We start from the raw sequence: 60,948 nt of genomic DNA on the forward strand, positions 1-60,948 counted from the left end.
ACAAATTAGGACATCTTTGAAGACCAAGACTTAGAGGAGTACACATCAGCTGTACTCTGCTACATGTGGAACTGCGTGGACAATGTCACAGTCCAAAAATACATCTGGGTGTACCCAAACCAGAAGCCCTGGAGAGGAGGTCAAAATACTTCTCAAAGACCGCAACACTGCCTTCAGGTCTGGGGACAAAGCCTTATACTGCACTGCCAGGACCAACCTGAAGAAAGACATTAGGGAGGCCAAAGCAGACTACAAGAGGAAAAGTGAGGATCACTTCACCAACAATGACCCAAGGCGGGTGTGGCAGGGTATACAGCACATCACAAATCATAAGACCAGCAACCACACAGCCACCAAAGGAGATGCCTCACTGGCAGAGGAGCTTAATTGTTTCTTTAGTCGCTTCGAGCTGACACGTGTGGAGTCCTGCCACCAGCTCCCAACAATCACACCCTGACAGTACAGGAGAATGAGGTGAGACGCATGTTCAAAACTGTTAACCCGAAGAAAGCTGCTGGCCCTGATGGTGTAAAAAGAAGGGTATTGAAGGAATGTGCAAACCAGCTCTCTATGGTCTTCACAAGAGTCTTCAATCTATCCTTGTCTAAATCTATCATTCCACCTTGTCTGAAATCTGCCAGTTATCAGTTACCTCCATGACTACCATCCGATCGCACTGTCATAATGAAGTGCTTTGAGAGGCTGGTCCTGCAGCACATTAAAGCCAGCCTCCCACCAAGCTTAACCCACACCAGTTCACCTACAGAGTAAACAGGTCCACGGAAGGCACTATCGCCACCGCTCTACACACAGCACTGACCCACCTTGAACACCAGGGGACCTATGTAAGGATGCTTTTCATAGACTTTAACTCTGCCTTTAACACACTCATCCCAGGCAGATTTCAGAAAGAACTTCACAAAACCAGACCCATTACACAATGGGGACTGTGTGGAAAGGGTACCTGGGCACACACATTGCTGAAGATCTCTTCTGGACCACCGACACCACAGCATTAGTTAAAAAGGCACAGCAGCGACTCTACTTTCTAAGAATCCTCAGGAAAAACAACCTGCAAGAAAAACTTCTGTTGTCTTACTGCCGCTGCTCCAAAAAGCACACTTACATATGGCATCTCCACATGGTACACCGGCAGCGGACAGCAGAGCCCTTCAGAGAGTCATCAGCACAGCCCAGAAGATCATCGGCTGCTCGGTGGCCTCCTTGGAGGAGGTCTTCAGGTCCTGCTGCCTCAGCAGGGCAGCTAACATCCTTGAAAACCCATCTTATCCTGGTCATCAACTGTTTGACCTGTTACTATCAGGCAGACGCTACAGGTCCATCACATCACGGACAAGCAGACTTAAGAACAGCTTCTACCCCAGTGCAATAAGAGAACTGAACACTGCGCAATGTTGAGATTGCACACTGCCATCCAGGCGTCAACAACACAAGAATGTCTACCAGCACCTTTTCAAATCATACTCAAGGGATATTAAAAGATTTTTATATTCATCTGCACTTTATATTTATTATTAAATTAGCTGCTACATTCTTTTATATCCACTCTCTTTATTTTACTTATTTTACTTCTACGATTTTATTTTAAATTATTTAAATTTTTTATTTTTTTACGTAATTTCAAATTATATAGTCTTTCGTTTAATGTCTTGCATTTTATATTTTACTTTAGCCCATATTTATTTGCTTTATTCCTAGTTTAATCTTTTTTTGTTTATGCACCGGATTGCTACCCAATTTCATTGTACCATATGCAATGACACTAAAGCATCTTGAATACATTATCAGACCAATCAGGTACCTCCCTACCACCTCTCTGTATGGTAGACTTAATAATAATATTAATATTATGAGATATAATATTATAATATATTATAACATTATATTTGTTTTAATGAATGAAAAGCACCGTGATGGTATTCTGTGCATGCTTCTAGTGGCATGATGCTCACAACAGGCAGAAAATAGACACATGCAGTCAGTATAAAAGGCTACATTCATTAATGAGTTTGATGTGTGTCACTGAAGAGGTTCATAAAATGTATAACATAAACCCACAGCATAATCAGGGGGTCTCTATGGCACTTTTCATATTTTGTGGCTGGAACTGGGAGATGGAGAGGGGACAAGGAGAGGGCAGAATGGGCCAGCGTACCTGCACGTGTGAACAATATGGAACCATGATCAGTGAAAATGAGATACATGAATGTAGATCTTTTAGGAAATCCCATAAAATAAGTGAATAAACTCTAAACCTGAGTTAGTAAATTAAAATGAACAGTAGGACTAGAATGAGCTCCAGCTCCACTAAACTACTCCTCTCATAGAAGTGGAGCTGAAATGCTGTGTGCATTATTGCTTTGTGCTTATTTATAGATGTGTGTGTTGAGTTGTGTGTTAGTGTGGTGTGTTTCCTCTCCTCCACAGAGTGTGTGATTGTGCTGTATCACATCCTCCCCCTCAGCACCTGCAGTAGGTCTCAGCTGCAGCAGTGCAGCCTCTGTGTCTCTGACTCTCACAGCTTTTTGTACGGCTCTGTATCACTGTGTGAACGACCAGATACTACTGATAAAATGTAAACTGTAAAATGTAATAATCTCCATCATCTTCAGTCTGGACTCCACTGATGGTCAGAGTGAAGTCAGGTCCAGATCCACTGCCACTGAAACGAGCTGGAGATCCTGACTGTAAGCTGCTAGTCGTGTAGATCAGGAGTTTAAGAGCTTCTCCAGGTTTCTGCAGATACCAGGAGAAATACTTACTGTACACTGCAGGGCTGGTTCTACAGCTGATGGTGACTGTTTCTCCTGGAAGAGCAGATTTCACTGCAGGAGTCTGAGTCACAGTCGTCTGACCTCTTGATTCTAAGTAAAATAAAATAGTTAATATTAAATGATTCATTATTCATTAAAAAAAAAAATGTTTCCCATAGGTAGTCAAAAATTACCAGTTTACCAGAGTCCAGAAGATCAGAGTCCAGATGAAGATGGTGGTCAAAGTCATGTCTGCTGTGGGTGAAGTTTGTGGGGCAGCAGCTCTCAGTCATGAAGTGTTAAACTCACAGGACTATAAACTCTCCCAGAGCACTGAAGCATGTGCTGATAATGCAAAGTCAGCTCTCTCTATGGAAATGACTCTAGTAAGCATCTCCACTGTAAACTGTCAAGACAATACAGACCATATCATATTTTTCATTCTCTAGAACGTTGATTTAAACTTTTATTAAGTATGCAGTTAACTATTAAATACCACAACTTGTTTTGTTCTGAAAAAATACAAAAAGTGATTGATATATATTTATTAATTGTTAATTTATTAATGAAGAAAAGTTTTATTTTTCTCTATTTTGTTTTGTTGATGAGAAATCCAAGGAAAGGAAAACAGTATGAAATCTGTATAATGACTCTCAATCTGTGTCTTTATTCTGCAATCAGCTGCTTTTTATGATTAAAAACGGATTATATTAAAAAGTAAAGTACTTAGTACTTTACTAAGTACTTTACTTTTTAATATAATCCGTAAACTCTGGCTTACAACAGCTGGGTTTAATTATCCTCTATGAAGTCAACAAAATGATTATCTATTAATTTTCACTTCTATTAATTTAAGGTACAAAACTGTTGTGACTTACAACTTATATAAATACTGTTTTAGGTAACAAAGTCTGTTCATTTGAACTATATGAGAACAGAACATGGGCTGAACTGATTTTACTAAATAAATAAAAATTACACTCAGAGAGCTTCATAAAGAATAACTAGTAAATATGTTTAATTGTTTGTGTTTAATCATGTGTGCTGTTGTTTCTCGTCTCCAGCTGGTTCCACAGTGAAGCCCTCAGTGTCTCTGCTCCTCCCTCCTCTCTGCAGCTGTCTGAAGGGTCAGCCTCACTGCTCTGCCTGCTGTCTGGATACTCTCCACAGGGGGCGCTGGTCAGCTGGACAGTGGACAGCTCAGAGGTGAGAGAGGGAAGATGAACATCTGCTGAAAGTGCTGCTCTATTCTGGGAGAAAGTGGACGACTCAGGCCTGTTAATGCAAATCTGAGTTTCACCCCACTGTCTCTCTCTCTCTCTCTCTCTCTCTCTCTCTCTCTCTGACTGTTTTACTGGTTAAACTGCTTGTTTGTGTTCAGCTGGGGGGGGGGTCTGGTTTCACTTTAGTGCTGCTGCCCTCCAGGATGTGAGTTTAATATCCTGAGCTGACTGTCAGTGTGTCAGAGTCCCAGTGCTGAGTGTAAAAGTGCTGCAACTTTTACAGGTCAGATAATAGATGTTCTCCTCTTCACATTAAGCAACTTACAAATTCCTTCAATCCCACCTTTCAGACTAAACAACTTACACGTCTCTCTTGTGTTCCTACACAGCAGCACTTTAACAGATCTTTCATCAGCGTTTTCAGAATGTAAGTGGATCTGATTAATGCAGTGATCAATAGATCTTATTTGAAGATTGATTTTAGAAGTTGTAACAGGTCAACAGGCCTGAGGTGAAATCAAACCCTCATCTTCTACTGTGCAGGACGACTGTGGCAGGTGGACAGACTCAATTCAGGATTGAGTGCAGTCGCTCACCAAGCTGACTGAGAGTTGCCCTTAAGTAAGGCCAGGTTCAGGTGATGCTGCTCGTCATTTATTACTAAGGAGACACTCTGTGCCTCCCTCTACTGGCCAAAATCAGTATAACAGACAACCCAACCCCAGACCAAGCCTTTACAAGAAGCAGTAAGGAGCTGAACTCAAATAAACAGAAAAAAGATTAATTTTATTCCACAGATGTGAAACAGATTTATGGATGTTTCTGTAATTCACTGCATTTTTGTTTTATCTGAAGGTTTTGTGTATTTTATACTGAGGGTGAAAGACGTCCTTTCAGCTGATTTATGATCTGATCCACCTTCTTATATTTCAAATCTAAATCTGATCTGCACATAATCACCACATCAGCTTATTATCAACAACAGATTTATATTTTAAAATAATTTTAATTTCTTAAAAACAACACAGAGGGTCACACAGAGGGTCTCAGTGCACAGTTACTTCAGGGAAAGATAGGTGTAGTAATGAAACTGAACACACAGTGGGGAAAAAGTGTAAAAAAAAACTTTTTCTGACAAGATTAATCATTAAGACGACACTAAAAAACATTGTTCTATCATTATTTATGGTAAAAAATAAGACTTTAATATAATTACTTATTATTTCCTTATAAACCCTGATTAAATAAATATTTTACAGGCTGTAATAAAACTATATTTCTTTTTGGATCTCATTACCTCTAACACACTTACTGTGAGTAAAGGTTTCATCAAGATCATAAAACACAGAAATACACTACATGGTCAGAATCAGTCTGTGTTTAATGAAACATGAACTGTGGAAGAATTAAAGTTGAACAGTCCAACAATAAGTGCATCAAATTTTACTGTGATTAAATATTTCTAATGGCACAAATGATACTGGAATTAAACTCTACATGACATGAATATCATTCATAATAAAGATAAGCACAGGAATCTGGCATAGTAGAAGTGATGTGATAAAATAAGATGTTATGGAAAAATAGAATATGGTTTATTTGCCTGATCCAGTCCAGTTTAAGTCTAGAGGCACCATTTTCAGATCCTTAGTCAAAGCTAAGACGTCCACAGGGCAAACAGGGCAGCCCTACATTTCAGTGACCTTCAGTAGTGAGGAAGTATCATCTGAAACTGAACATCATGACTGAAAGTCTTCAGTTTCTGACAGACAAAAACTACATTCTATGTACGTCAATGATGTTATATTTAAAAAGCTCTTCATTTCTCTGATATTGATCTGTTACTGTTTAGTTCACCTATTCAAGCTGCTTAACAGCCCAATCTGTCTTAAACTCTTATGTACATTTTTAAAGAAGGTGTTTAGAAGCTTCTGTACAGCCACAGAAGGAACTGACAGACATCATGTCCCAGCATGGTGAGCACTGACTGTTTAAATGTAGTAAAAACATCATGAAAGCAAAATCCTGATCTCAGAAACTTCACACTAATACAACACAGGAAGCAGCAGAGTTTCAGCTCATTCAGCTGCTCTTCAGGAGCCTCTCTGTGCTCTCATATCTGTGTGTGTGTGTGTGTGAGATGGTGTCTTCATGATCTTGAAGATCTCCTCCACTCTCGTGACTCCAGTGTTAATTTCTAGAGGGAGTTTATTAAAGTCTATCAACATTTCCACTGGTTTGAGTGTCGACCTCATGTTGTTATCAGAACACCAGGCTCTTCTCCTCCTCCTGTACACGCTCTCATCACCAATGTGGGCTCGACCTCAAACGGGAGGAGTTTGATGGACAGGACGCTGGAGGTGCAGTCACTGGTAAACAGGAAGTGATGTCAAGAGGAGAGCACACAGCTCTGTGCTGCAGCCATGTTCACAGATTTGACCAATAAAGACCCGAAAACACCCACATTACCATGTAGAATCACACACTGTGTGTGTGTGTGTGTTCAGGTACATTGTGGGGACAACATTCTGTTTACACAGTCACGTCATGGGGACCAATTGCGGTGTGGGGACAAAAAAAATCAGGTCCCCATAAGGGAAACCATTTTAAATGAATAGAGGAGCTATTTAGAGGGTGCCTGTGAAGTTTTTAGCTTTGGCCCATGATGCATGTTTGGGCCAAAGTGTGAGTGTGTGATGGCGCCCACTTAAAGTCCCCAGCTGGTACTGCACCCACTGTTCTGCACACACACTTTTTTTCAAATATGGTTGGGTACTGCCCACTTCCTGGTCATCATTAGGAATGATTTCTAATGTTTGTAGAAGCAGTCTGCAGGCCTAGGTGCTTGGTTTTATACACCTGTGGCCATGGAAGTGATTGGAACACCTGAATTCAATGATTTGGATGGGTGAGTGAATACTTTTGGCAATATAGTGCATAAATATATTACATTTAAGTGAATTCACAGAATACATACACTATATTTCCAAAAGTATTCACAGGTGTATAAAAACAAGCACCTAGGCCTGCAGACTGCTTCTACAATCATTAGTGAAAGAATGGGTCGCTCTCAGGAGCTCAGTGAACTCCAGCGTGGTACCGTGATCGGATGCCACCTGTGCAACAAGTCCAGTCGTGACATTTCCTCACTACTAAATATTCCACAGTCAACTGTCAGTGGTATTATAACAAAGTGGAAGTGATTGGGAACGACAGCAACTCAGCCACAAAGTGGTCGATCACGTAAAATGACAGAGCGGGGTCAGTGGACGCTGAGGCGCATAGTGCGCAGAGGTCACCAACTTTCTGCAGAGTCAATCACTACAGACCTCCAAACTTCATGTGGCCTTCAGATTAGCTCAAGAACAGCATAGAGAGCTTCATGGAATGGATTTCCATGGCCGAGCAGCTGCATGGATGAGCGAGTTTGGTGTGGAAGAACTTGCCTGGCTTGACCTTGACCCAATAGAACACCTTTGGGATCAATTAGAGCGGAGACTGCGAGCCAGGAAATGCTATTTCTCTGTGTCGCCGAGGATTATGTTGGGAGACTTTTAATTTGAAACCGCGCAGGAGTTGAGTACCTTCACCATTAACGCAGCTGACATTAAACTCTAAGCCTCCGTCAGAGCACAGCTTATAGAAACGATTAAAACCCAGAGGTCAGCAGGCAGAGGGGTGCTGAGAGGTGTTCAGTAAGTGTCCAGTGTTTCTGTGAATTTATACCAAACGAATCCCAGCAGAGTTTTATGCGTTATGGAGAAACACGTTCATGAAACCACGTTTGGTTTTGTTATAAACTGCTCTCATGGTGACAGTCATCCTTTGGTTAAGTTACGAGGTCAAAGATGGCTTCCTTTACGCCAACTTCTTGTTCGAATTTTCCCGTTCCACCTAAAGTGGTGCCGCAATTACATTCTGGCGCCTCAGCTGTTAAAACAGTAACTGCCGCTTCATTTAAGGTGGAGCGGGACATTTCGAACATGATGCTATCGAATGAGAAGCCAACTCCAACCTTGTGGTTAAGCTTTAATAGCGTTAAATCCCTTCCATTCCAGGCAGCCACGGCTAAAGTGGTTTGTGTGCTACAGTGCTCTAACAACCAGAACCAGTAACAAAACCAAAGGGAAAAAGTGGTTTCATGCAAAAGCACTGATTTAAACCAAAGTGAGAGCATTGTGCCAGATATTTAACTGAGCTTGAATTCTTAGGCTTTAGTCCTTTTTACTGCAAAGACCAGGTTGATTCTGCAACCCAATTTCATGGTGTCATTTATTTCACTACGTTGTTAAAAAAACAAAAAAGCAACTTGATTATAGTTTATTTCACAGTTATATGTTGGATAGATAGTGGCCCCGAGTCATTTAACAGTGGTTATGGTAAACCAAAAGCTGGATTATGCAAAAATGTTTTAACACAGAACACTATCAGATTCCCCATTTGTTTTACATTTGAGTCTCATCTGTTTTTTAAAGGCTTTTCAGAGGTGGTGGCCTGAAAGAATGAGAAATCTTGAAAGTATGGAGTTACTTTGCTTTTGAAGTGTCTGGGTATAAGAGATAGTAAAAAAAAATCTTCTACAGGTAATCATTTTAAAGATCTCAATCCATAATTAAATCCACTGAAAACTATTTTTTTTAATACTTCCCTGCAGTTTGAAATGCCACCCCGTATCAGTCCCCTTAAGGATGCCATTCAGCATGTTGTTTCAAAGACAGACAAAACATGCAGACTAGAGGTGAAGTACATCAATGCTGTGAAAGGTAAGGTGGTGTCTAATAGATTTATTAGGTAATAATTTCTACAATGCACAATCATCGTTATCTTATACTGGTTGGGTGATATACCAGTTCATTCAGTTTACCAGTTGAAAATCTTTTTAAGGTGTTAGTTTTGTCATTACTGTTATACCAGTATGCACTTAAATGCAGAAAACGCAACTTACAAACAGTGCAGACCTCACTGACTCCCTCATCTCTTGTGTAGTAAGTTGCAGTAAAAGTCAATCTCTTGGGTTAGCCGTTAGCCATTTACCCAGCATGTGTCTTTATCCTTGCTCAATCAGCTGCTTCAGGCAACACTGTGGTCTCAACCTACAAGCTGAGAGGCTCTGTAGCTTCTCAGCTAAAACTAATAGAGTGAACGTCTGTAACATAAACTAAATTCCAGCATAGATGAAAGAGTGTGAGAGATGCACATATATCTCAAATCAGCTACCATTTGGTCAGATTTTGTGGTGTTGTCATCCTTTATCTGCAAAATAAGTGTTTTTTGTGGTACATGTACATAACAGATTATGGTAGAATGGATGGGTTTTCTTGTTTTTTTGTTTTACAGGACGTGGTGTATTTGCAAAGGGTTCAATTCGCAAAGGAGATTTTGTTTTTGAATATAGAGGAGATATGATAAATGATGCAGAATCCCAGAGAAGAAGAAAACTTTACCACCCGCCATGTGCTGCATTTATGTTTGCGTTTAAGTGGAAAGGGAAAACATGGTGGTAAGATTTCAAGTTGCACCTAAACTGCACTACTTATACTGAACTATACTGTGCTAAACTAAGTGATACTCTAATTTTGTGGTAATATATTGTGTATCCCCTTTTTTATGTTTCCATCTTCATAAGTATTGATGCCTCTAGAGAAGATGGATCATTTGGACGGCTAGTGAATGACGAACACCAACATCCAAACTGTAGGATGAAAACAACTGACATGAATGGAAACCCCCACCTTTGTTTGTTTGCCTTGAATGATATCAAAGAAGGAGAAGAAATAACTTATAACTATGGAGGTGAAGACTGCCCATGGAGAACAAAAGTATGTTGCACAGTACACAGTGAACAGAATGGCTCTTAGTGTTGCAGAATGTATTAAATAACTTAGTGGCTGAATGAATTATAATTTGAATCAATTAGAAATATATGAGTTTATCTCTATTACTTTATGAGAAAAAAAATTAACATGCTAAAAGTAAGAAAATACCAATCAAGTATTATCAGAATTTTCTTAGCATCAATTAAAACTGCAAACCATGATCAACCAAGTTGGCAATCTTCTAATACAAGAACAGGCAGTAGACAAACATGAAATGAAAGTTATTTATGTTTATGAGCCATTGAAAGTTATTTTAGATCAGTTGGTGTGTTTACATGCACTTGATAATCTGATAACTGCAGAAAATCAGATTGTGTCAGTAATTAATTCAGTGTGTTTACAAGGTCTTGGGTAATCAGATAATGGTGAAACTCCGGGTCTGCATGAGTCAGGCAGTGATCGGATTTCTGCTTAATAACCAGCCAATAAACTCACAGAATAAGACATAATGTAAACACAGTGTTAAAAATATCACTGAAAATGTGAGTATACGTCATCTATAAGATATAGAATAATAGAATATAAGAATATTTAAATCCTTTATTTTGTCAAACGTGTAGTCAGTTTAGGTGGCGCTCTGTTTTTGTACATGCACAGACTGAGAAATTCAAAAGAAATCTGATGAAGAGTTTACACAGGAAATCCAATTATTGAGCTAAAATCTAACTGTCTTTATTTATGTTCTGTTTACATGATTATTTGAATTATCAGTTACCTACAGAAATTCGCTTATGATTGAGTTGGTAAAAGCGTGTAAAAACACTTACAAATGTTTGAAAACACAGCCACAAAAATGGCCTGTGGTTAATTCATTTATTTAAGAAAATTTACTTAAATTGTGGATATTACAGAATAGATGTGGTAAAGTCATATGTCAAATGATTTCAGTGTAAGTTATGTGTGGTATACAACTGTCATATTGCAGGTAATTAAGTAAATGCAATCACAAAAAAGTCTAATTCTTATGAAAAATGTTACAGGTAGGTGAAGAAACAGCTGATATAAATGATATGATATAAATGTAGAGGACTCCAGTCATCCCTTCCATTTAAAGATGGTGGATGAACACAGTGTGAGAACTCACCAGCAGGTATTATAAAATGTTTTAATAAAATGTTTAATTTCATACAGTTTATGTGAAACACAGAGACAGAGGCGTGTCATTAAAAACTGCCTTTACAGACAAGCAGCATTACAGCTAATGCAATGGTAGCAGGTAACTCCTGTCCTTCCCTTCTGTCAAAGACTCAACAACACTACTCAGCAGGTAGATTCATGTCTATCACTTCATATTGAGTTCTACAGTCTTTCTTTGTCACGTTTTTTGTAGTTTTGCTATTTTAAGCAGCTAAAAGAAGTAAGAAAGTTTATTGTGACTGTGATCTAGTGTGAGTCAGTACACCCGAACACAGTTTAATGTTATGCATCCAGTAGGTTAGTGGTAGTGGGACATTTCAACCAGACTTTAACTTTCACAGGGATTTTTATCTTTGTTAATTATGTCTCTATTCTGGACACTCACGATGTCCCCACAACACACCTTTCATCAGTGTATGAGCAGAAACACTTTGTTTTCGCTTTTCACATTATAATAATCACCTTACAAAACTTGCTAAATGTAAAAAGAGACAATTTATTGCTCATCAGAATAGTTGCTGATTTATTTATGTCAATTTACTGACAAACTGTTTAACTAATTGTTACCGATAAATATTTCTAATGATTTTATTTTATTTTTTTTTAGATAAAAGACACAGATCTTGAAAATTCTGGTGAACTGTTTGATTTTACATCAGAGGGTGAAGATGATTCTACACTAGACAGTTCAGATGATTACATTCCAGATACCACTTCTGAAAGTGACAGTGATGGTAGCCTTAAACCAAAATATAAGTCTCACGATGATTTACTGGATGTCTCTGGCTCAGTGAGTTCCCCTGTCTGTGACTCCACAACTTCAGACAAAATGACCTCTGATAGGCGTAACCTTACATCTGAAGCGACTAGATCAGACAAAGAACTATGTTCAAGTCAGAATGTAAATGACAGCATAGTTGTTAGTGCATGCACAAAAAGAGTTGGGAAGAGAGTGTACAACAAGAGACATTATTGCTTGTATTGCTGTATCCCTTATGCTAAGATGGCAAGGCATCTTGAACATGCACACACAGATAAATCTGATGTGGCTAAAGCTTTAAGCTTTCCAAAGGGTTCCAAGGAGAGAAAAACCCAGCTAGATTACATTCACAACCGAGGAAACTATACTCACAATGCTGCTGTCATGGAGCCAGGAAAGGGAAAACTAGTGCCATTTAAATGTCCACCTAAAGAAGCGCAAGGAAATGGCTTCATGCACTGTGCATACTGTCAAGGACTTTTTACAAGAAAGGTCCTGTGGCGACATATGCGTAGTTGTATACTTAGTCCTGGATCAGTCGCCTCCAAACCAGGAAAGAACCGTGTTCAGTCCATGCGTATGTACACAGGGCCTGTGCCTTCAACTATCAGTAAACAACTGTGGGGAGTAATCAGTGCCATGAATCCTGACCCAATCACAGATATAGTAAAAAATGACCAAGTCATTATTGATGTTGGGCAGCACTTGTTAAACAAAGGTGGGACAACAGGCAAAAATCAACAGTGTGTGCGAGAGAAGACGCGAGAAATGGGAAGGCTGATTCGCAATGCTAGGAAAGTCACCACCTTAAAAAAAATGGAAGACCTCATAAATCCAAAGAAGTACAGGGAGACTTTCAAAGCTGTCAAGTGGACATGTGGGTATGACTGTGAAATAAATAAGTTCTCAATTCCATCACTAGCAAACAAACTTGGGAATACCTTGGTTAAAGTAAGCAAACTCTTAAAAGCTCAGGGTTTAATCTCGAACAATGCCGAACTTGTGAAGAATGCCAGTGAGTTTCAAGATGTCCATCAGGAAAAGTGGAATGAGCTGATCTCGGCTACAGCATTGAGGAACATCAGGGAAGCAAAGTGGAATGTGCCTACTCTCATGCCCTTCACCGAAGATGTCCAAAAAGCGCATGCATATCTCACTCAATTGCAAGATGAGTGGTACAATTCACTCTCTGAAAGTCCCTCTACAAAGGCCTGGATGGAGCTGGCAAAGGTGTATCTGGCCCAGATCATACGCTATAGCAGGGAAGGAGAGGTGGCAAGCATGCCCTTATCTGCACTTTCATCAAGAGACACTTCTCAAGGATTGTTATTAGAGGAAAACGTGGTCGCCCAGTTCCAATTCTTCTGACTCCAAAAATGCTGGGTGCGTTAGAACTCCTTGTTAGGCAGAGAGAGGCTTGTGGGGTTCTAAAGGACAATGGTTATATGTTTGCAAGACCAGAAGCTATGACACATTTCCGAGGTTCAGACTGCATTCTTGACTTTGCAAAGGCGTGTGGTGCAAAGTGCCCCCAGTTGCTAACATCTACCATACTGCGAAAGCATGCCGCAACCCTTTCAACAGTGCTGAACATGACAGACACAGAGATGGATCAGCTGGCCAGTTTTCTTGGACATGACATAAGAATCCATCGTGAGTTCTGTCGACTCCCTGAGAAGACTCTGCAGCTCGCCAAGATCAGCAAAGTTCTAATGGCACTGGAGCAAGGAAGATTAGCTGAGTTTCATGGCAAGAACTTGGATGAAATTGGGATAGATCCAGACGGTGAGTTATTTGACTTTTTCATTTGTTTATTCTCTATTCCTTTTTGTTGAATCACATTGTTAAGCTGTACTTATATATTTCTCACAGAAATAAATCTGGACAGTGATGAGGAAGACAGGAGTGTACAGGAGGAAAACTGTTCATCTACTGTTGATGGCCTATATCCTAATAAACTTCATATCTTGCTTTTGTTGAAATCCCAATACATAAGAGTTTCGGCACTCTTTGGTTAGTTATTTAGCTAACTAATGGATGTTGACAATGATTTGTTGTCATTATAGTGTGTTTTCATTGAATGTGCATATTATTATGGAGGCACATGGAATGAAAAAAAAAAACAAACATAATTCATGGTGTACTTAAATCAAAGTCTGTTTCTTGTCTAAACACTTTTAACTCTCCAAAGTTTAACCTCTCCAAAAGTACTGCAAAAGTTAAGAAACAAAAATTTAAATGATAGTTCAGCTTTAGACATGCAACGAGCAAACAGCACAGACAGGGTCATCACCTCAACAAAACGGTTAATTTCTTAAGCAATATGCAAATGCTCCTTACAAATAATTGCATCATCATACAAGCTCTGTGTGCACTTTAGAGGAAAATGGAGATGATGGGCTGGAGTTCAAAACGCATAAGTCATGCCCTCATACCACACAAAACCAACATTTCATACAAGCATTCACCTCACGACAGTATGCACACAACCGAGCAGGGACACAAAGGGGCTTCTTTAATTTGACGCTTCACGTTCCAATACAAACTGAATAGGCTTGTTGAATTTTTTTTGCTCAGATTTGTATTTGTTTAGATAATGGTTGCCAAAAGATGATCAGATAAAATTAGAACTGCTCATTTTGAAAGTATTATTTTTTTAGAATATCTTAGGCCCTCTCTGAGGGTATAGAGGGTCATGACGGTTCCCTTTGGTGTTAAGAAATGTGAGGTAAGCGAGTAGTAGTTAGCTGATGCTGGGTGGTTGAGTGATTGAAGATACATTTAAAAAATTAGTTATGACTGTGTGAGAATTAAAGAGAGTATCTTTAACAGTGAAAAGCAGAAGTCTTTGAAGGTTTGAGTTGTTGTATGATATAGATTGAAAAATAATTAATTCACTGCACTTTCAGTCCTTTGTATGTGAATAGAAATAGCCTTTCACTTTAATCTCACTGATATTCCTATCAAAACTAGGAATGTCAGTCATTCAAAGTGTGTTCTAGGCATGTGTAATGCTTTGCATCAATAGCACCATTTGCAGGCCTCAAGCTACATATCTATATTATCTATGAACAACTAAGCTAAGCTAAATTTTAAAATTTGAACTGTTATTGGTGTACTACTACTACTGTCTTTTAATTCTTAGCTGTAGATTAAACCTTTTTTTTGATCTAAATGCATGTAATTTGTCATTAGTAATACATTTATGGTTTTTTCAAGGTCCCCACAAATCAAATGAGAATTTGTGTGAATTATGCAAATAATATGTAAATGGGGTCCCCATCAGCCATACTCACTAGTTTTCTCATAAGTCCCCATATAGCATGGTGAAAACATTACTTCATCAAATCTGATGTTTCAAGTCGTGTATAGGCTTAGAAAGGCGCGGTTGGTGTTCCTGATTTTTTTCATATGTCTAGGACCTTTAGAAAGGGTGGTCCCTGCAAATGATGATCAGAAACTTGGTCCCCATCCAACATGGAAACCAGTATGTGTGTTCTGTAAGACTCTCCTCATAACCCCCAGTGTGTGTGAGACTCAGACCAGGTCAGATGTTTGTTGTGTCGATGCTGTAAAACAGGAAACAGGACAGAATGATCAGACATGAACACACACTGATCACAGTCAGCACTCAGACTCCACACACAGACACAATCAGGATAAACACCATCACTAGATAAACAGTACAGCCTCATCAACACTAATAAACCAATAAACAGCTCTGATTCTCTCATAGACTCACTCATGAAGACAGCTGTAGGAGCCTCAGCTAGAATGTTGATTTAGTGTTGTGTGTATTAATTTCTCTCTGTGTGAGTCGCCCCCTACAGGTCAAGCTGATTTTAATAAGAGGGAGCCTGACTGTGGGTCGTGGCTGAAATGGTAACACAGTCATTTGACCACACACACACACACACACACACACACACACACACACACAAACACACACACACACACACACACTTGCTAGCACCCAGGCAATGTGATTCAGAAACTAACAAATTCAGAAACTAAAAAATTCTAAAAACTAAAAAAGACTTTTGTTTTTTTAATATTTTTTAAATATTTTTAATACATTCTTTAAGCAGCTTTATCTAAACTTTACTCTTTTTACTGTTTTTTATTTTGTGGGAGTCAAAGGCAAACATTTTCAGTCAACAAAGTGGATTAAACTAGGAAGCATTTAACCACCACAACAGTAACACACTGACACACTGAAGAAAGGCAGTGTGTCAAAGCGCCTCTGTGCTGTTGTGACGAGATTAAAAAAACATTTAACAGATTATGCTGGTGTGGTCCAAATATTTTGAAATTTTTAACCTACAGTATTTCCAGTTTAGCACACAATCTCAATTCTCTAAGACACAAAACACCAGTGTCTGTGTGTGTTTATGGAGGAGGTTGAGCTCTAAAATGTTGTAGATCATCCACTGAGTGAATATGTGTACAGAGACAGTAATTCAGCAACTCACTGTAGTGTCTCCAGTTTACAGTGTGGATCCTCCAGTAGATCAGAGAGCAGCTTCACTCCTGAATCTCCTGGTTTATTGGAGAGCAGATTCAGCTCTCTCAGGTGTGAGGGGTTTGATTTCAGAGCTGAAACCAGAGCAGCACAGCCTTCCTTGGTTATACTGCAGTCAGACAGCCTGTAGACAGAAAAAGAAAAACCAAAAAATCTTTATTAACTTTCGTAAATGTCATCTCAAACACAAACACAGAACAACAGAATATCAGAGAAACACACAACACAGTTTTATTACAAACTAACAAATGATGAAAAATTGTGTGTGTGTGTGAGTAAAAGTGATCTCACCCCAGTGTCTCCAGTTTACAGTGTGTATTTTGCAGTCCAGCAGAGAGCAGCTTCACTCCTGAATCCTGCAGATTATTCCCACTCAGGTTAAGCTCTCTTAGACTTGAGGAATTTGAGCTGAGTGCTGAGGACAGAACTGTGCAGCTTTTCTCTGTGAGATCACAATCACGCAGCCTGAGAGAGAAACAGATGATGAAAAATTGTGTGTGTGTGTGTGTGTGTGTGTGATAGAGTAAAAGTGATGATCTCACCCCAGTGTCTCCAGTTTACAGTGTGGATTTTTCAGTTTGGCAGAGAGCAGCTTCACTCCTGAATCCTGCAGATTATTCCCACTCAGGTTCAGTTCTCTTAGACTTGAGGAATTTGAGCTGAGAGCTGAGGACAGAACTGTGCAGCTTTTCTCTGTGAGATCACAACCACGCAGTCTGAGAGAGAAATAATGATCTATCAGAAAAACTGACACCTCAAAAAAACTTCAATTCAGCAGATAAAATGAAGAGAAAAGAGAAACAAACTATGAAAACATGACAATTATAGTTTACAAACATACACACTAATGTATACTCTATCACACTCTCTCTCTCTTAAACACTAATACACATACTCTCTCTCACACACACACACACTAATGTATACTCTATCACACACTGCAAAAAAAACTCAAACAAAATAATTTTTATATAATGATATATATAATAAATGTATTATTTACTTAACATATGGTATATAAACATAAATGTTACAAAGAGAGAAAGTGATAAACTCGCTCCAGTTTCTTTTCTCCTACAGATCTCATGATCTGTCACACACAACAATCTGTGTGTCTGTGTGTGTTTATGGAGGAGGTTGAGCTCTAAAATGTTGTAGATCATCCACTGAGTGAATATGTGTACAGAGATTGTAATTCAGTAACTCACTGTAGTTTCTCCAGTTTACAGTGTGGATCCTTCAGTAGATCAGAGAGCAGCTTCACTCCTGACTCTCCTAGTTTATTCCAGCTCAGATCCAGCTGTCTCAGGTATGAGGGGTTTGATTTCAGAGCTGAAGCCAGTGAAGCACATCCTTCCTCTGTAATACTGCAGCCAGACAGACTGTAGAGAGAAGAAAAACATATATCTTTATTAATATTCATAAACATTATCTCGCACACAAACAGCGGAACAACAGACTGTCACACACACACACACACACACACACAACAGTCTAAGCAGAAACTAACTGGATGAAAAACAATGTGTGTGTGTGTGTGTGTGTGTGTGTGTGTGAGACAGTCTGTTGTTCCGCTGTTTGTGATGATCTCACCTCAGTGTCTCCAGTTTACAGTGTGGATTCTTCAGTCTGGCAGAGAGCAGCTTCACTCCTGAATCCTGAAGTTCATTGAAACCCAAGTTCAGTTCTCTCAGACTTGAGGAGTTTGAGTTGAGAGCTGAGGACAGAACTGCACAGCTTTTCTCTGTGAGATCACACCAACTCAGCCTGAGAGAGAAATGATGATCAGAAACACTGACACCTCAAACATGAACATCAATTCAGCAGATAAAATGAAGAGAGAGAAAATCACAAACACACTACAAAAACAAAAAAACTTTAAAATCTACACAGACACACACATACATGTACATACTCTCTCACACACACAAACACAGCATTTGGATGAAAGTAGTAAAAAACAAGATGTGTGATATTTTATCTTTTCAACTTCATTGTTTTCTGTAACCATACAATCATTCTGATGTTTAAGCTTGCAAAATGTTCCAAAAAGTTTGGATAGGGGCAATTTAAGACTAGGAAGATATTTAAAAAAATGTTCAACAGGTGATGCAATTATGCTTGGCTAAAACACAAGCCTCCAGGAAAGGCTGAGTCTTTTATGAGTAAGGATGGGTCGAGGCTCACTACTTTGATTAAAAAAATCAGAGAGCCTACCTGTTCCTCAAGTAATGACAGTAAGAATTTTAGGTATTTCACTCCCCTGCTTACTGTGCACAATACTATCAAAGGATTTAGTAATCTGGAAGAATCTCATAAGAAGTGAGGTCAAAAAGGTGCACAAAAAGTAAGGCCAATAAAAAAGTGCATGAAAAAAATGCCACCAATCGCTAATTAATTCTCGCTTGGGTTACATCAATTTCACTTTTGGCTTAATAAGTAACAATTAATTTTACTTTGCAAAAAGATTTACAACATCCTAAAATATTGCTTCTAATTTAGATGATGTTGTTTGCATTGCTTTAAAAGAATTACTGTATAGTCACTGATAGGACAATGTTTAAACACAAATGCATTGTGTTAATGATGTGGAAAATGGGTGGTTCACAATTTAAGTCAGACTGACAGTATTTCATAGTGTTGAATGTTTACTCACAGTAACCATAACACAATATACATTGCATGTTCTTAGGATTTTTTTATAAACTAATATTAAGTACACATTCTTCATTTTTTTATACATTGGGCAGCAAGGCAAGTCATTTGGGACAGTGTAATGTAGGAAATCTTTTAATCACAGTGTTTACTGCATTTCAAACTATACTTGATAAATTCACACAATATTATAATATTATTTTAAATCTTTTAATATTATATGTTATTCATAACCATGTTAGGATTTAAGCAATAACTGAGATTTGTTCTAATCTTCCTCAGGTAAACAAACTGTCCCAGGCTCTTGTTGATGGATCCTCCCTGCCTTCACTTTTTCTCTGTACTTCTCTGTTGCTCCTGTCACTCTATTTCTTATGCATCTTATGTTTATATATTTTTATCTTTTGCTGAACTCTCCCCCTTATTTATTGGTTCTATGTCAGTCTTCTCTGTAATACATACTCTTAGGTTGGCCTTATGAGCTGTTGATATTGTTTAGCACTGTAATGCACTGTAATAATTTCCCTATTATGGGACTAATAAGGGTAACTTAATCTTAATCACCTTCTGTTGGTGTGTTTGTGTGTTTATATAGAGACAGTAATTCAGTAACTCACTGTAGTTTCTCCAGTTTACAGTGTGGATCCTCCAGTAGATCAGAGAGCAGTTTCACTCCTGACTCTCCTGGGTTATTCCAGTTCAGATTCAGCTCTCTCAGGTGTGAGGGGTTTAATTTAAGAGCTGAAACCAGAGCAGCACAGCCTTCCTCTGTAATACTGCAGTCACACACACTGTAGAGAAAAGAAGAAAAACTTGTTTACTGACATAAATGTACATGCAGCCTGCAGCGGAGGTGAAGATGGGTGTTCTCACTGATGATTGGTTGGGTTTTTGGAGAGGGAGGGAAAACATGGTAAGGTATTATCGGTTGGTATATGTTGTTGGCTCACTGTGATGCAACCAAACATGAGAGGCTGTTTAGAGGCAGGAAAACCACTACACTTCAATCACAGATTGCAGGGAAACAAGTATTTGTCATTTGAATAATATGAGACAATGGAGTGAGATTAATGTGACAAAGGAAATGAACTAACAAAGAAAAAGACACATTTTGACTTTAGGTAGAGCAATGATAACCAATGATGGCTGTTAAAAGCCTATCAGAGTAACACTGAGAAATACATCAATGAAAAACAGGTCACTGTTACCAGTGAAAACCAGCAACTACAATTAAGAGTGAGGAAAATGAGAGGAAAATGTGATCAATGAGTTCTGTTAGAAGCTGGAAATGATGATAGTATGAATATGAGACAAGCTCAGAGTCCTGTGAGGCAAGGCAAACAATGTCTATAATTAAATAGTTTGTGAGGCAGGGGAAACGTCTATGATTAAACAGTTTGTGAAGCCCAGGATACAACATCTATGATTAAATAGTTTGAAAGGCAGGAAAAAAATGCCTAAGATCAAATAGTTTGTTCACCATTGGCACCTTGGTGCAGACTGTAGACCAGGGTCCTTTCTGTGTGGAGTTTGCATGGTCTCCCTATGTCAGCATGGGTTTCCTCCCAGCACTGCTAACTTGCCTCTAGATATGTGTGTGTGTGTGTGTGTGTGTGTGTGTGTGTGTGTGTGTGTGTGTGTGCGCGTGCATGTATATGTCAGTCTGTTTGCCCTGCAATGGACTGGTGACCTGTTTCCTGCCTGTGACTGCTGGGATAGGCTTCAGCTCACCCCCACAACCCAGAGGGATAAGCAACTTAAAAAGTGTGTGATAAAGGACACTGCTCTAAATTTGATGTGTTTTTGTGTCTTTTTGTGTAAAAAAAAAGCTGTAATTTGCTCACTGTAGTTTCTCCAGTTTACAGTGTGGATCTTCCAGTAGATCAGACAGTAGCTTCACTCCTGACTCTCCTGGGTTACTGTAGTTCAGATTCAGCTCTCTCACATGTGAAGGATTTGACTTCAGAGCTGAAGCCAGAGCAACACAGCCTTCTTCTGTAATAGAGCAGAATTCCAGCCTGTAGAAAGAAGAAAGTCCTCATATTTACAACTAAACACAAATACACAAATACACAACAATGTGGAAGACAAAAAGTAAAACAAATTCAACTGCAAAGCAGAACTTTACACAACATGCATATATGTATGTTTCTTTGTGTAACTCACTTCAGCACAAAAACACACACACTTACTGTATATTCTCCAGTTTACAGTGTGGATCCTCCAGTAGATCAGAGAGCAGCTTCACTCCTGACTCTCCTGGTTTATTGCAGCTCAGATTCAGCTCTCTCAGATGTGAGAGGTTTGATTTCAGAGCTGAAACCAGAGCAGCACAGCCTTTTTCTATGATACTGCAGTGAGACAGCCTGCAGAGGGAAGAAAAATTAGCAAACCACTGAATAAAGGTTCACTCAGCAACTAGTACTGTATGTAAAAAAGAACAATCTTTTCCTTCAACACACAAACTCATAGAAAAAAAAATACACATCAGAATCAGGGTCACAGGAATTCTCCAAAGACCCACCTCACCCTCACACATTTATCATGAAAGAGAAATGCAGATTTCCACATCACATATAAGATCATTCAACACTGGCATATAAAAGTAAATCAATGTAATTGATAGTCACAACATTTTTCAAAAATTCTGAAGTTAAATTAAGTCAAATGAGCATAGGCTAAAGCTGAATCAAGGTTGCTAGCGATTAGTGAGATTACATACAAGTTGTTAATTAGACATTGGATGCAGTCAGGGGTTAAACTAGGATGACACCACTATGGTAACTAACAGAAAGAGAGATATTAAGAAATAAACAGAGCAAGAAAAAGTGGACAGGTGGCTTTTTGTTTATATACATGGAAGATTTGGGATTATTGCCACTTGAATATTCATCAAGCACCATCAACTAGCAAAAATTGAATAACTCAGAATAATGTTTTTACTGTAAAATTTTACAGGCTGGTAATGGTTTAGGATCATCAGTTTTTCCCCTGTGGAGCATCATGCATGCCAGTGAGAAATAGAGCCTTGAAGTGGGAAATGTTACCCCTGGTACAAATGATACTGCTTCACATTTGAGTGTGTAAAACAACAGTAAGTCAGTAACTCACTGTACTGTCTCCAGTTTACATTGTGGATCCTTCAGTAGATCAGAGAGCAGCTTTACTCCTGACTCTCCTGGCTTATTGTTGTTCAGATTCAGCTCTCTCAGGTGTAAGGGGTTTGATTTCAGAGCTGAAACCAGAGCAGCACAGCCTTTCTCTGTAATATTGCAGTCATGTAGCCTATAGAGAGAAGAAAAACCTACAAATGAAAGCCACTATCATAACAGGAACAGTTTTTCCTAATCCAGAACAATCTACACAAATCATCTCTCACATAAAAAATACAAGACTATCAATAAACATTCTTTATATATGTTTCTCTTTCACACATTTAACTAGATTTGATCAAATAAAGACAGTGAATATGTCCATCTGTCTCATGCTTTTTCATTAAAAAAATAGACAAGTATGATTTATTGCACAGCTTGGGATTTTACCTTTTCAGTAAAAATAAACCTATACCAGTACATACTTATAGCACTGAATATAATGTAATGAAAAAGGAAACATTAATAAATCCATATAAAACAATACAAGAAAAAGTACTCACACAACTTTTCTGGACAATTTTGCCACTGGCAGCAGTCTCAGAAGACATTTCTCTGATCTGTCAAATTTACTCAGGTCAAATTCATCCAGCTCCTCTTCTGAATTCAGCATCACAAATGCCACAGCTGACCACTGAGTAGGAGAGAGATTAGCTCCACGGAGGCCCCTGGAACTTTCTCTGTTCAGGTATGCTTGAACTTCCTGCACTAGAGAATGATCATTCAGTTCATTCAGACAGTGGAACAGACTGATTGTTTTCTCTGGAGAGAGATTCTCCCTGATCTTCTCCTTGATGTACTGGACTATTTCCTGTTTGCTATAAGAGCTATTTCCAGTCTGTGTCAGTAGGCCTCGTAAGAGAGTCTGATTGGATTCCAGTGAGAGACCCAGAAGGAAGCGAAGGAAAAGGTCCAGGTGTCCTTTGTCACTCTGCAAGGCCCTGTCCACTGCAGCCTTGAGGAAGTCAGACACTGTTGACTTTTTGAACAAATTGAGAAATCCAGGTAGTACATTTTTATAGTGTGAGAAGGAAAGAAATGCATATAAAGCAGCCAGAAACTCCTGAACGCTCAGATGCACAAAGCTGAAAACCTTCCTCAGGTTCAGCACAAACTCTTCTCTGAAGATCTGAGTACACACTCCGGAGTACACTGACACTTCTCTGACATCAATGCCACACTCTCTCAGGTCTTCCTCATAGAAGATCAGGTTTCTTTTTTCCAGCTGTTGGAAAGCCAGTTTTCCCAGCGCCAGAATGATCTTTCTAGTCTGCTCATGATCAATGTCACTTTTTGGGTACTTTTGGCTGCTGTGTTTGATCTGAAAGATCAGGAAGTGTGTGAACATTTGAGTCAGAGTCTTGGTGATCTCTCCACTCTCTGCTTCACCCAACATCCTCTCTAGAACAGTGGCTGCAATCCAGCAGAAGACTGGGATGTGGCACATGATGTAGAGGCTTCTTGAGGACTTCATGTGTGTAACGATTCTTTCAGCAAGGCTCTGATCACTGATTCTTTTCCTGAAGTATTCCTCTTTCTGAGGGTCACTGAACCCTCGTACCTCTGTTACCTGGTTAATACAGTCAGGAGGAATCTGATTGGCTGCTGCTGGTCGAGTAGTTATCCATAGGAGAGCAGAGGGAAGCAGATTCCCCTTGATGAGGTTTGTCAGCAGCACATCCACTGAGGCTGACTGTGTTACATCAAATAAGCTCTCATTGTTCTGGAAATCTAGAGGAAGTCGACATTCATCCAGACCATCAAAGATAAACATTACTTTATAATCATCATAGTCTCTTGGTTTTAATTCTTTTATGTCTGTAAAAAACTGATGAAGAAGATCCACCAGACTGAGCTTCTTCTTCTTCATCAAGTTGAGCTCTCTAAAAGGAAGTGGAAATATGAAGAGAACATCCTGATTGGCTTTTCCTTCAGCCCAGTCCAGAATGAACTTCTGCACAGAGACTGTTTTTCCAATTCCAGCGACTCCTTTAGTCAGCACAGTTCTGATGGGTTTGTCTTTAAAGATGTCGTTGCATTTGATTGGGGTCTCCTGTGTTGCTGGTCTCCAGGATGCTGTTTCAATCTGTCTGACCTCATGTTCATTATTGACCTCTCCACTCCCGCCCTCTGTGATGTACAGCTCTGTGTAGATCTTCTTCAGAGGTATTGAGGTTCCAGAATTTGTGATTCCTTCATTAATTTTCTGAAACCTTTCCTTCAGTGTGGATTTGAGCTTTTGATGAGAAGGAGCCAGTTCTAATGCATAATTAATAATAAAATCAATAGGTTAAATACTGACAATTAATGGTCTGTATCATTATTATGCCAAAGAAAATATGACATATTATGGAGTCATGACAAAAAGATGTTTAAAAAATTAAACTTAATGTATCTTCAGTGGTAATGATTATCATTGACACTATATCATTATCATAATTTAGACTCTTGAAATTTATGTACATAATGAATAATCACATGATCTCTTACTGGTCTGTAGTGTGTTAGCAAGGTCTGTCTGGTTCATGTTCCTCAGGAGTGTGCAGTGTGATCTTTAATGCTCCCTCTCTGACAATCTGATCCTCCTCATTCTCCACCTCTCTCTCAGAGCATGCTGGGTAATTCAGATTTAGAAGCTTCACAAACCTCTTCAGCTGATTCTTTACCACAGAGATGACTTTGTGCTCCAGCTCCTGATTAAAAAAAAAGGATACCAGAAACAGGGTCCTGTTAACAAGTTCAAGGGCGGAAGTAATGTTTTCATTAAAAAATCGTTACAAAAATGATTTCCTCTTAATATATTTTTTTTGTTGAATTTCATACAGTTAAATGGTTCGGCAATATGCACGACATGTGGATGTGGCTTTAGTTCAGATAATTCCAATCCTAATAACCGACTGGCTGAGCCGCATTTAAAGCTGTTGTAAAATACACAATATGCACACTCCTATGACCACCTCAGAGCAACTGAACTCTATTACTGCATCACATCACGAAAAATCCTTGTGCTATCCACCCTTAGAACCCTATGATTTTTCTGGGACCTTTTTGGGTCAATTACAATTATATTTGCAATTATAAAGTATTTACATGAGACAGTCACACATGACATGTTATTTTCAGGAGATACTGGACTACACAGATGTGCTATTATTTGACATGTAAATGCTAAAAGAATTTTAATCATTTTATGAAGCAGAGTCTGCTGAGTGATTTTATGAATGAATCATGTCGCTGTTTTAACCCTTTAATGAAATATGAAGGCTATACGCAGAGCAATAATATAAGGATTTTGGTGATTTTCCAAGCCAAATTACTCACTGATGCTGTTGAGTTTGGGTTGGGTCTTTTGAATGATTTGATGCGTGGATCACGTCTGTAGCTTTCAACTACTGCATTTTGTCCACTTAACTTAATGAAAAAATCTTTTATTTTCATAGGTCACAGAAATGGGCAAACAGACAACAGAGAAATGCTTGGTATGCTCATAGTAGAGATGATACTTCATAAAGAGTCTTTGCTTTGGGGAAACAGGTGTGAGAAATCAGAAGTCTGGTGAAGATGAACGTTGCTAGGTTGATCGATTGGAGTCCTAAGTCATGTGAAGCAGCCAAGTGTTCTGGGAATTGTAGTTTGAGGTGTGACATTACCCCCCTCAAGGAGTCTGGGATAGCCAACACCTACCCAGCCGGAGGTGTCGTAGGGTGTGACCCTGGAGCTATCCCAGTGCTGGATGGGAACCGGACTACTGGAACGAACTGGACAGGAACTGGAGATGTTCATCCTGGGGGTCCTCTAGGACGAGGAGCTGACTTCTCAGGATGTCTCGCCAGTACCCAGCTCCTCTCCTCTGATCCATCCCAGTTGATGAAGTATTGCAGATTCCCTCCATGTTGCTGGGAGTCCAGCACCAGGTGAAACCTCGTCCAAAGGCCCAGGGACCTCAGGCTTAAAGAGCGAAACCTGATAGGAGGGTGAGATACCGAATTGTGCTGGATATACTTGGGTTGTAAATTTCAGCTACCCTCCACAAACCTGAAGTCCTGTGTAGATAACCAGACCTAGTCCCCTGGCTGAAGGGAGGGTTTCTCCCCATGATAGGTTTCTCCCCATGACACCTGAGAGCCACCAAGATGTTGCAGTGGGTTTGCTCCCACTGTGATAGTGGAGGTTGGTAGCCTAGTACACATTGAAAGGAGTGAGTAGCAGATCAAACTAGAGAGTTATGAACAATCTCCGCTCAGGTGAAAAACTGTGACCAGCCACTGGGGTTACTACTACAAAATGCTCTCAAAAAAAATGTCCAAACTCTTGATCACACATTGCATTGTCCATTTGACTGGGAATGATAACTGGAGGTGAAATGTTGATACCGAGGTGTTCACAGAAACCAGACCATATATCGAAGTGAATTGTGGACCTTTATCTGACACAATGTCTTCAGGAGCCCAACAGCCCAAGTACAATGTGACCAACTGCACCACAATACATGTGCAGACCTCCACAAAGACAGCAAAGCCTCTCCTCTCTGGACAGCCTGGATGAATCACATTGCATGGGTTCAGGAGCTGAGCTGGAACTGGATCCAGAATGGGAGCCAAAGCTAGAATGGTAGCTGGAGCTGGAACTGGAACAGGAACTGGAACTTAATTTTATATGAGAACCTTTGTGCAACATTTTTGTAAGAGTTGGTCAAGTCTAATAGATAAATAAATGAGTTGGTCCAAGTCGAAGTGTATATATAGGGCTTTTTACAATAAGTGTTGTCATAAAGCAGCTTTAAAGAAAAATCTGGGTCCAAGCCAAAATGAGCATCAGCAATTGTGACAGTGGCAAGGAAAAACTCCCTAAGAGCAAAAGGGAGGAACCAAGCCTCAAAGGGGGAACCCATCCTCCTCTGGTCAACACTGGATAGCAAACAGTATTAGTATAAAATTGTAAAATAGAAAAACAAGGAAAAACAGGTGAAGCAATGGTTATAATTAAAAAGACTGAGTCTTTTTAATTATAACCACACAGAGTGTTAGTTCTGTAAAGAATGACTGATTACAGCTAAATTGTCATCTTAGCAAAACAACTCAGTTAGTACTTCTGGATTGAGTCCATTTTGGAAAGCTACTAAACAGGTGTGAGAAATCAGAATTCTGGTAAAGCTGAGTGTTGATACAATGATCGTTTGGAGTTCTGAGTCATGTAAAGCAACAAGGCATTCTGGCAATTGTAGTTTGAGGCAGCTACTGTATGTTGCCGTAGTTCCAGCCGTGCTGGAGGGAGGTGTGAAAAACAGCTTAAATAACTCTCTTGAATTTAACAAAATGTGGAATTGAGGATTTTTACCTCTTCCGACTTGAGGAGAGGCTGCAGGAGAGAACAACTAAAAACTGCTTCCATACTTAAGAAACTACTACCCAGATAGCAAGCAACTCCAGATCCACTTTTCGCCTGGAAGATCTGCATAACAGTCATGTCCTTCTGGCAGAATTGGCCCGGCTTTGGAACAGGTTCGTTTCACGACTCGGTTCTTTGTCACGTATAGATTGATTCACTGCCAATGCTGGTCCGAAGAGAGGCATTCTCAGGTGCATTTACATTTTTTTTCAGTTTAACGATTTCAACAGCCAGTCATTTGAGGTGAGTTATCTTAATCTGTAGCTATGTTAATTCATATTTGCAATTCATTAAGCTGTATTGTTTATATGTTTCGTGTTTCTATAAAAGGCAGTATGACTAACATTAGCTTTGTTTTTTAGGACAATTTTCTCCAAAAAAATCTCCGCCTGTTCCTTTCCAAGGTAAGTTGATACTAGCTGTTAATCTTGCTATCGTGGGTTAGCTAGGTTTCTGAGTTTAGCACTATTTGGAATTTTTATGTCAGCTCTAGTTTAAATTTAGATGTCATTGTTTAGCTCATCGTTGACAGATATGTAAGTAACATTCATATATGTCCATTTTTTAAAGTTAACGCTTTCTTTAAGGGCTTAAACTTGAAGTCTGTCTTTTATTAATGTAGCATTAACCTCTTAGCCAGCTGGCTAGCTTTCTGGTACCTGCCTAGCCTGCTAGCTAGCTAGCTAGTGAACAGTAATAGCTAGTGAGAGTGGAATATATTCAGTTATAACAAGAAAATAACGTGTAAAACATTTAATGCAAGTCTTTCACAAGCAAACAGTGATGTTCAACTGGTGGTTTATCATCTGGTTTTATTTAATGGACACAGATTTTAACGCTTTTAACAATTTTAACAACTGGGCTTTTTCACTGAGTCTGTATAGTCACAGCATTGTGTCCACTGCAGCTCAGAGCTGTTTAAGCTTGTAGCGCTGCTGTTCTTGTCATTATTTCATTGTCACTCAGCTGTACTGAAAGCCGCAAACTCCACATTGTCCAAGAGACATTTAATTAGACAAAATAACTTAAATAAGCACACTTTCTTCAACTTTGCTAAAATGTGTAACGAACAACACTTCTGTTCCCTACCAAATATTTAAATCATAATCGCGAAAAAATGGTGATCAAATGAAGAATAGGATATGGAGGAAAAGGAAGGATAGCCTAGGTGAGTAGGGGAGGATGGGCTGTGAAGGGGGTCAAAAATGGATAACGGATGATAAATTGCCAGTTGAACATCACTGCTCCTAGCTAACAGACTCGCAATTAGGGCTGTGAATGGGCTCGAATGTTATCACACACACACAGATCATCTAAACCGCTTATCCTTCTGGGTCGCGGTGTCGAATGTTATCGCTTTTGTTAAATATTATTTTAATTTATTTTACTTTATGTGCTTTTATTAACTTTGTTCTGTTTCCCTTGCCTTTTGTGTTAATCTTGTTTGCATTTTGTATGTCTCTCTTGGGTGATGTGTGGGGGCTGTGCAGAGCAGTCCCTTTATCATGTAATGGTTATCTGGTTATCTATAGCTCCCCCATCTAGCAATGCCTTTTCTTGAAAGGATTTCTCAGAGACATCTTGGCTCCTAGATGGGGGAGTCTGTAAATTCCTGGGTGGGCCTCAACACCTCTATTTTAATTACAAAGGTAGAGGCAGTTGCCCATCCAGTAGCAAGTCTGACCCATTGAGACAAAGAAACAACTAGAGGGCATGGTTTACATGGTTGACTATAAGTCCATAAGCTTTTGGAAGCCTAGGCAGACTTGCTTGGTTGGGAAGACACGTGTTAATTAAACGTCTTTTCCTCAACAAAGTCTCCACTCCTGTTTCTTCAAGAAACCAACACTTGCCAGCAGAAGTCAACAGATTCTTTTGGCGTAGTCGGCAGGATCTGAGCTCTGCAAGGTTTTCCAGCTTTTTTAGACATCCGATGCTGTAAACATCTGCTGCAGTGGGACGGAAAACAAGAATCCGGTGACGGTCTGCTGGTGGCTGATCCTGTGCTGTAAAGATGCTGAGCCTTCACCTCTTACACTAACGGTGAGTGAAAGAAAACTCAAAACACACCACACACAGCCAGAGTAGGAGTGTTGTCTGTCTTATATGTAGTTCCCTCCATATGATATGTATGGAGAGGTTGCAGGACTTATTCCTGTTTGTCGACCATAAAATCTGTTAGAAAGATGTTTCTCACTGAGGGACAGTTTTAGAGATTCTGTTCCTGTTGTAGATTTTCTCTTCCTTTATCTAGGAAAGGCGCAGAAATGTATAGAAATATTTTCTGGTCTTTACACAAGCAATGGCGTTTGCTTTGAATTAGGTGTGTCCTAGTTCCTTAGTTCCTGATCAGAGTGCAAGGTGGTGTCCTGAGTCGGAGAACAGTTCAGATCTACTTTATCGTTTTGTATTGTTTTTGTTTGTAATTGTGTAAGTTTAAAGTATTAGCACTTACAATGCAGAAAGGAAGCCGAGCTTGGTTTTCCAGAGGTGTGGCTGGTTCCACTCCAAATACTGCAAAATCCACACCTCCCCAATATGCAGACAGAAGTGCATTTGAGGTAGATTTAACAATGATGCTAGACAAATTTTGTCTAAAAAGAAAGGCTAAGCTCTGTAAAAAGTTTGACATTCCAGAAAGCTCAGCGTGGAGTCAGGAGCAGTGTTTCACAATGTGTAAAAAAGAAAGATTTTGAGGGATGTGTTCAGGTTTTCAGACAGTGGCATGCTTTGCTTATGGGAGAACAATGTTCCAAAATTGGCCAATTAAAAGAAGAATGTGCTAATCACAAACATGCTGCTGTTAGTGCACAGAAAACCTGTGAAAATACACAGCGCTCACTTGTTCTCCTTAAAGCAAAAGTTGAGGTTCTAGAAAAGGAGAGAGATAACAGAGCAAAACAGTTATATCCATCCTTAGATGAATTTAACACCAAGACAGGGCAATCCATGTCTTTCAGTGATAATGAGGATGACACTTTTGACCTCTCTGTACTGGAAGCTGCTCCTGTAGTGATAAAACATGTAAAGTTAAGAGACAGACAGGACAAAGTAACTGTGAAACACAAGCCCCTTCCCCCTGAACAAATTGATTGCATTGCAAAAGAATTCAGCCATCCTAAAGTGATGGGTCTGGGTCCTTTTTTGATGCTAATGACATGCAAGACAAAGCTCTACTCTTTACATCCATTAGATGTCTTGGCGGTGTGCTCTCAAACAGCTGATGGTGAGACTTCACAAGCTGAGGTGGCCCAGCTGCACACAGCTATTGTGTTAAAGAATGTGTCCCAAGGTTCAGGGAGTAAACAAAGCAGGGGAATGCATGATAATGCATGCCACTACTGTGGTAAAATGGGCCCTTGCACATGCAAGAAGAAGTTAAAGGCAAACAATAAAGTGAGTTTAGGGAAAACTCAATCCATTCCCACAGAGGATGAACAATTAAAATAACGATAGCTTCTGTGGGAGCGTATTTATAGCCAATTATACATGAGCAGGACAATAGATGGTAGGTAAAAACTACTGTGAATCATAAACCAGCCAGTTAATAACTTTAGCCATGGTAAAAAAGTTAAGTCCTTCACTGTTTTAAGGCTGCTGCATTGGGTTCTGTGTAACCTGCGGGTGCCTTCAATGGTTTTATGCCATCATTAACAATGAGGATGCAATTTCTTTTGAAGGCAAATTATAATATATTAGCTAGACTGGTTCAGGTCTGCAGAACAGATAAAGATTTGTAAAGAGCACTGTTGGTCTCAGATCAGAACAAAAGGGAAAAAGTAACATCTAACAACAGCAGGGGGCAATTTGTCTTTGTAATAAAGTATAGAATGATGTGTGGATTACCAGGAGCACACACTATTCCCAAACTGGTTGAGTTCTGAAGTTATGTAATAAAACACATACATATGAGCTAAGATGAATAATGGAGACTAATTGGGGTAGTTGGTACTTTAAGTTTTAGTACAATTGAATTGTAATTCAATAGGTTTGGGAATCTCCAAGAAGGGAGAATTTTGATTGATTGTGGTAAAACAGAAATTGAAATATAATTATGCATCAGGCCAGTCAAGAAGAACACATAAAATTAATTTTTATGTAGATCTTGACTCAGTCCTGCAAGGATCTCAGCATACAGTCTCAAAGACTGTAAAACACAGTATGAGTGTTTTTTCACCACATGAAGTGACAAAGTTTCAGTGTAGCTGCTAAGATAAGGATTTAGTCCATGATTTCGCTGAATTTAGCATGGTCTGGTGGTTCTTTACAGCTGTTGAGGGCGATGCATTTTTTATATCATGTTAGAGTGTGAACTTCCATTATGTTTGGAGCTTGTTAGAAAAAAGCATGCAATTTTATTACAAGGCTTCAAGGAAGTTCCACTTGAGGTTTGGCAGAACCCCTGAAGAAGGTGAGGTGTGACTGAACCTTTAAGGAGGGGTGGATGCATTTTGGTCAGGACTGTCATGATAAGAATCACACAGCTGTTCTCATCAGAGGCTAAAAGGAAAAGGCTGTTCTAAGTTCTCTTGGTTAAGGTTGCAGCAGTTTTATGTCAAGGTTGTAAAGTGTGGACACATGCTTCACATTGTAAAATTGCCCCACCTCCTTAATTAGGGATACATGGGTGGTCTAACTGGAAGGGCCTTGTGGCAAAACTGTTGGCTTGTAGGCTGGAGGGGTGATCCCCAAAGTGAAGATTTCCCATACCCCTAAATGACGACTAGCGTCCCCACACTTCCAGTTTGAACCTTAGGACCCAAAAGGTGAGGTAAGGTCAGACTGGTGGCACAGAATACAATGTCAGAGCAAACATCCACATGTATGTCCCATGTTGTGTGTATTACGATGACAAGATACTGCTGATGGTATTTTTTGTGTTTTACAGCTACCAGAAGCAGAAAAACCTCACAACCACACAACCTGAACCAGCCAAGAATACTTCCGGTTCTACTAACAGATGACCATCTGAGTGTTCGACAGAGACAATATCATCAGAGATCAAGACATCAAAGCCAGAAATCTCACCAACTTGAAGATGACTACGATGATCAAAATAAATCCGAACTTTGTTTTCAGAACTTTCATTTGGTGCATGACATACACACCATTCCTGGGTAATCCTGTCTCTAATGTAGACAGTGACAACACATTTCAATCTAACAAGACAAACGTTGTTTCCAGGACAAAATGTTTGTATCCCGCACCCGGTAAGTGTATCTGCAGGACTAGCATGGTCTGGACATGCCATTTCTGACTGTGATACATGTGCCGTGTTACATACTAATGTTCCAATTTTCAATGTCAGTTCATGCCACAACATAACCCGGCCAAAGACCACTCAATGTTGTACACCTGGTATGCCGTTCTGTGACCAAATATATGCTCCATCATATAATACTATAGATATTATAACTCCATTTAAATTGCCCTGGTGATGTTTTGGCTCAACAAGGAGGTGTTTGTGCGATAGTTGGTGCTGAATGCTGCTCTGATGTTATTGATCCCACTGCAGATCTTAATGGGTATATTAATGATCTAAATGATCTACGTAATCGTGTTACCCACATGGATCAAAACAGAGGAGATTGGCTGAGTGTTTGTTTGGGTTCGTGGTGGCTGTACTGTCATGAAATTTTACTGATCTTTGGCACATTTTGTGTTATTGTACTGATAATTTATTCCATGAGACGTTGTTGTATCTGTACAGCTAGGAATATGCAACATGTACATATAGCACAAACAGATGTAGAACCTACCATAGTAAGGGATATTTCTGTGGTGACAAATGATTACATTTAAGTTAAAATGCCTATACCTGGTGTCCAGACGGGTATATGAATAATTAACCTATGTTGACCACACTTCTGTATGGTCAGGAGGGAGGTGTTAAATATTATTTTACTTTATTTGTTTTCATTAATTTTGTAACTTCTCTTAAACCTTTTTCTGTTTTTTTTCTTGCGTTAGTCTCGTTTTCATTTTGTATGTCTCTCTTGGGTGATGTGTGGAGGCTGTGGAGAGCAGTCCCTTTTGTCATGTAACGACCTGCAATGGTTAACCTTTTTCACATCTGGGTATCTACAGCTCCACAATCTAGTAATACCTTTTGTTGAAGGGATATCTTGGATATATCCTGGCTCCTAGGTGGGGGAGACTGTAAATTCCTGGGTGGGCCTCAACACCTCTATTGTAATTACAAAGCTAGAGGCAGATACCCATCCAGTAGGGGGGTTCTGAGTCTTTTAGACGTCTCCACTCCTGTTTTCTTCAAAAAACCAACACTTGTCACCAGAAGACAACATGGGTGACATTTTAAGGTCTGAGTGTGTGTTTTATAGCTCTGTTTCCATTAAAGCTGAGTTATGGGTGACATTTTAAGGTCTCTGAGTGTGTGTTTTATAGCTCCATTTCCATTAAAGCTGAGTTATGGGCGACATTTTAAGGCCCCCGAGTGTGTGTTTTGAGTTGAATTTCCATTAAAGCTGGGTTATGGGGACATTTTATGGTCTCTGAGTGCATGTTTTGAGTTGAATTTCCATTAAAACTGAGTTATGGGTGAAATTTTATGGTCTCCGAGTGTGTGTTTTGCAGCTGTATTTCCATTAAAGCTGAGTTATGGGTGGCATTTTAAGGTCTGTGAGTATGTGTTTTGTAGTTGAGTTCCCATTAAAGCTGAGTTATGGGTGACATTTTAAGGTCTCTGAGTGTGTGTTTTATAGTTGAGTTCCCATTAAAGCTGAGTTATGGGTGACATTTTAAGGTCTCTGAGTGTGTGTTTTATAGCTCTGTTTCCATTAAAGCTAGTTATGGGTGACATTTTAAGGTCTCTGAGTGTGTGTTTTATAGCTCCATTTCCATTAAAGCTGAGTTATGGGTGACATTTTAAGGCCCCCGAGTGTGTGTTTTGAGTTGAATTTCCATTAAAGCTAAGTTATGGGGGACATTTTAGGGTCTCAGAGTGTGTGTTTTATAGCTCTATTTCCATTAAAGCTGAGTTATGGGTGACATTTTAAGGTCTCTGAGTGTGTGTTTTATAGTTGAGTTCCCATTAAAACTGAGTTATGGGTGACATTTTAAGGTCTCTGAGTGTGTGTTTTATAGCTCTATTTCCATTAAAGCTGAGTTATGGGTGACATTTTATGGTCTCCGAGTGTGTGTTTTGAGTTGAATTTCCATTAAAGCTGAGTTATGGGGACATTTTATGGTCTCCGAGTGTGTGTTTTATAGCTCTATTTCCATTAAAGCTGAGTTATGGGGACATTTTATGGTCTCTGAGTGTGTGTTTTATAGCTCTATTTCCATTAAAGCTGAGTTATGGGGACATTTTATGGTCTCCGAGTGTGTGTTTTATAGCTCTATTTCCATTAAAGCTGAGTTATGGGGACATTTTATGGTCTCTGAGTGTGTGTTTTGCAGCTGTATTTCCATTAAAGCTGAGTTATGGGGACATTTTATGGTCTCTGAGTGTGTGTTTTGCAGCTGTATTTCCATTAAAGCTGAGTTATGGGGACATTTTATGGTCTCTGAGTGTGTGTTTTGCAGCTGTATTTCCATTAAAGCTGAGTTATGGGGACATTTTATGGTCTCTGAGTGCATGTTTTGAGTTGAATTTCCATTAAAACTGAGTTATGGGTGAAATTTTATGGTCTCCGAGTGTGTGTTTTGCAGCTGTATTTCCATTAAAGCTGAGTTATGGGTGGCATTTTAAGGTCTGTGAGTATGTGTTTTGTAGTTGAGTTCCCATTAAAGCTGAGTTATGGGTGACATTTTAAGGTCTCTGAGTGTGTGTTTTATAGTTGAGTTCCCATTAAAGCTGAGTTATGGGGACATTTTAAGGTCTCTGAGTGTGTGTTTTATAGCTCTGTTTCCATTAAAGCTGAGTTATGGGTGACATTTTAAGGTCTCTGAGTGTGTGTTTTGAGTTGAATTTCCATTAAAGCTAAGTTATGGGGGACATTTTAGGGTCTCAGAGTGTGTGTTTTATAGCTCTATTTCCATTAAAGCTGAGTTATGGGTGACATTTTAAGGTCTCTGAGTGTGTGTTTTATAGTTGAGTTCCCATTAAAGCTGAGTTATGGGGACATTTTAAGGTCTCACAGTGTGTATTATGTAGTTGCCATTTGGCCAAATGGTTAAGTAAATGGTTAAGTTAGGGAGATCAAGTGCAGTCCCAGCACAAAGAAGCATGCCTGTAACGGTTTGTGCCAGTAATGCAAAGACGTCTCTCTGGCACTGTGTGTATGAGGTTATAAGATCTGTTCTATCATCATCACTCTAACGATGTTTTTATCCTGATAATGATGAAAATACGATGTGTCGTATATGTGCCCTAATTCACACATAATCATGGAATGTAGTAAAAAACAAACATATTTGCAACTTTACTCAATATATTCTGGTTATACTTCCTACAGTGTTCACTAATGCTTATGGTGTGGTTTTATGTAAAATGTAAAGCATGTAAAGATGAAAATCAAGTTCTAAATTTATATGTTACCAAGTGAGTAAAATCTCATATTTTGTGGGTGGGAGTCCTCTGACCTTTTATAATCATTATTTTATGACACACTCTGACATGAGACACACACACTGACCTTGAATATGGACTAATTTTAGCCATCAAAATCCCTCACTGACCACTGTCCACACAATGAAGAAAAAAATAGCAGGCCTTAACCTAACAAAGAATAACACAACATGGGCATGACATTAACTGTGTGAGCACAAAACGTTGGGCTATCATTAACTAAACAATTTTTCTTACATTTATCCAAGGTTTTTTGCCAGAAAAACGAATTGGTTTATTTTGTCAGGCTTGAGTAAGTTGCGAGCTGGGCTAACAATATTGCCTGCTGTGCTGAGTAACCGCTCTGATGGTGCACTCATGGCACAGGCGCACAAGTATTTTCTGGCCAACTTTGACATCATCGAAAAGCAGGTTTCATTTGTTTTCCACCAAATAAGTGGGTCTTCATCTCCGTGGATTACAGGCTCACTACAATAAGCAGAAAGCTCAGATGCTGCTTGTTCCTCTGCGGACATCTTGGGTCCACTGGCTGCTGCTGTTCTGCAGGAGGCTGCCCAAAGTTACTTTCATTTAAGGGGATCCAGACTGTCCTTCTCCCTCCTGTCCTTTCTCTTCCCGCTCATCCACTGTACACATTGCCGGTTTTGATCTCCAACATCTCCCCCTCCAACCAAGTCCTCATCTCAGCCAAGGAAGCATCGTCTGTTTCATATCCACCACGGTATCGAGGGTTGAGAAAGGTACACTTGTGCAACAAGTTTCGGATGTCATCATTTTCATATTTGGCCCCAGCTTTTACGGCACGTTGTCATCTGAGGCGACCAATGAGTCCTCACTGCACAGCTTAAGTATGCAGAGTACAGATAAACTGGACACACAATTTTCTCCACACAAAATATCAGTAAATGCACTAACTGGTTTCAGTGCAGCATTGATAGCCTGTAGAACATGTGTGTCTTGCCGTGTCAGGCAGATACTGCTTCGTATTTTGTCAGCCAGAATGTGACGGATAGCTTGCGCCTGTTCAAGGATCCACTCAATCATTGCCTACTTGGAGCCCCAAGGTGTAGCACAATCTAGTCAAATTCATAAAAAAACTCTCTTAGTATTAATTTGCTTAATTTGAGTTTTTTTTATTTTTATTTTTATTTGAATGTCTGGTTTAATTTATAATTTACCTATTTGCTTATTAATTTATTTCCCTGTTTTTAAAAACTTTCTTCCATGTTACAATTTGTTACTGTTATTTTCACAGTTTATCTGTTTCATTCTTTTTTGGCCACACTCTACTTTCTACCTCAGAGATTAAATTAAGTTTGACTGATAAACCAACTGATGAAAAACAGCAGATTTGTAAAAAGTGCATTTTTCTATGTGAACCTATATAAAATACAACAGTACAGAATGGGTTTGAACTGTTACCGCTATTAGGCTGTGCTGAGGAAGTCCCAAGTACTCTTTTTCAGTTCTCTCTTTCTGTGTCAGCTGTGTGAGAAAGCCGCAGTGATGATACAGCAAACTCCAAGAGTGCAATCTGTTTTTTAATTTTGATATTGCAGACCGAAACAGTTTAACCATGGCCAGTTATGGCTGTAGGTTTTTTCTCATCCAGTTGCCTTTCTCAGAGCACATCACCAAGCGTATTAACAAAGTTGGTAGCTGTGTGACTTTCTGGGAAAAAGGTTGTTTCGAGACATTAGACTGTAATTTCCAGTCAGGTGTGCTGAAGTGGGCTGTCATGGACATGTATAGTAAAAGGTGCTTAGTTTTTAGATGAGAATGCATGTTCAATGTGTTTTCATCTTCAGCTGAGACAGTTTTTAGGCAGGTCTTACATACTAGTTCATCAAGGTTTGATGGCTCTCCTTTTTAATTTGGAATGAATCCAAAATGCTGCCAAACTGCAGCAGTAGCATTTTTTCTTTGACACCAGATTGCTTAATTCACCACTGACACTAGCCATTGTGCCTTGTCGCTTTTCTCTCCGCTGTATCGCCTCGAACAATGAGCACCCCCACAACCAATCAGTGAACCACATACCCCTCCCACCCCTCCCTTATTGTGGATGCGCAAATGTCTGAAAGTTCCAGTTTTCAAGGCAGACCTGAAACAGAAATTTGGCGAATCACATTTTTAAAAACGGTCAGCATTTTTAAATGCTGACACACAGCATCTTTTTCATTTCTAACTTTTATTAACTATTTATATGCTACACTGTAGGGTTGGGCAGCAATACTGTCATACCACCCAACCCTACAGTGTAGCTTATAAATTGTTCATAAAAGTTAGAAATGATAAAGATGCTGTGTGTGTGTAGCAGGACAAATACAGTTAAGTAAGTTTGGAAAGGCCTAGTCTGTATCATGTCTTTTTTCAGACTACAAGTTAGAAGTCCCACTTGGCCCTGTCTGGAAAACAGTGAGCATACATTATAATGATTATAATGAATATGCATGAGTACCTTGGTTTCTGCATACCACACACACACACACACACACACACACACACACACACACACTTGTTCTGAAATTAACTTCAAAAGCAACAACCAGTTTAACGATATGACTGAACACTGATCAATAACAATCAATAAACCAGGTGCCAAATATCACATCCTTACAAACACAAGTATGAGGAACGTTAACGTCTCCCTGCCTTCATAAAACCACAGACAGACACAAACCAGCTCTACAGGAGAACATCACATCACACACTCTTTATTTCACATTTAACTTGGAATAATGACACTGTGTCCTATTTGAGGAAAGGTAGAACAGAAAGAGGAGAGATGGATTTGTTGGAATTTTATCTGGTTTAGAAATCGGACTCTGCGCCCATTTATACAGTCATATGCAAAAGTCTGGAAATAAACAGTACAGAAAATGTACTGTTTATTTACTGAATTTAACATACTGGAAAAAAATAAAACATAACTTTCGCAGAGCCCACATTTTATGGCACATTTTATTTTTGATGTTCTACTTTTTCCAAAATGTTAAACCTAGAAAAAAGGCATATTTAAGTTTGTTGTCTGTAGAGGATGTGTTAACTTATTTTTGCTTAGAAAATCAACAGAACATGTAATTTGACTTCTGCATACAACTGTATTTCTTCTTTTTCCCCCAACCTATAACGTCTTCTTAACAACAGCATTTTTTTAAATAGGAGAGTGAGTATGATCACAGGAGTGAGGCATTATAGGAGATACAGATGTAATTTTTAGGATAAACATATTTGAAATGATACTGTTCTCATCTCAAAATGTAAAAAGAATTCTTAAAAAATGTAAATCTAAAAAATACCTGCTTGTTAGTCATGTATTCAAGTTAGTTTCACGTTCACAGATATGGATTTTAGTTCAGGGTTGTAACAAGTTATTGTTGTTTTATAGCCTGCTGTGATTAGCGTTTGGCAATTAGCATTTTGGTTACATGTTTGTACGTGTTGTGTTGTGCTGTTAAATGCTGAGCCAGGGGCATAGCTAGAACATTTAGAATGGGGTGACCAGGTTAGGCCCAGAGATTTTATTAGGGTGGCACACTGTGATAAAAAAAAACCTAAATAGTGCTGCTGCAATAATATGACATAGAAGTGATGCACTGCATTTTTTCTGTACATAACTAAATTTATCCATCATATCTACACAAATAAAATATCACATCGATACAATTACTTTCAAAGGAAAAGGAAAGACAAAACTGATGCAATGTATTTCATACATTCATGAGGAAATGCTGAATCAAGTAAATTAAATGCATCACTTTTTTCAGTTCACAACATTAAGCAAAACATTTCATGTAGAGAGGCCAGAGAAGTTATTCATTTAGGCCCTCACTACAGGTTACACATGAGTTTATTGATTAGAAAGCTAGCCAGACAGCACCATGTAAGGTAAGAAAGAAACAGGCTGACATAGCTTTAGCATGAACTGATTCCATAGATGGAATCTAGTCCAGTATATAATGCATGCATTCACATGTAAAAAGTAAGTAGTTAGCATGATAAACACAGAGCAGCACTGTTGAAGGGACCCAGCACACATTAGTTTATCACAGCAAGATCTGCTAATTATTAAAGGCAGCATCATCAGACTCTTATAACTGACTGGTAACTACCCTGATGGCAGATTTCCACTGTAACGCATAGCTGCTCATAAAGGGAAAGTAAGACATCTTTTTATGAGGACTGTTTTATTGATGATGACTGACTTTCACTTTCCTGGCTGAGTGGGTGGCACTGGCCTGCACTGGCCAACCCTTGGCTACACCCAGGGATGGGGGAGTAGCTAAGTGGCGTGCTGTAGCTAACTACAGATTTTTGTAGCTAATAGAAATGAATGGGTATGAAATGTAGCTAACAGCCGTAGGGCCTACAAATTTTTACGCTATAGCAACAATTTTCGCTTCAATTTCGCTACAGGCTTCAGGCAATCTGCGCAAAATTCGAACCATAGAACGCTGCCGTTAACTGGGCTAGTGGCGATTGTGCAATCCTGACTGAGGCGCGGACAGTCGGAGCAAACGGTCATGTGCAGATCACTCCTTACTAGTGGGCTTAGCTCAGGGGTCGGCAACACAAATGTTAAGAGCAATTTTGTCCTTTCAACAAAAATGAAATCACCTTGGGAGCCACAACATTTTATATCCGTCTTAACATCTTGGCTGTAAGTATGTCTCAGTATGTGCTGATGTACTAGTATAGCCTAAAAATATCATATAAATGAAAACGCAGACTTACTTTGCTCTGCTTTAAGCTTTGGGTCAACTGTAGCCGCTTTTCTCGCATCTCAGGAAACTTTTCCGCGAAAGTAGAGTTTCATGTAAAACGTCTCTCAACATTCGACTTTTTACGAGGCTGAAGTCAGTTTCTCATTCACCAGCTTCTCGTTCGAATTCTCCCATTCCACCTTAAATGGCGCAGCAATATTGCAATTCTGGTGCCTTAGGCACCATTTAAGGTGGAACGGGAGAATTCGAACGAAAAGCTGACTTCATGACTTAGTGTTTGACAGTTTCTCGTTGCAGATTAGACATATTAGGAAACCAGTTGGAGTGATTATAAATGCCAATAAGTCCATTCGTCTCCACAATGCGATGTTCGTCTTAAATCTCTTTCTTTACCTTTTCGTAGCTACGAGCTAGGCGAGATTGTTTGCATTGCCGTGTGACCAGCAGTCTGTACACCAATCTTCAGCATTAAAGTTTGGTGAATTAGCAGTTACATTAACCCCAGAGTTTAATACCATTTATTGTGAAAACTGTGTTAGAACTGTGTTATAATGATCAGCAGAGATTTATGTTACTGCAAAGGAGGATTATGTTATTTTACCTAAAAATCTAGTTCTGCTATGGTAGCTAAAATAGTAGCTAAAAAGGTTCATTTATGAAAGTTCAAAATGCCTTTTATGACACTCTTCCCACAACAGAACACTCTTTTACAACGGTAAGATATTTACAGTAGGATCTGAGTCCCAGAGAAAGCAGACTCCATCCTTTTACAACAGCATCTAACGCTCTGAGAACACTGACTTCAGTTTACAACGGTACCAAGGGTCCTGGGGTGGGGGGCAGAGGACAGAGTATAAAGCTCTGGGTCCAAAAACTCCTTTTTTAGACTGGGTGGCCGAGATGGACAGAGCGCTCTTTGAATAAAGTCATCATTCCTGTAAACCCTGGTCTGCTGAGTCTCTTCCATGGCAAAGACTAAGATTTGTGATAAAACTCACCAAATCAAAAAACAGCAACTCCTGCAGGAAAAAACACTACAGAGATGCACAGTTTAATGGAGAGGAACAGAGGATAACTGACCCAGCACACACAAGGAACAGACCGCATCCAAATGGTCATCTGTGTTCATTTAACATGAACTAAAGAAAACGGCGAAACACGAACCTGCTGAGATCCGCTCTCACAGCTCGACTCCAGCCTGAGGGAGCGTTCTTTTATGATGTTTCTGTTTATTAAAAAGTGTCTGTCAGCTCTTTAGTTAACTGGTGTCGCCCACAGGCCACAGTTTACCTGTTGAAAATACAGCCTAGTTTAGCTGCTGTTTGGAGATACAGTCATTTACGGCTGTGAGACAAGAAATCTAGTCTAGTACAGGATTTTCATAAAGTCTTAGCAGTGATTCTGTCACGTTCTTTAAGCTGACTGGCCTGATCTTATCCCTCCCCACCCTCTATCTCTCTCTCTTCCTCTCCCCGTCTCTCCCTCTGTATATCTCTTCCTCTCTCTGTCCCTTTCTCACCCCCTGTCTCTGTCTCGTTCGTATTGGTTTCTAAGCAGATATGCTTACTGTCTGTAGAGGTTCACATCTATTAACGTAAGCTGGAATCCAGGGAGCTGATGGGCAGCTGGACTCTCACTAAAATTACATTATTAATTAAGCAATGTGCTATAATATTCACTTTTTCTGTTTATTTGTTACAATTTTTTTTTCTCTTAAATGAACTTAAATAAATAGTAACAGCCTCTGCACAGTCTGTCAGGATTCTAAAATACTTTATTAGAAACAGATAAACTAGGACATCTAATATAATCATCTAACACATGCAGTTTAATGTAAACCTTGTTCCTTACGCAGTTCACTGGAAGATGTGTAAATGTGCACTAGCAGAGCAAACTGTGATCAGTATCAGCTCTCAGAACTCTTTTCCCCACATAATGTCATGTTTTGCTTTAGTGTTTTTCTGTGCAGATTATGTCCAATGATGCCGCTGAGTCAGCTCAGAAATATGTTCAGGTTGTGACAGAAGAAATATGAAACAGTAACTAAGTAACTCAGTACTTAAGTAGTTTTTTCATGACCTACTCATTTACTCTTACTTGAGTAATTTTATTTACTAATACTTTTACTTGAACAACAGTACTTGTACTTAAGTAGGGATTTTCAGTATTTTTTACACCCCTGCAAATCACATTATTCTCCCACCTCTCAGCTTCCTGTGTGTCCTGTTCCACTGAGACACTCAGGTCTTCTCTCCTTCTTCAGATCACACCTAACACATGCACACACACACACACACACACACACACACACACACACACACACACACACAGAAAGCATTAAACATACATCAAGTCAGAAAGTAAATTCTAGCTGTTAAAACTTCAGTAACTACCTCTGTTCTTCCTCTCCAAACGTTGTTTTTCATGCTCTCTTCACAGAAAAGATGCTGCTGAAGATTCACTTTCACTTTAAACCAGTTTGGACTGGATTTGTTTTCCACCACAGCAGGAAGTGCTGGTATTGTTTTACAGGCTGAAAAGGGCTGATTGATGTGTTCTTTGACCAAACACAGCACTTTCTTCAGCTATCTGAATAGTAGGGAACAATCTGTTCTTAGAGAAAAGTTGAATAACAGTTTTCAGCCTGAGAAGCTACTGCTGTGTTTTTCAAACACTCAGTGCAAAAGTCCTTTATATGATCCAGTTTTCCATATTTCAAGCACGTTTCACAGCATCTTCTCTTCTCCACAGTATCTTTTTGGAATAAACCATTAAAGAGACGCCCCCACAGCTCAGTTAAACCACCACAAACTCATTAGAGAATATCTTTACCTAGAAAAGCTCTCTTGCTTGTTGTTGAATGTTAGCAGCTCGTATATGAAGCGTGTTATTCAATGAAACTGTCCCTTATGTCTCTTTCATGTATGACCTCTGACCTCTGACTTTCTCTCACGCTCACACACTGCTGTACACAACACAAATACTTCAGTTAGTCATTAAGATAACTGGTATTGGCTCAGTACAGTGACCCTGCATCCATTCAGGCGCCTGTGTTCTGCAGCACCATTTAAGGTGGAACAGAAAATTCTAATAAAAAGCCAACTGACAAAATAAGTTAACTGGCTAATATCTGCACCATCTTATGTCCCACAGCTGCTGAGCTGCTGTTACAGCGGTGCATTATCATTAGTGTGTAGCGACGTTATGGTAAAAATAATGACCGTTAATGTCGTTCGGTCTGTTTTTCTGTTGTAAACAAACGTTAACATTAGCTGGACTAACACTGAACCCGAACTAGCCTGTCTGCCGTTAGAGCTGCTACCTGTCTAACAAGATAACATTACCTGAGATTACAGTGCAGTTTAAACGGATTACAGTTCAGTTAATGTTAGTCTGCACCGCTAACCTGTCTAAGATGGTGTTAATCTGTAAAACTCCACTAAAGTAAAACAACTAAAGCTCATTTTTCTCATTTCTTTTCAGACTTTCATCACAGCAACGCGCTCTCACTGCTGCTTGACTCTTTGGCTCCAACGACTCCTCCTCTAGTGAATCACAGAGAGTTGAATCGGAAAGAGTTGTTGCTTTGACTTGAATACGTCCTCGCCAATGATTCTGAGAGACGAGCTGCTCGGAGTCGACTCTTTTATTACAGGTTATAGATGTTTTCCATTTGATTCCTCTTTTAATCTTAGAAAAAGATCCAGGGCTGTTAAAACACCATTTGGGTCTGCAGCCCAACAGCCCGAACCGAGTCACAACCCTCATTCAACACATACAACTCACAGTAAACTGGTTTAAAACAGCAAATGGGAAAAACACAGAGGAACTGGCCACAACTTAACTGGATAAAAGTGATAAGAAGAAATACAACCTGATATTTACATTACAGACTCAAACACCATCATTATTAATAAACTGATCAATATAATGAATCATGAAGACTAATTTGACTGAGACTCTTAAACTGAGTGACTGATTAAGAGTAAGAATGAAAACAGGACCTACAGAAGGTGTTAAAAGGTGTTTGTCTGGTTAAATTATTGTATGAAATCACCAAACTTTGTTGACTTAAAATCTGCTAATATAAAATTAGGAGCCGTTATTATGAGTATGATTAGCATACCCAGATATCTTTGAAGTTGGGATGTGGGATTTCACACACCTGATTTCAGGACTGCATCTGCTAAAAACAGTAATAAAATATACATATATATATATATATATATATATATATATATATATATATATATATATATATATATATATATATAAATAATAATAATAATAATAATAATAATAATAAATACAGAAATCTGAACCTCTTAATAATTTCAGTGTAAAGACTTAGGTTTGCTTGTTTTAGAGTGAAGTTTGTATTTTTCTATTTTTATTTATATTTTTTGATGAACCTGCAGTTGCTGCACTGTTTAAGTTAACACAGTATTTTCATTACAGTGAACTGAATCGCTTCCTTCCACTTCTTGGCCACCTTGGGGGGACATGTCACTAAAACATGTGCAGGTTGAGGTCCAAAGTGAGATAGTATGGGCAGAGATACAAGCCAGTTCTGAGTCCCACAGCGGCCGAATATTGTTTGTAAACTTTTAAAAATCATCTAATACAGTAATAATGTTTAATCAACCATTATATCTCTTGCTTAACGCGCAGAACTTTTTTCATAAAGTTCATCCAGAACGAGAGCAGAGACAGGATGTACATCAGCGCTATTTTGTCAGTCATATTTATGTATTATAGTGCAGTTTGACATGTTCCGTCATCAAAAACAATTCAAATGGAAAACAGGCAAATCATTTAGCCTGACATCACTGTTCACATCACGTATATATGCTGCTCAAAATGTCAGCACCACCAACAACAAAACACCTTCCCACTGATTATTCTAATCCACTCAGATTAATAGCTCCAGCTGGGACGTTTAATAAAGAATAACTAGTAAATATGTTTAATTGTTTGTGTTTAATCATGTGTGCTGCTGTTTCTTGTCTCCAGCTGGTTCCACAGTGAAGCCCTCTGTGTCTCTGCTCCTCCCTCCTCTCTGCAGCTGTCTGAGGGTTCAGCCTCACTGCTCTGCCTGCTGTCTGGATACTCTCCACAGGGGGCGCTGGTATGCAGATAGCTCAGAGGTGAAGGACCAATGTAGAAGAAGAGAAGAGAAGAACGGCCGCTGTCACTACTAGATCTGAACCCTGCATCTTTTCACATCGTCCTATTAGCAGATTAGCTTGTTTAGAGCTGAAACCACTACATAAACAGCCTCATTCACTTTCCTACTTTAATACTACTTATCATTAAGTCTCTCTCCGTGAGTGAAAACGTTCAGGTCAGAGCTACAGTGAGACGAGAGCAGTACAGACAAACACCTGATCATCTACTATCACTGTGGTTTAACATGAGAGCAGGTCTGTGGCTGAATCTATGGCTCCTCACTCCCTACATACTGCACTGCACAGATCCTGAAATCAGTGATTCTACAGTGCACTAAATGTTAGACAGTCTGTTGTGCAGCTTTGATATTTGATCATACACTGCACTGTTTGTGTCTAGACACCTTTCACTTTCTCCTTTAGTGCTGCTGCCCTCCAGGATGTGAGTTTAGTATCCTGAGTTGACAGTCAGTGTGTCAGTAGTGGGAGTTTTAGTGATCAGTGTGTGAGAGTGAAGCTCCAGGAGGCTGCTGTGAGGGGCAGAAGTGGGATGAGTTGGGCTGTGGCTCCCCCTGCTGGACAGTCTGCCTGACAGACTCCATGATGGATCTCCAGCTGCTGTGGTCAGGAGAAACACCAGGAGCACACATCCTCTCACATCACCTACAGAGAAATGAATCATTTTCTTCACTTTAATAAAATAAATAATTAATCAGTAGATTGAAAACTAGATGAGAGAGATTGTAGTTTCTTTTTCTTTAAGGTTTCATTGAGATTTCAATGGATTACAAACAATATAGAAAACAGCACAAAGACACAGAGTTAATGAAGCTCAACTGTGAGTTTAAATAGACCCAGAAGTCTGTATCTTTAAATAAAGTGTTGATTCTTCTCAGACTTTCAGTGCAGTTTTAAAACCTTTGAAAGCTCACTTATAATAAATTGCTGTTTTATTGATATTTTACTTCATTTTCACAGTTTAGATTTTACAAACTACAGAAATTCACATCTTTTAATCTTCAAAATTCCTATAAAACACTGATTTAATGTTTAATTCTGTGTTAAACTTTACATTTCTTTCATTTCATTCCACACCTCCCTTCAACAATAACAGTCTAAAAGGAAACGTTTCTGTTTCTGTGTTTTGTCAGTTTGACATGGAGCTCACGGTGGTTTAAACAGAACAGCTCCATCTCTCCGCTGCTCTCACTGATAGTCTTCTAACAGCTATTAACCACAATGTGTCTCTAATTCCTCCTTTCATCTTTACACTTCACCAGTTCCTACAATCACAGCACATTTCACACTACATGACTCTCACTGTTCTCCTGTGTTCCTACAATACAGCTCTTTAAAATGAGCAGATCTTCCCATCAGCACTTTCAGAGTGAAGAGCCTCTTATGAAAGCAGTGCTCAGTAGTAGGTGATGCACTGTCAGGTGTTGTTTGAAGAGATGAAGCTGAGGTAGAAGATCTGAGTGTTTGTACAGCGGTTTAGCTCAGAGCTGTGGTTTAAAGGTGGTGAGGAGCTCTAATTATTAGAAAAGACTACAGGATCTTCTATTAGAGACAGAGTGTGTATGAAATATCATCTGCAACACTGAGACGATGAGACGGTCTGAGCAGATCAGTGTGTTGTGTTGAGTGAATAGTGTGTTAGTGTGAGTCAGAGTGTGTGATTGTGCTGCATCACATCCTCCCCCTCAGCACCTGCAGTAGGTCTCAGCTGCAGCAGTGAAGTCTCTGTGTCTCTGACTCTCACAGCTTTTTGTACGTTTTTGTATCACTGTGGACGCACCGTTACCATGACTACTCTGACAGTAGTGATCTCATGAACTGCAGTCTGGACTCCACTGATGGTCAGAGTGAAGTCAGATTCAGATCCACTGCCTCTGAAACCAGCTGGAATGCTTGACTGTAACGTTTCTACATCCGTAATCAGGAGTTTAGGAGCTTCTCCAGGTTTCTGCTGAAACCAGGACAGATGTTCATTTCCATTAGTCTTCACATTCACTGCAGGGCTGGTTCTACAGTTCAGAGTGACTGTTTCTCCGCAGGAGTCTGAGTCACAGTCGCCTGACCTCTGGATTCTGGAGAAATAAATAGATTTGAAAATTAATGTGTTTAAAGCTTTAATTCATGGTGATGAAGCAGATCTCAGTGTGGATCAGTGGTTCTCGTCTCCAGTTCTAGGAAACCGCTGCCCTTTTCACTAATCCATCGTTTTATCTCTCTGTAGACGTTCACTGATGTTATTATTCTGACAGCTGTGAAGGATTTTTTCCACAAATCATTTATATCCTGTATTTAGTTTGGAGTCCCTCATTGTTCTGGACTCGTCCTCGAATTTCAGTCTTGGTGACTATGACGAAGATAAAGTGACACACCTTTCTGTGTTGAGCTGAAGTGATACGAGCGCCTGTATTTCTGAGGTTAGTAACTGTCTGTAAGGTGAGGGCGGAGCTTGTTCTACTCAGCATATCTAGTTTATACTGTAAAACGGTGGTTTAATGTGTGAGAGAGATGTTTTTTCCTCACTGTGGTTCAGAAATGGTGGACACAGCAGACGCGTCCTCCCTCTCAGTGTTACTGTTCATGAAGACTCCACTGATAAAACCCTGCAGTGATGGAGGAGAAGATGAGGAGACGGAGCTGAACGAGGAGCTGTTTATTAGGAGGAGTAACGTTAGAGCAGCATCACTGTTTCTTCATCACTTTCTCTCTTTACCTTTCTTCCTTCTTTGTGTTCTTTATGTCTGTTAATTCTCCTTTTCTTCCTTCTTTTCTTTCTCTTTCCTCCATCCTTCCGTTTTTTCTTTCCTTCCTTCCTTTCTCTTCTGTCACTCTTTTCTTTATTCATTCCTTCTCCCTTCTGTTCTTTTTCTTCTCTCTTTACTTTATTCCTTTTTCTTCTTTGTCTGTTTTTTCTCCCTCTTTGTCTGTTCTTTTTTCTTTATATCTTTATTTTCTTCCTTCCCTTCTTTCATTCTTTTTCCTTGCATTCTTATTTAGTTTCTTTTTCTTCATTTCTTCATTTTCTTCATTAGTTTTTTCACCTATTTTTTCTTTATCTTACTCTTATTTCACTCCTTTCTTTATGTATTTAATTTCTTTTATTACATTTGAATGATGTTCTTCCAGCTTGTTTGCTGGTTGAATCTTTGGGAATCAATATTATTCACCTTTCTGTAAACTTGTAGTTCATCACAGTTTAGTTCTGATGTTTTTTACACTGAGAGCTGTTTAACTAACTTTAACAAATGTAAACATCATTTTGATTGTGTGTTTATGTTTTAGCTGTGCATGTATTTTTGGTTGCTAGGTAACAGACAATCAATTATCAACCTCAACTGAGTAGTTTAGTATTTTCTAACTGGAGCCGTTTCTTGTTCAAGAGCTCTTTTTGGTTTTTAAGTAGTTTTGGGGCAACTTCTCTCTTTTGTTTTTCCAGCCCTCTTTTCTTTTCTTTTTGTTTAAATACCCACCTGGGCTGCGTACCGTACTGCTCACCCCTCTACAAAGGTGTGACAAAGGGCTGCTGTTTGCCACAGCCTTAAGTACAGGAGTCCACAGGTGTGCCGGGTTGGGCCTAATCAGCCCGAGGGCTTCTGGGAATTGGAGTTCCTTGAACTTGTAGCACCTCGCCACCGTCGCCCTCTGCTGGCGGCTGGCGGTGCAGTCTGGGTCCTTACAATAAGATTCTGCAAAATGGGATAAAATTCCTATATTAAGGTAAGATTTGCTTCTGTAATACAAATTAGTGAAATCTGATCTTGACCTGCTCAGATCTGAACTTAGGACTAAAGACTGAGTGCTTCTGCAGTACGGCAGCTGATCTGTTCTTTTATTCTTCTGAGATTATGAGATTATGATTATTATGATTCCACATCTGAGTTTCTAAAGTAATTTGTCTCATTTGTGTGTCTTGCACACCTCAGAGCGTCATACTCTGCTGGAGTTTAAGGATCAGTGTCTAAAACTGACAGTAAGCATGTAAAATAGGTGCTGCAGTCCATATTCAAAGTATTGGAGAGAGTTGTCTGCCCTGCCCCCTCCTCCCCAGACACAAAGCTCCAGGTTGAGGACACTAAACCTACACGAATAAGTGCATCACGCATCATACACTATAGGTTGATCAGGTAATGTATGCATTTGCAATGTTTTCATTGTTCACAAATTTTAAACCAGCTCATGTGGGTTTTTGTAACTCTGTCAATGTTAGTTAGCTGGATGCATGGCTGGCTATGTACGGTAGCCAAAGCTAAGCCTGTTATCCCAAAAATGAAAGCCCACTGCTGTGAAAATACTCACTGCCTTGAACGAAGCTGAAGTCAGCTTCTTGTTTGAGTTTCCTGTTCTACCCTACATGGTGCAGCAGTTACATTCTGCCCCCTCAGCCTATTTGACAACTTCTTGTTCAACTTTTCAAACTTCTTAAATTGCTGGAGCAGAAAAAAAAAACAAACAGCTTCTATGTGGCAGATCATTTTAGGATGGAACCTCCACCACTACCACATGAACAGGAGGACTAGACTGAGCTCCAGCTCTACTAAACTACTCCTCTCATAGAAGTGGAAATAAAATGCTGTGTGCATTATTGCTTTGTGCTTATTTATAGATGTGTGTGTTGAGTTGTGTGTTAGTGTGGTGTGTTTCCTCTCCTCCACAGAGTGTGTGATTGTGCTGTATCACATCCTCCCCCTCAGCACCTGCAGTAGGTCTCAGCTGCAGCAGTGCAGTCGCTGTGTCTCTGACTCTCATAGCTTTTTGTACGGCTCTGTATCACTGTGTCAACACCCAGCCACCACTGATAGAATGTAAACTCTGACAGTAATAATCTCCATCATCTTGAGTCTGGACTCCACTAATGGTCAGAGCGAAGTCAGATCCAGATCCACTGCCACTGAAACGAGCTGGAGTTCCTGACAATAAGCTAGTAGCATAGTAGATCAGGAGTTTAGGAGCTTCTCCAGTTTTCTGCAGGTACCAGGCTAGACGATTACTACTATAAACTGCAGTGCTGGTTCTACAGCTGATGGTGAATGTTTCTCCTGGAAGAGCAGATTTCACTGCAGGAGTCTGAGTCACAGTCGCCTGACCTCTGGATCCTGAAAATAAATGGTAACAATTCAAATACATATGATATTTTTAGTATAAGCCCCTCATACCCTGTATAACAGTATTAATGCATAACAGTGTGTTACCTTGAGTCCAGAAGATCAGAGTCCAGATGAAGATGGTGGTCAAAGTCATGTCTGCTGTGGGTGAAGTTTGTGGGGCAGCAGCTCTCAGTCATGAAGTGTTAAACTCACAGGACTATAAACTCTCCCAGAGCACTGAAGCATGTGCTGATAATGCAAAGTCAGCTCTCTCTATGGAAATGACTCTATTGGCTGCAGTGATCATGTGACTTTGAGTATAACAGCATGGAAACAGAAGCAGTTCTTCACGGTTCAGTTTAGAGCTGCTGAATATCAGACAGAAGCATGAAAATGTTTATATGTGTTTTTTATCAGCTTCTGTTGTTGCTGAAATGTGTTGAACTGAACACACTGTAAACTGTTTAAGACTGTTTTATTGTGTATATTGTAGAGATTTACTGTCAGTTTGAGGTTTTTGCTGTGATTCATATGTGAATCTTTACTCTCCTGATCTCCACAGTTGATCTTCTCACAGCTCAGCAATCTTCCTTTCCAGATCAGTGTAATATTCTCTTAATGTCCAGTGGGGGGCGATCTCATATTGTTCAGTTTAAAGTGTATCAGTCTTTCTCTTGAGGGATTTTGCAGCTACTGCTGTCAGTCTGTCTCTCAGTGCAGGAGTTTTTGGTGGAGGAACTAAACTTCATGCAGGGAGTAAAAAAATACACATTTTATTACAATACTTTTCTCTCTTTTAGCAGGAAATCAGCTTATGTTAATTTATTCATGTTAATGTTGTTACTCAACAGAACCAAAAAAATATTTTATACACAGCAGCTCTTCAACTGTTTTCTGTACTTGTAATAATTTATTATTATTTAAATCCAAAGATTAAATTAAAATCAAGTTAAATAATCAAAAAATGTAAATATTTTAAAATACTATTATAGTTTTATAAATGAATAAGCAATTTGAGAACACATATAATAATGTGTGGCCTCAGTTCAAACAAAAAGTTTAAAAAAGTAAAGAAACAAATGTTCAGGGTTTCAGAATTTATACGTTTATCTGCTGATTATAAAACTCATCAGTATTTAATGACTGATATGAAAAAGCTGTTAGTGAAGCACCGAGAGAGCAGAGTCTTTAGAGCAGGAGGTTTTTGTACAGACGCTAAATGAGTTTGTATCACTGTGGAACACTTTTGGTGGAGGAACCAAACTGTCAGTTGGCCGTAAGTAGCTTTTTATTTCTTATTCATAATTAATCTGGTAATAAATTCTGGAAAATAAATGTACTTGATGATTTTGTACATCATGTTTAGTATTTATTAGTTTTTTTATTTATTTAACAGTATCAGTGTTTACTGTGTTTGGAGAGTTTAATCGACTGTTTCTGAAGTGTAAATAGTAAAAGTATAAATGTTTCAGTGAATTTCTCTCAACTTGCCTTTAATTACTGAGTTTATTTTAACAGTATAAAGATCTGTTATTTACAGTAGACTCTCAGTGCAGCTCTTTCACTGTAATTCTTATTCTCACACTGGATTATCACAGTGTAGGTTATAATAAATACTTACAAATATTTTAAGAACAGATGTAGTCTTTTTTTATTTTTAAGCTAATTATTATTGCTATTCTGAATTAAATTTTCAGTTATTGCTTTACAGAGACAACATTAACGTTAATGGCAATATTTTAAATTACAATATGTATTGTCAGAATTTTAATGTCTAGTATAGAAAATATTCAAATGTTTCTAAAACCAGGACAGTTTTAATGGCCACAGCTCTGAGAGGCAGTTTAAACAGTAAAGCAGGTTATAATTAGAGAGTGAAACATTTTAATGCTCCACTGAACTCAGTTCAGCTCTGTACAAAATAAGAGAAGTGAAACCCACTCTGGTGTGTCTGTGCTGGTTGATTGACACATGTCCCTTCCTGTGTTTGTGTCTCCTAGGTTCATCCCCGCCCACCCTCACAGTCCTGCCCCCCTCTAGCGAGGGGCTGCAGCAGGGGAAGGCCACACTGGTGTGTTTGGCCAACAAGGGCTTCCCCTCAGACTGGAGGCTGAGTTGGAAGGTGGGTGGGAGCAGCTGGAGCTCGGGGGTTAGCCAGAGCCCCGGGCTTCTGCAGAAGGATGATGGCCTTTACAGTTGGAGCAGCACCCTGACCCTCCAGGAGGAGCAGTGGCTAAAGAACACAGTGACCTGTGAGGCCACCAAGGACTCCCAGCCTACTGTCAGCCAGACACTGAAGAGAGATCAGTGCTGAGCAGTGAGAACCACGCGGGGGTTTCAGCTGATAGAGCTCCTCTCACTCTCAAATGAGCTCAAACACGTCTGTGATTAATGCTGAAATGATGATCTGATTATTTGACTAAAGAAAATAAAGAGTTTCAATCAACAACACTGTATGTTTTACTGTCTGATGGTAATTTTTTTCTTCTTTGTTAGACTAAGAAATACTTTAGAGAGTCTTTAAGTCTGTGAAGTTCAGAGAAAGTTCTTGCTGTTAATGTAGGAGAACATTTCCAGGCACATCTAATGATGTACAGAGGTACATTAATGATCATGAAGGAGATCAATGAGGGAGTAAAGTATCTGTAAATTAATCTTTTCAACACAGGTTTATTCAGCTTAATTATTACGTAAATAAATTATATTTATACTTTAATGCTGTTATACTGTTGTTAATGTATATAATCACAATATTCAGGCCACAGTCTCCTCTGTATCTGTAGTCAGTCAATGCTAGACTGAGGGCAGGTTGGATCTTCATGCTGGTGCTGAAACTAAAGTGATGCTGCTCTGAACTCTAAACTCTGGAGATGATGAACATCTGGACACAGAGCTGCTTCTTTCTGGGAAGGGAAGACCATCCTGCTCGTGCAAATCTGAGTTTCACAAACACAAAACCCATCAAGACTGAGGAAGATATGAATGTGTGTGTGAGTGTGTGTGTGTGTGTGTGTGTGTGTGTGTGTGTGTGTGTGCAGCACATTAGAGAACTTCACTTTCACACTCATTTACATTTCTGTTCATTTAGGCAGTGTGATTATGTCACTTTCCTACATCTGATTGGACAGAATGACTGTTATTTTAAATATGAAGATTGTTTTATTCATAAGAAAGAAACCAGCATTTTCATATTTTACAGTGACGTCACACTCCTTTCTAAGAACAGCTGATGGGGCAGTTTGGCTTGAACAGGTCATATGAGTCTGAGATCTCAGTGAGATTAAGGCTGTTTCTTTAAGGTGCAGTTCACTCCACTTCTTCACCAGATAGTTCTTTACAGATGGTACAGATGTTGAGTTACTGTCTTGCTGAATAATGACAGGCTGTGTATCGAGCCTTAATCATGATGTAATGACATCTGAAGTGAGGCTGTGATGATCATGTTGTCATCAGTCACTCAGAGAAACAGGATGAAACAGAAACAACAGCAGGAAAGATCAAATCTATGGCTAAGAAACTCATCATGAGAGCGAGAGAGCTTGTAAACTCTTGTAGAAGCTGCCAGGTATAAATACACAAGTCCTAATGCGTCTCTGATGGGAAACAGTAAAGCAGCAGCTCCAGGACAGAGACAGTGTTCAGCAGCCTGACAGACCTGACACACTTTATGAACAGTGTCTGTTCTTTTAGAGCAGTTCAGCTCAGAAACGGAAAGATTCAACTAATTCAGTTAATGCAAAACTCTCTGCTCTCTATCTTTCTCTCTCTCTCACTTCATCTCTCTCTCACTTTATCTCTCTCTTTTACTGATTTTGCACAACTTGGTGAAGGACCTTCTCATTTCGCTCTCTGATCAGGATTTGAACAATGAAAAGAATTAGCTGTTGTCAAAATTAGTTTTCAGTTAAAGACATAAAGGTATTAAAGAATGGATTAAATTAACTAAGAAATCGACTAAATAAACGGCTGAATTATTCAATCTACTTTCATCTTTTGAAATCTAGGCTTATTTTACATCATTCTTTCCTCTTTATTGGCCACTTACGAAGTATTTATATGAGACAGTCACATACTGTATGCTGTTTTTTTATGGAGACCTTAGACTAGTCAGATATGTCATCATTTATGATGTAAATCCTCACAGAATTTTAAAATTTGTAGGAATTCAGCCATTTTTGTACCAAAATAAACTTACCACCTCCTAAAAGTTTTGTATTTTGCACACAAACTGAGTATCAAAAAAGATAGCACTACTAAGTAAATGTGTAATATAATGTTGTTTATTAAGTAGCGATGATGTGAAGATGATGAAGGAGACACCACTGACACCCTCTTCCTTGTATAAGATGTTTATTACAAAGTAAAACAGTATCAAATCAAGCACTATAAAGTATCCATGCCATTTCTAAAGTGTCCCCTCCAGAACACTATAGCCAATGGCTGCTTGTTTTCAAAAAAGGAGACAGAACACCTGGTCCTTATTAAAATCTCATCTATTTGGAATTTGGAGAGGCCCACTCCCTATGGGGACCTTTAAACCAGGGACCCCCTTAACTTAAACATTCCAAAACCTGCAAAAACAGGACACTACAATATCAACTTATACTAAACCTTAAGAGTGTTTTTGCCTTTTTCTATAAAAGCACTCTTCTAAATACACCTCATATTCCCCCCTTTGAGGCTTCCGCAAAGTCTCGAAAAACCAAAAAGTAACACATACATGTTTGCAGTTGTAACAAAATAACAGTTCCACCTACACATGATTCCTACAGCATTAGCTTAGCAATTCAACAACTTTCTGGAGTGTGAGAGTGAAAAAACCTGTCAGGCAGCTATCATTCCTGCAATATCCGTCAAACAATCTAGACAGGAAAAATTCTCTCATGGCCCCTCTGCCTTAGGCGACCACATAAAGTACTCCAGACTATTTTAAAAAGGAGGAATTTTAATAAATCGTGTAGGGATATGACCTAAGCAAATACATATGGAAACCTCAGAAAATAAAACCAAAACAATGTCCACATTCAGGCTGGTCGACCCATCGGACCTTCCAATGAACCTTCCCCTGCCTAACACCAATGTCCCTAAGCACCGAAAAAAGAAAACAAGATCTGAGGTCCCAATGTACTTACCCCATAACAGAAACCATCAGTCTTCAAGCAGTTAAAACAAAGAAAGTGTTATAAATTTAAGTACTACTCATGCAGTAAACAACTCAAACACTCAATCCAACTATTATGTCTTACTAAGATTATCACTACCTTATAAATGTCCTCTATCAATATCACACATTACAATATAATAGAACAAAATCCAATACTATGCAAATATATATATGAAGTCTTAAAAATGTATCACACTGCAGCTCCTCAGCAACGTTGACTCTCAGTGTAGTGTCGATGATGTGTTGACTCTGGGCATTGTATCACTCCTTATTCAAAGTCCTTCAGTCCTATTGTCCATGCACATCGGGGTCCCCGAAGATCCAACCACCCTTACAGTGGTTTTCCCCCAACATCGTTCTTGAAAGAAAGAAAAGAAAACCACCAACCAGTATCTTTTGCAAAAACAACAAATGGAAATTGAAACATCAAATATGGATTAACTCCCTAAATGTGAAATTCACAGTATCATACTTTCACATTATTCCAAGTTATAAACCACATTTTCCATTTCCCCCTGCTATCGTCCCACTCTATAGTAAGAGACTACTAAATACCCAAATAGTAACAGAAATAAATTTTAAGACTATAATAAGAGTAGATATTCAAAATGGATATTTCTCCATCAGTTCACCTTCTATCACCACTTCATCATCGTCTGTGTCAGTCCTATGTAGTAACGGCATCTGAACTTGATCTCCAAGCATCACAACACCAACCCATCTCAATATCGCAAAGGTGAACAACAACGTACAGAAACAAAACATGACACTCAATGATATAAGAAGTGCTACCATAATCTGAACCAGCACTGCTCCCAACGGTCCTAATTTCTCCTGCAACCAAGCATTCGCAGACCATCCAGCTCCTTCTGATGGGCCAAACGCATCCCTTATATGCTTCAGTGCATCTATGACACTAGTCATATTGTCAGAACTATCAGGAATCAAAGTATAACAAGCATCACCAGTTAAGTTCAAAGCCACACATAGGCCCCCTTGTTTGGCCAACAGATAATCAAGAGCCATGTCATGTTTAGGCAACGTCAGTCTGTGACTCTTTTGAGTATTTGACAAGTATTCAAAACCTCTTACAGTCTCATTTGCAAAAACCCTGTAGGGTGTAGGTAATATTATCAGTGTGAACTGCCGAAAATGTCACACCATACCATGGAAACAATCCTATACCCCACTTCTCTCCTAGACTTATCCTCCAATGATAGGACTCCAGATTCTGAAATTGTGCCAGTTTCCTTTTCTTCCTACTCCCAGAAATAGCATCAGATTGAACCTCATCAGAAACTTTTCCCTTCTGGACAGTAAAAACCTCATATGGCAGCTTCAACGTTGCCATATAACAGCATCCTGTCCACCCATACGGTAGAAATATATATGCCTTATTATCACAAACCCCACAGATTTCACTTCCAATGGATCTGGGATTGCTATTATCATATTTTCATGCTGATCAAGTAAATTCACATGTGGTAACTCTCCCAACCAAGAACAATTATGTCTAGGTCTAAACAGATGCACTGACAGAGCCATCACCTTATCCTCTGCTGATTGCTGCTGATAAAACAGCCACGATCATGCATAAGATTGACATTTAAGACTTAATGGTTCTGGTACCGTCTCTAAACTTGCAGGCCATGTGCCTGGTGTTGGAACTTTCACCACACATGGACAATTCTGATCTTACAGAATGAGTTAACTGCTGGAACCATAAGTTCCTACCTGCCCCTGGGTCTGTGATTTGTAACACCATAGGAATCAAATCCACATGCCTTTCACTTAGTTTCTCTCTTCTGTAATACACGATAATGGTCAGTCACATCTTCTGGTGTCCAGCCAAAGTCAAAAAACTCCTCTTCCACATCTAAAATAGTCCTCTGAGCTGTCACAGATGAATCTGCATCATGCTCTTCCATCTGTTCTCTAGGTTCAAAAACCTCATTACTACTATTCTCACTAAGCTCTATCTTTAACATAGGTTTCTGGGTTATATTTACTCCTTCTTTAAAGTTCAAAGATGTCATATCAGGTGTAAAAATTGTCACCATCCTTGTAGTAGCCTTCAATCCCTTCAAAGTCGTAGCTAAAGTAATAGCCTGAATTGACGCATTAACATTCTTAGTTGTTTCCAGAGCTAAAGCAGGAAGCTTCATCGATGTAATATTCACCCTTGGAGTGGTTGCTGTAGTGAATCATTCCTGAACACTTGTAGCAACCATGAACACTCCCAGTAGAACTCAAATCTTCTATCACAACTACTACCTTACGAGTTATATAACCCTCTCTCCACACATTTTCTTCTGGCTCTCTTGAACCTTCAACATCTCCTCTCTTCTCTACCTTCAGCAACTTACTCCTCTTTTGTTTCTTACTTCACTTTTTTTTTCTCTATTTTCTTTCCTCTTTTTTTCCCTTTAATCTAATTTCCTGAGGGCCCTGGGCTGTAACTTTTCGCTTTTTTCCTCTTTTAACCCAATTGACTATTTCTCTAAGCCAACTTTCATGCAGTGACTAATATACACGTCGTACCGTTAAGAAGATAAGGGCCCAACCTTACTTAATCTTGCATGGTGTTATTTAGCTCAACTTATCGTTACTAATTAGGCTATTCTACACTTTTACATCAGCTTTCCTTTTCTCTATTACACTCCCCCTTTTTAATGCGGCGTGCACAACACAATAAACCCCAATTTAGAACGGAGAAGCACTCCAAACATCAACACAGCATGGCCTGCACACACACATGATTCTTTACGGTGCGACTAGACAGCAAACAACCAACAGCCCTAATGAACAAACCAGCGCACAATTATGCAAAAATCTCACCTGAAATGCCGGCAGGTGCGGGAGTAAGTGCCCTAAAGCTGTCGGCGATGCAGCAAGTCACAACATGTCCGAAGTTAGTGATGCCAAAATGTTGTTTATTAAGTAGCAATGATGTGAAGATGATGAAGGAAACTCCGCTGACACCGCCTTCCTTTTATAAGATGTTTATTGCAAAGTAAAACAGTATCAAATCAAGCACTATAAAGTACCTGAGAGGGGATCCGTGCCATTTATAAAGTGTCCCCTCCAGAATACTATAGCCAATGGCTTAAATAGGCTGCTTGTTTTCGAAAAAGGAGACAGAACATCTGGTCCTTATTAAAAGGATTTCATCTATTTGGAATTTGGAGATGCCCACTCCCAGGGGCCCCCTTAACTTAAACATTCCAAAACCTGCAAAAACAGGACACATGGTACTGCAGACACTACAATATCAACTTATACTAAACGTTAAGAGTGTTTTTGCCTTTTGCTATAAAAGCACTCTTCTAAATACACCTCAATAGGAGCCACTTTCCTCTGCTGCAGTACTGAGTGATTCCCCACATCCCACACACACATCATGTGTTCAGCTCTAGATTAAACCACACTCAGGTTCCACCACTGACACATGAACAGTAGGACTAGAATGAGCTCCAGCTCCACTAAACTACTCCTCTCATAGAAGTGGAGCTGAAATGCTGTGTGCATTACTGCTTTGTGCTTATTTATAGATGTATGTGTTGAGTTGTGTGTTAGTGTGGTGTGTTTCCTCTCCTCCACAGAGTGTGTGATTGTGCTGTATCACATCCTCCCCTCAGCACCTGCAGTAGGTCTCAGCTGCAGCAGTGCAGCCTCTGTGTCTCTGACTCAGGGAGGTTTTTGTACGGCTCTGTATCACTGTGTGAACCACCAGACACTGCTGATTTGATGTAAACTCTGACAGTAATAATCTCCATCATCTTCAGTCTGGACTCCACTGATGGTCAGAGTGAAGTCAGATCCAGATCCACTGCCACTGAAACGAGCTGGAGTTCCTGACTCTCTACTGTTAATCAGTTTAATCAGGAGTTTAGGAGCTTCTCCAGGTTTCTGCAGGTACCAGGCTAGACGCTGACCATGACTGTCACTGTACACTGCAGCGCTGGTTCTACAGCTGATGGTGACTGTTTCTCCTGGAAGAGCAGATTTCACTGCAGGAGTCTGAGTCACAGTCGCCTGACCTCTGGATTCTGAAATAATATAATGAGAAATCAAGGTGACTCATAAATACATATGATATTATTATTTTTAAAATAAGCTCCTCATATGCACACACTTTAATATTTTCATAAATCATCTTCATAAAGGTACAAGGATCTACCTTGAGTCCAGAAGATCAGAGTCCAGATGAAGATGATGGTCAAAGTCATGTCTGCTGTGGGTGAAGTTTGTGGGGCAGCAGCTCTCAGTCATGAAGTGTTAAACTCACAGGACTATAAACTCTCCCAGAGCACTGAAGCATGTGCTGATAATGCAAAGTCAGCTCTCTCTATGGAAATGACTCTATTGGCTGCAGTGATCATGTGACATTCAGTATAGCAGCATGGAAACAGAAGGAATTCTTCATGGTTCAGTTTAGAGCTGCTGAATATCAGACAGAAGCATGAAAATGTTTATATGTGTTGTTTATCAGCTTCTGTTATTGTGTAACGGGTTTACTTCTGCGTTGTGTTGGGTTGAGTGATGAACGAAGTGATGACATCAGCACACCAGCTTAACATGAGGGAGCATTTTTTTTCTCCACCTGCACAGAGTTAACAAAGGGTGTATAAACAGGCTTCATTAGCTTTTCTCTCTCTCGTGCTCTCAGCTGCGCCTTCTCTCACAGTGGCTTTTCCAAAGAGCATTTCATCAATCACATATTAAAAGAAAATAACAATAGCAATAACAATAATAATAATGTGTATATATATA

At 39.3% G+C, this 60,948-nt stretch overlaps 1 protein-coding gene and 3 gene segments (V, D, J or C); 1 reads left to right on the plus strand and 3 right to left on the minus strand.

Moving 5' to 3' along the window:
* Positions 1-16,238: 16,238 nt before the first annotated feature.
* On the minus strand, positions 16,239-43,784 carry LOC118802849 (NACHT, LRR and PYD domains-containing protein 12-like). The gene is given in 13 exon segments (XM_036563273.1): positions 16,239-16,416; positions 16,584-16,757; positions 16,835-17,008; positions 17,501-17,674; positions 17,886-18,059; positions 19,565-19,738; positions 21,140-21,313; positions 22,059-22,232; positions 22,603-24,358; positions 24,590-24,638; positions 24,640-24,792; positions 41,909-41,996; positions 43,768-43,784. Coding segments are annotated over 13 exon segments (3,459 nt in total).
* Positions 43,785-47,345: 3,561 nt separating this feature from the next.
* On the minus strand, positions 47,346-51,306 carry LOC118802868. The segment is given in 3 exon segments: positions 47,346-47,957; positions 50,957-51,020; positions 51,117-51,306. Coding segments are annotated over 3 exon segments (375 nt in total).
* LOC118802850 lies at positions 51,293-53,450 on the plus strand. The segment is given in 3 exon segments: positions 51,293-51,318; positions 52,181-52,287; positions 53,012-53,450. Coding segments are annotated over 3 exon segments (447 nt in total).
* A 6,439-nt stretch (positions 53,451-59,889) lies between these two features.
* LOC118802866 lies at positions 59,890-60,427 on the minus strand. The segment is given in 2 exon segments: positions 59,890-60,224; positions 60,356-60,427. Coding segments are annotated over 2 exon segments (384 nt in total).
* Positions 60,428-60,948: the final 521 nt, after the last annotated feature.

The sequence above is a fragment of the Colossoma macropomum genome, unplaced genomic scaffold, assembly GCF_904425465.1.
Source record: "Colossoma macropomum unplaced genomic scaffold, Colossoma_macropomum, whole genome shotgun sequence".
NCBI classification, from domain to species: domain Eukaryota; kingdom Metazoa; phylum Chordata; class Actinopteri; order Characiformes; family Serrasalmidae; genus Colossoma; species Colossoma macropomum.